The 60,948-nt window shown below is 43.8% G+C and overlaps 4 protein-coding genes across 16 annotated transcripts in view; 3 read left to right on the top strand and 1 right to left on the bottom strand.

The window, feature by feature from the left end:
* The first annotated feature begins 1,162 nt into the window (after positions 1–1,162).
* On the top strand, positions 1,163–20,147 carry osbpl8 (oxysterol binding protein-like 8). 11 transcript variants are annotated; one of them, XM_037243531.1, is made up of 25 exons: positions 1,163–1,459; positions 2,871–2,919; positions 4,239–4,339; positions 7,516–7,552; positions 7,681–7,854; positions 11,874–11,947; positions 12,313–12,393; positions 12,605–12,706; positions 12,862–13,065; positions 13,596–13,680; positions 14,106–14,271; positions 14,340–14,565; positions 14,642–14,826; positions 14,905–14,986; positions 15,052–15,150; positions 15,267–15,363; positions 15,437–15,535; positions 15,659–15,756; positions 15,837–15,926; positions 16,095–16,231; positions 16,299–16,484; positions 16,559–16,712; positions 17,342–17,444; positions 17,509–17,614; positions 17,671–20,147. In XM_037243531.1, exons 3-25 carry the CDS (start codon positions 4,289–4,291, stop codon positions 17,798–17,800), a joined length of 2,766 nt encoding a protein of 921 aa, XP_037099426.1. In that variant the 5' UTR covers positions 1,163–1,459; positions 2,871–2,919; positions 4,239–4,288; the 3' UTR covers positions 17,801–20,147. The 11 variants fall into 11 exon arrangements, with proteins under 11 accessions (XP_037099426.1, XP_037099429.1, XP_037099430.1 ...); XM_037243534.1 differs by having other exon boundaries at positions 2,868–2,919; positions 7,684–7,854; XM_037243535.1 differs by having other exon boundaries at positions 2,868–2,919; positions 16,559–16,646.
* Positions 20,148–25,837: 5,690 nt separating this feature from the next.
* Positions 25,838–33,446, top strand: nap1l1 (nucleosome assembly protein 1-like 1). 3 transcript variants are annotated; one of them, XM_037242936.1, is made up of 16 exons: positions 25,838–25,988; positions 27,684–27,722; positions 28,000–28,088; positions 28,586–28,688; positions 28,769–28,910; positions 29,133–29,225; positions 29,379–29,507; positions 29,578–29,649; positions 29,736–29,875; positions 29,958–30,103; positions 30,196–30,215; positions 30,305–30,427; positions 30,502–30,534; positions 30,624–30,674; positions 31,282–31,318; positions 32,412–33,446. In XM_037242936.1, exons 2-15 carry the CDS (start codon positions 27,706–27,708, stop codon positions 31,285–31,287), a joined length of 1,164 nt encoding a protein of 387 aa, XP_037098831.1. In that variant the 5' UTR covers positions 25,838–25,988; positions 27,684–27,705; the 3' UTR covers positions 31,288–31,318; positions 32,412–33,446. The 3 variants fall into 3 exon arrangements, with proteins under 3 accessions (XP_037098831.1, XP_037098830.1, XP_037098829.1); XM_037242935.1 differs by lacking the exon at positions 31,282–31,318 and having other exon boundaries at positions 29,133–29,213; positions 32,412–33,225; XM_037242934.1 differs by lacking the exon at positions 31,282–31,318 and having other exon boundaries at positions 32,412–33,225.
* A 546-nt stretch (positions 33,447–33,992) lies between these two features.
* On the top strand, positions 33,993–35,960 carry phlda1 (pleckstrin homology-like domain, family A, member 1). The gene is made up of 2 exons (XM_037242937.1): positions 33,993–34,699; positions 35,331–35,960. Exon 1 carries the CDS (start codon positions 34,161–34,163, stop codon positions 34,656–34,658), a length of 498 nt encoding a protein of 165 aa, XP_037098832.1. The 5' UTR covers positions 33,993–34,160; the 3' UTR covers positions 34,659–34,699; positions 35,331–35,960.
* Positions 35,961–56,452: 20,492 nt separating this feature from the next.
* Positions 56,453–60,948, bottom strand: part of LOC119117014 (cAMP-regulated D2 protein) — a 5,349-nt gene continuing 853 nt past the window's right edge. The window contains exons 2-8 of the mRNA XM_037242933.1: positions 60,824–60,948; positions 60,423–60,556; positions 60,072–60,199; positions 59,887–60,005; positions 59,410–59,550; positions 59,088–59,260; positions 56,453–57,025 (exon numbers count right to left, since the gene is read on the bottom strand). The exon at positions 60,824–60,948 is cut by the window's right edge and continues 77 nt beyond it. Coding sequence (XP_037098828.1) covers positions 56,570–57,025; positions 59,088–59,260; positions 59,410–59,550; positions 59,887–60,005; positions 60,072–60,199; positions 60,423–60,556; positions 60,824–60,948 — 1,276 coding nt within the window. The 3' untranslated portion in view covers positions 56,453–56,569. The remainder of the gene's footprint in view (positions 57,026–59,087; positions 59,261–59,409; positions 59,551–59,886; positions 60,006–60,071; positions 60,200–60,422; positions 60,557–60,823) is intronic.

The following is a 60,948-nucleotide window of genomic DNA, read 5'->3' as shown; positions in this document are numbered from 1 at the left end:
AGCAGACAGCCGACCACATCATCAACACCTGCCCCCTGTATAGACCACCCTCGGAGGCCGGCCTCTTTGACCTGGGACCAGAGATGCTGGCTCCACGACACCTCCGAAGTCCCGTTGTCCCAATCAAACCTTTTAACTCCGGAGTTGCTCTTCCTTTACTGATGACCTCCTGCTTCGACGGAAAATAAATCGTTGAAAATCGTTTAGATATGTAATACTCCATTGTAAAACGAAATGTAAAAACGTAAGACAAAAACCCGAATGAAAAACGAAACAGATGCTCCTCAGTTGTTTGAACAGGAGATCTCTTATTCTACAGGTAGGCGCATGAAGCATCCCGGGATCACTAGCACCCCCTGCCGTAAGGCTGGAGAACTTTTTTTCGTAGCCTTCGTAAGGTCTCTTTTAAAGCCGTTTTCTTCATCTAAAGAAACACGACGTTACAGACAGATGACAAAAAACACAAAATATTATATACACCAGCTTAACTACGGAAATTAGTTAATATAGCCACAGTGTTTGAACACTTAGCCGTGTGATTACGCAATCCTCGGAGGAGGCTCGACAGGAAGTTGGCTCCTCCGAGCGAATCGTCTTCGGTTTTAAAATAGCTATAAAAATTCAGCGATTTTGGTTCAAAATGATACAAAACTATTGGAATTAAAAGGAAAATGACTTTATAATAAAAATAATTGAATTTGGTTTTCCCCTTTTCATGATGGCAGGGGAGGCGAAGCCTCCTCTGACCGCACGTCCCTGGTAGGAATCATGACATCATTTACAATTACCAGGAAAATATCATTTTATAGTTGTGTTTTAAAGTACTTTTTAGTAAAAACGAACACATTGTGTCGGTATTATTTGGCCAGGTAAATAAAAATCATCAAAAGGGAAGGACTCGTCCACCTTCGTAAAAGCAGGATATAAAACGACTAATTTCAAAACAAAATATCATCGTGACGAACTAATGATAAGATAACTCACTTACTGTTCAAAAAAAAACTTTGAAAATGATCATTTTTACATTAAACTACATTACATTACATTAAACACGGAAAAAACGGAAATTCAATGGAACAGGGGTTCAAGTGGAAGCCAAATTTACAAACATTTCTTTTGTATGCTTTAATTCTGAAAGTACATAACCGGAACTCACAAAGATTATTGTCATTATAGCAATTGAGAATCTGACACATCTGAGCTGGTGTAGCAGCATCTAGCAAGTTGTCTTAATGTGTTTTATTCGATGCTTAAACAATTCTATATGCACATATATACATATATATATCTATATTTGTACCATGGGGATAGTAGGTGATAATAACTACGCTCTCCTGTGAATATTAAACGTCGTAGTGAATATTAAATGTCGGCTAAATGGCACTCGTCTGACAAACCCTCCTTGAGAAAGACGCGGATTTAAGAAGCATTTTCTTCTTACAGGCCATTTTCGTCATGGGTGAGTACAAAATATGTCAAATAAGGCACAGTTGTAAGTGTTTTCAAGCAGCTGTCATACATAAAGACAGCTAGCTGTGCTAATGTTTACGCTGGAATCACCTCTGCAGAAGACGAGCAGACTGTACGATTATGTAATAATTTAGGTTAACAGTGCATCACTTGGTTTGTATGAGGACATTTTTTTTTAATGTTTTGTTCGGCTTGACTTCCCACGCACAATTGAGTCCTGCGGTGCTATGTTACCACTTTCACTTGTCTAGAGCAGCCTGCGAATGCGAGACAGGCAAAATGCATTTATGTAACGCCACTCAACGGTGAATTGAAACTCGTCTAGTGCACCATAAAAGCAGAGATAAAGTGTCAAATATTTTGTCCACCTGTAAATCAATTATGCATATTTTCAATTCAGTCATATAAGAGAAAACTTAATTAATTCATCACCCATAGATTGAATTTGAATCTCATGAGCTGCAACTGTTAAAAGTTAAATACAACTGAACTGGAATTAGCAAATGTTCTAGCTGCCGCAATGTAATGCAGTTTGGGTTAAGACTGTTGGTCCAATGTTCCATTTCAATTGGCATATATCCACATGGTTGTATTTGCATAGGTAAATTGATGGCTGGTCTATTTTGTACATTCAACGCTCCCCCCCCCCCCCCCAATTCAACACATTTGCATTGTTAATGGACGCTTATTCCCGACTTTCCATGCCAAATTAGCATTGAGAGCCAACAAGCAATTTGCCAGGCAAATGGAGCTTCCATTCTCTTCCCTTTTCGAGTGGCGCTTCAATCTGGTAACAATGAAGTGTGTGCGGCTGTTGTACAGTGAAGCCTAGAATATTTTCTATTGTTTAACATACAAGAAGCATGGTTTTTAAAATAGCTATCGTATTACAAAACCTGGGCATCGTGATCAGAGACTGTCACGTTCTCTTGACGTGTATTTCTACTTGGGGAAGTTACAAACAGGAAATTATATTAATATCCTCATGACACTGTCTGTACAAATGCACACAGACGGGTTGAAAATGAACCCAGTGAGATTCCATACGATGGCAAAGTCGGCTCCCCACTATCGACTAACACTCGGTTGGTTCCCGTTTAGGTTAGCATCGAGTACGAGTTGGCGGGTACCGACAGTTGCAGTCTGCTTTATAGTTCCTTATTTTTATTCAAGTAAATGCAAATGCAGGTAAACCAATATAAGAACTTGCATAACCACCGCACACAGGGGGCGCTCTCTGATTGTCTCCTGCAGACGCTGGCAGCCTTGCAGCACCAGCCTACATTTTATAGGAGGCGGATGAAAATATGGTGATGTCATCTCAATGTCTCTCTCCCCCTCTCTCTCTCTTTCTCTCTCTCTCTCTCTCTCTCTCCCTCTGTATCTTTTCCTCCTAGCAGAGTCTGTGTTTTAAATATTATGGTGCTTCTGCTGCCTGAGCTGCACGAGGTAGGTTCCCTCTCTCTCTCTCACCCACGTGCATGCCGCGTTTGTAGTCCGGGATTCATCTGTTGTGTCGAATAGCTTTGAAATAACTCCACAGTTTGGTTAGCATGACCGCTAACCAACGCTAATGCGAGTTGACACCCGTCACCGTTTACTATTTTGGAATAAGAAATGCATCTTCGAATGTGTCAACATCTGTCGGCACCTGTGTTTGCTCTCCTGCGCTCTCTTCTGTTGTTACGTAAGAGGTATCGCTCTCTTGCACACACACACAGAAACATTCAAATCAGTCAGCGTGCGTCACGGCACATTTTTTACCGCACATCCTCTGTAGTAGCCGAGTTCCCCGTCCTCTAAATGCCCACAGTCACCGTGCAAAAAAAAAAACCCGTTGCATTGTTTCGCCGCTAAGAGGATTGAATACGTGTTTGAGGTCATCACAGTCTCCTTGACACCTCGCCGGGTTCGGTACTTCGGTTCTTGCTACCCGGCTCATCAGCATTCCCGTCCCGTGTGCGGCTCCGGGCGGATCGAGTGTCACTCTCCTAAGTATTGTGTGATTTGGGATAGCACAAGGTGACACTGTGCCGATGAAACATTAACATAATTCTTGTCACAGTCATTTAGGGGGAAAACTCTTGATAACATCTGAGATCAAATCGCAATGCGTGTCTTGAAACTTCATTGAAAGCCTAAACGGTCATTTCTTCTGTCGCGTCGCTGATTGCTTCTGTTTTGTCAGCGGGAAAATATTGTCACGTCTCTGCTAAATATCACGCTGTGATGATTCGAAACGAAGTTTGGTTCCATTTAGCTGAAAGAAGGCTATTAGACGTTTTGCACTCATGTCTGGGGAATGTACAATTTTTGGCAAAAAAAAAAAAGCGAAGCGTGGAGAGTCTTTCTGGTCTTTCCCCTCCTCAATAACATTCTTTCTTCCCTGACCTACATGGACTGTTGCGTTTCCTTTCCCTCAAGCACATGCGAAACTGGGACAGTCGCATGATTTAAGTGGACCAACCAGTGTAAATTACCCGTTGCCGCATGTGACCAATTGTGGCACGTTTTGTACCGAACCCGAGTCGGCATGGTCCACTGAATAGGCAAAGTGGCGTCCAGTGGTAATAGCCAAGGGTTAAACACAACGACACGCCTCGATGCTTCTATAGGGGAATCAAGCTCAAGGCAAATAGGGGGGAAAGAAAATCGAGATTTCCGGGGGACCAGCCGACAGATCTTAACAATGGTGTTTATTGAAAGTCTCCACGTTGACAGTTGCTGCTGTAATCATTTCCTTTTGTATTGCTTCACTCTCCTGACAGATATGCACTTATCTGAGCAGCGCTGACAGGCCCCCCGGCTCAGCTTGAACATGACCATGAAGTCTTCTTCCGAGTCCCAACAGGAGACCGAGAGCACTTTGGTGAGTCCAGACACTATCATGTACATGATTTATTTTTTGTATCACCATTGCGGTAAATCTGAGTCACGACACAGTTGGCGTTTGCCTCAATCATGTGTTTTCCCCCCCAGATAAATTTATGAAAGAGCATAACTCACAATCTATTTCAAGCGCTTCCATAAAGTCTGTAATGTGACTGATGGGAGCTGGAGTCAGCAGCAGCAGTGCCACTTGTATTTCAGCTCCCATGTTTGCCGTTCTGTCCTTTCATTTCACCTCCACCGTAATCCCCCTGTAGCTTTTTTTTTTTCTTCTCCCAGTGAGTGGGAGTGCAATTATAATTGCCGATAGCTTGATAACATCAATGCATCGCTCGCTCTCTCAAGCCATCACACAAAAAAATACACTGTGGGATTATTGGGCTGCAGACCCTTTCTCAGCGTGGCATGAATAATTATTAACACCCTTTTTTTTTTTTTAAGTGTCTGCATAGTTAAGCCGCTAATGACTAAAGGCTTCTGAAAGTCAAATCGGCAATGAACTGTTTCTTTTGATCGCTGACCTTTTTAAGAATTTTATCAGAGTGCCAAGGGATGCCCGTGTGCGCTAGCGTGTCATAACCGAAACGCTCATTACGATTCGCGGCAGTACGAGATGAAGACCGCATTGCCGCCGCCTCGCTGCTTTCTTAATGGGGTCCGGCTGTGGAAATGATGGGCTCTTGAAAAAAAAAAGAGAGCTTCTGGGAATTAGGCCAGGTTGCCTTCACACACGGACATCCACAGTTAGACCTTATGGATTTATTGACGCTGCAATGAGAAGGAAGATTTCGCCATTGGTACAAAAAACATGCACGTGTGTGCTCTGCCTAAAAAGTCAGCCATTAAAGCGTCCCGTTTACCAAAAGACCTATTTGAATGAATTGCCTTCAATTCTTAACAATAACAACCAAGTCACTTTTAATGTTTGCTAGCTCAATGCTAACGCTACGCAAAAAAATGTGCTAAACAGGCTAACGTTTTTTTGTTTTTAGCCGTTGTTTGTGTGTCTGTTGGGTAAATAGTACACAGAACCACACACCCAGCAAAACACTTTTTGACAACTTATGTTTAGCTACAATCTAAAATAGTTGGGTTGGTGAACACTAGCCGAGTTCTTTCAAGCTTGCGTTCCATGCTAACCGCCGCCGGGTGGTCGCGCACGTGTCTTTCAGTGGCCTGATGCGCTTCGCTTTGGTTTATTGGTGCAGAAGGGCTTCAGTCAACATGAGCGCGACAAGGCCGTCCCCCAGGACGCATTAGCGCTCCGATAACTGCCTCCATACACAAGACAAGGTCTCAATTGTGGCTTCCACTTCAGCCCTTTATAAAACGCCCACTTCCTTGTTTCTGTGGCCGAGCGGCGCTCTGATGATTTGTATGATGATGGGGTTTTTTTTTTCTCGCTTCTTGAAAGAGGCAAGGTTAGTTTGTGATGTCATAAAGAATCCAATTAAAAATGGAAGTACAGGAACAGAGAGGCCCGGTAGTGGTTGTGTTAAAAGCGGGGGAAGAAGGCGGGGTGACGTTTAGTGAGGCTCCCTGCCTTGTCTCCTCCCTTCACTTGATGACGGAGCTCGGTCGTAGCGCGCCGCCACGGCAACAGCAGCAGCAGCAGCAAGCTCACCTCGCTCCGCACGGTACGCATTTCTCTTATCTGCCTCCAACGAGGGGGCCTTGGACAAAGTAGCAAACAGGAAATAGTGTGACGGACGTGTAGTCGTTTCATTTTCCTTCCGAGACCTCCCACTCAAAATCGTTTTTTTTGTGTGCGCTCCTTCTCGTAAATGTTGTAAATGCGACTTTGGTTGGTTGACAACTGCATACACGAGCGGTCATGCTGCTGCCGCTGCTCCTCCAAGGTTCTGAGCAATAAATTGACCCGATCAAGGCTATTGGCAGAAGGGACGTTTCTTAGGTGGCTTGACAGCTTGAGGAAGCGTTCATTTCCAGTACAGCTTTTAAAGAGGCAGACCCAGTCGCCAAACCTCTCATTACATTTTGGCAGTGATTCTTGTCATCTAAGAAGTGCAATATTTGATGTTCCAGAAGCTGTTTTTTTTTTCCTCTCTCTCAGGAGGACTTAGCAGAATTGTATTAGATTAAATAGCCCGGACTCCGGATCTACCGGCCGACAGAAAACATGCCCTCTCCTCAAGTCCCATGAGACTTTCGGGTTGAATGAAAACAAAACCACTTCTTGTAGTGTGGCAATGTAGACAAAGCTATGTTTGAGTAGCATGCTCATCTTTCTCGGGTGTTATGATGTCATGTGCTTAGATGCGATGCATGTTGGGACGCCGTCAATGGCTCACTTACAGATCTTGAGTCCATTTTCAGACACTTCCTGAGATGTCTTTAGAAAATATTACTCACAGGCATATATTATTTATCGTCTGTGAAATGATTAATGTCACTGCTTCGTTCTGAGCAGTTGTGACCGGCTTTATGTACCGTATACTGCCCCCTGGTGGCCGATTCCGTTCAATATTGTTTGCATGATCTCCCAACACAATTGAATTTTAAATTGCCTCACCAACATCGTAATCATTTCCGTCCCGCCAATGTCAAAAGAAAAAAAAAAACCCGGGGTCACTTTCATGCCTCCCACTCGCAGGGATGAAAGCAAATCAGTCGCCGCGTGAGGCCGCCCACATCATTTAACAACGCGCACTTGTCCCCGGTCTGAAGACAGACATGCTGAAACGCTATCGTCTAATGAAACGAAGCCTGCGTGGGCAAGAGTGTCAGGTTGATATCGTCCTTCGCACCAACCTCCGGGAGCTTCTATTGGAAAATGCCGAGGGAGGATGTTTAGTATCGCCTGATTGATTTGCTGTCAGTCAGGTCACAATAGGGACTCACATTGACCTGTACAAAAAAAATCATTTCACTGTCCCTCGCCATTTTTAATTGTGTCGTGTTTATGTTTGAGTTGAACTAATGTATTTTTTTTTTCTTTGTTTTGTTTGTCCTTTTTGCTTCTCCTCCCTGCTGTTGATCACCGCTGCACGCAAAACGGGCTGACAACACACGGAGGATTCCCTCCCGCTCTTTTAATCTTACTTTCCACTCCATTTGTCCCCTCTTCTGTTTCCCTGCCTTCTTTCCATCCTGCTCGTACCTTTCCCCCCCCCCCCCCCCCTTCACACCTGCTAGCACCCTGCAGAGTTGAGAGAGCCTCATGCCACCTCTGGTAAGCCGCTAACCTTAGATGCCGCAATTAATTGCTTAATGAGGGTGTGCACACTTGTGCAACCGACAGCTTCTTGACAAAGGCTGTTGTTTTTAATTGTGTACAAATCATGATAAATGTGTCTGCAGCAGCGGCCGTAGTGTCCGGTGATGACGCCGCCTATCTGACGCCAGGCAGGATGAGCCAGCGCCAGGTGAAGGAACGGGACAAGGACAAGGACAAGGAGGCGGGCCTCCAAACACCCAGCCGGGAACATCTCGCCTCTCCGTCTCCGCTTAGCCCGGGCATCAGCTACAGCCACGGTATAGTCGATACTTTTCTCTGCCTGCATAAATACGATTCATTGCATGTGAATCATCACTCATGATCTTTTATTTTTTTCTCACCACACAATTTTACTATTTTTTTTAATGAAATTATTAATCTATTACTAAAACTAATTAAGAAACTTCATTCAGAAATAGAATACAAAATATCATATAGCTGCTCTGACATGTAGCTTTATTTATGATCAAATAAGATAAAAATTAAATAAAAAAATCTATATTATATAGCTGCTATGACATGTAGCTTTATTTATGAAGTATTTAACCTTAAATAGATTTCAGTTTGGCGCCCAGCTGCTGGGGTTGTGCTTTTTTTTTTTTTATATATATAAACCTCCAGACACCCAGCACAGAAACAATGAGTCATTCATTCTCAAGTGGTTTACAAGGCCTCTTTGCTGCTCATTAAATTGTCCTCAGCCTTACCTTATAAGGTGCCTTTTTAAAACCGAATTAAACTGATTTATGATACTTTAGTTAAAAAAAAAAGAAACAGAGTTTCTCCACTGTGCCTTATATTGTTGTGTTAGTGCGCCCTCTTGTGGATCGCAAGTGGTGGTGGTTGTTTTTCACTGAAGTGCAAGATTCTTTTTTTTTTTTTCTTTTTTTTACCAGCGCAGTAAATGACTTGACATTAAAGTCGTGAATTTTCCCTAAAGTAAATATATATTAGATTAATAGTTGCATTTACTTTCATGTTCACGATTTAATAATAAGTGGAATTGTCGTGCTGAGGCATATGGCGGAAACGGACATGACTTGTGATGATCAAAGTGGCGAGTGGGTGTGTGCAAAATGTCCGCACATAGCTCGCACTCACCAGATGTCCCGAAATAATTATTCCGGCCTTGCTAATAAGCTTACTGACTCTTCTATGTAATGTTATGTTGGGTTAGCATTACAATGTGTTTAGTTTATCAACATATATTTACTGACATTTAATGAGAAAGTCAAATTATTTTTGACATCTGAATGACAGGCAATTATTATTTTGAAAAGGCTACTTTTTAATCCAATTTATTTTTTAAGCATGGTTAGTAGAATGATCAGCAGCGCGTCATCGGCCCAACTCTTCATGACTCAGCGAAGCAAAAATGAACCTTGAAAAGGCTGTTTGACGTAGCGATTGGGTGGCTGAAGAATACCCACGGAAAGCGTAAACGTCTCATGACGACAACAAAGGTAGCAGAAGAGCAGCTGGGGTCAGCGCGGATTTAAATTCAGCTTCTGGGATTACGGCCTGTTAGCAGGGCGCTGGTTCCATCGGAAGGCCGGTCTTATCCTCACCCTGGGCCAATCTGCTCGCTGTGTTGCTGCTTTAACCTACGACCTCAACAATAGAGCGCTCTTAAGAGGGACAAGCGGGCCACAGGGAAGCTAGTGGAAGTCGGTTTGACGCTACGATGGCTGCGGGAACTTGGCTACGCTCGGATGGCCGGAGGCTTGTCTGGGCTGACGCCGTGTGGATCTAAAGTAAGCCAATTTAGAAATGATTCCGACGTTTCAAACCGGAATGAAAGTCTGTTTCGTTTTATCCTCGCCTCTCGGTGTCCTCTCATGGCGGCGAATGAGTAGGAGGAGGCGCACTCGGTGTAATTAATCATGCCATGTTGTCACGCTTGCTGTTCCGTGAAGTGGGGGGGTCTAGGGTGAGATGACAGTATTAAAAAAGCTTCTTTGTTCCAAAGCTAATCCGGGGGTCTTAGCGTCCACCTGCAGCTTTTACTATCCGAGCAGACGTTACCTGCGTGTTTTGCTCAATCTTTGGCATTGACCTGTAATCCATCGGTCGCAGTGTCACGGTGAGGTCACTTATGAGCTTTTTACGCCGAGCCCTTTTTTTTAATTTTTTATCCATGTTATTTTTTTCACATAATCTGTTGGGCAAGAAAATGAATGGTAGACGTAAGATAAGGCTCCACCCCCGGCCCTCAGTTTTCCTCCCCTATCTGGAGGGGAGTGAGTAGGAGGGGGCAGTGAGGTACTTCCATTGCGCCGCGTGCCTCGTCGCTCACAGTCGAGCGAAGGCGAGCGAGAGAGAGGGAGGGGGGAGCAGTCAGCTGAGGCAAGCATCGAGGAAATACGGCACTCCACTCTGAGCTCTGTCTTCTCTTGTTTTGGGTGACTTGCCCGGCTCGCCGTAGGAGCACGACCCACCTCCCCCCGCCCTCCCATTCACCTTCTCGGGGTTTCGCAACCCCCCTCCCCCTTCCCTCCCCCCCGCTCGCCGAGGGATCGCCCGCCGGCCCCCATGATGAAGGAGGAGGGCCTGCTGGGGCGTCGCCGTTTCTCCACGTGCGGCGGCACGGCCTCGCTGCGACCCCCGCACCCGGACGGACGCAAACTCATCCGCAATGCCTCCTTCGGGGGTTATAACGAGCTGTCGCCCATTTCGCTGTCAGGTGGGTGTAGGTAGAGCTAGTCAGTCCGGCTTGTAGTTGTGCCTTGTGAGTGACACGTGTTTGTATTTTTTTTTCGTGATGCTGAGTCATTAGAGCAGGTGTAACTTGTGTCCGGTAGTTCCCGCTTGGTCCATTTGTGGCTTGAATGCATCCAATAATATCCGTCGAAGTAACTTGAGGCGAAACGGCTACTTTACAATCGTGCCGACGGGAAACGGGATCCTCTGTTATTGCCATGGCAACCGCCCGATGTGCTTTGTATTGACCAAAGCGGCTATGGAGGTGAAGCCTCGTAAAATATGTTGACACTTTGGCTTAAGGGAATTCCGTCATTTGCTTTTGGATCGCTAGCAGGCGGCGTTTCTTCGAACCGCCGACGCGAATTGCTCTCATTGCTCCGTCGTATTGTTTTGTCTGTGCAAATGTAGTTTTGTTGAAGGCCGATTGCAATTTGTGGGTGAGTCACCTTTGTTGATAGGCAGACTGAAAATCAATGGTCGCTCAACATTGATTGTTCCTTAGAGAGGCTATTTAACCTTTTGATGCGCAACATATCAAATATCATCATATCAAATGGCCCGTATTTATTTCCCCGGTTATTTCATGCTGGCTGAGGTTTTATTTTCTCATTTTAGGGTTTAATACCCCCAAGTAGTCTTTAAAACCTTTTTTCCTGATTCCTATTGATCATTATTTTTTTTTTTTCTATTCATATTTTATTTCATAAAAATCACTTGTGTTTCGACGGCAGCAGAAATAAACCATTTAAATCTGCCAAGTTATTTTTATGCTGTATGATCACACACACGAAAAAATATCTCTTGAAAATGAAAAGGAGTTCAAATCTGTCCAAAGTATCTCTTGATCTTTTGAATACTTAACCACACACAGCGAGAGTTTGTTTTAATTTTCCCTTTAGTGGAGCTGGCATGTTTCTTTTTTCTTTTTTTCTAGCCCCAAGACATCTGCCAAAATAATAATGAGGCAGTTGGCAAAAATCCCACACAAGGCAAATTGCTGTCAATCTGTTCCTTAAAAATCTGTTGTTTTTTTTCTTTGCCTCACCGCTTTGTCACGTAACGCTCTGACTTTCAACCAATCGCCAGTATCCCCTTCAAAAAGGACAAATACGAGTAAACAAAGAAAAGCCAGTCAGGCATCTGAGAGAGCCTGATTGCAAATTGATGACGCTTGGTGCTCTGCAGCATCCTTGACAGCATCATGCCGCAGTATTACAAGACAAAAACTTCCAACTGCCCCTCATGCCCCACTGTGCGTATTGAATATGGAGGAAGAAGATGCTGAGTCATGCCATAAGTGCCTGAATTGCCTTTGACGTCTTTAGAGGTTGGCATGGGGATGTGCGTCAAGTGGGTGCAGATGGTCTGGAGGGATTTAAACTCGTGTGAAAACAATTTTTTTTTTTTGCCATTACATGCATCACAACCAATATTACCACATTGTAACAATGACGCAGTTTGATTGAATTCAGTGGTTTCTTTTACCGACCACTAGGGGGAGCCCTTGTTAGTAATTACTGTCATTGACGATTCCTGTTAGCGTAGCTTGACTTTTTTTGTCGTTTTGCCGTAGGTTTCGAGAGAGGGAAGGAGGACCTTTTGTCGTTGCCTTTGAAAGAGGACTCGCTTTCCATATCCAAGAGTAAGGTAATGAAAGTTTGTTTAGCCTCTTTTGCTGTTATGGAACTTTCCGCATTCCTTCTTACGCCGGTATTTATTTTTAGCTTTCTTTAACCCGACTTAATGATCCTTTCTCATCCGCGTCTGGCTCGAGATGACTCCCGGATTGATTTGCGTAGCTCGCTGCCAGACGTATTCCCACACCGACAGGAGGCCTTTGATTGGCTTGATTCAACTCGTGTGCTAATTTTAGGCTTCGGTGAAAAGCCTTTACGAGGAAGGCGAAGAGTACAGATTGAAAATTAAATGGCGCTTTGAAATTGGATATTCTCGAAAGCAATACGTGAAGTCGTGTTATTTCATTTGAATAATTCCTTATTGATTGTTCGCAGTCGGAGACCAAGCTGTACAATGGCTCAGACAAGGACGTGTCTGCGTCTGGAGGCAAGCTCACCAAGAAGGAGTCCCTCAAGGTAAAAAAAAAAAAAAAACCAACAACACACCCTTTAAATCAGCTTACACATTGTTTATGCAAACATGCTTAAGACGTCAGTCTGTTATGTACAGCCTGATGTCATACTAGATTGACATTGTAGAAACAAGTTTCCCTATTAAGCAGGTAAATTATGACGTAATTTGATTACATTTTGTAGCTTATGGAAAGTGTGATGATGCTGTCTTTAGGTCCAAAAGAAAAATTACAGGGAAGAGAAGAAAAGGGCAACAAAAGAGCTGCTCAGCACCATCACGGATCCTTCGGTCATTGTCATGGCCGACTGGCTGAAGGTAAGTAAGCCATACTTATTTTTTTGATTCTATTAAAAAAAAATGAGAAAATAGTCTAGACAATAAAAAAAGGAATAAAAGTAACTTATTTCATTTTATTTATATTATTTTTATTCTATTTATTTTAATTTAATTTATTTATGTATTTTAATTAGATCCGGGGAACGCTGAAGAGCTGGACCAAGCTGTGGTGCGTGCTCAAACCGGGCGTCCTGCTCATTTACAAGACCCACAAGAACGGCCAGTGGGTCGGCACGGTGCTGCTCAACGCCTGCGAGCTCATCGAGCGACCCTCCAAGAAGGACGGCTTCTGCTTCAAGCTATTTCACCCCCTCGAGCAGTCCATCTGGGCCGTCAAGGTCAGAATATGTCGAGGCAACCCAGAAAATTGATTTGTTTTTCCCTGATTCATTTTTTTTTTTTATATTGTACTTTGCGGTCACAATTTAATATAATTTGTTAGAATTTTAAATCTGAGTTGCTTTGTCGAAGCCTCGTGACCCAAGCTGAAATCCGAAATGATCCTTTTAAAAATGTGACACATGACAAAGGACGACCTCATAAAACCATCCCGGATTATTACTCAGTCATAATGGCAGGATAAGAATAACGTGAGCGGTTTAAATGCAAAATGCTCTTTTCGCCCAACACAAAATCCTTTTGTTTCCCTTTCGATGAATTAAACAGGATGTGAATGGCAAGTGCAAAATGAAGGACGCATCTGAGCGGAAAAAAAAAAAAAAAACACGCGCACAAAGCATCCATTCCACTTCAACCACACTTGTGAAAACACTCGAGCCATTCAGTTTGTGTCAGGCTCTCCACTATCAAAACATGTGCATGACTGGCTTTCAAATTAGTGCGTGTAAATAATTCAAGGTCCTTTCAGGGTCCCAAAGGGGAAGCGGTGGGCTCCATCACTCAGCCTTTACCCAGCAGCCACCTCATCTTCCGTGCGGCTTCAGAGTCCGATGGTAAGGTGCATTTCTGTCATCGTCAAATCCGTATGTGTTATACTGCCGCCTGGTGGTCAATATGTGCACATCAGGAGGAGCAGTCATTTTTTTAATGACAAAAAAAAAAAAAGATTTGAGATACAAGTGATTTTAAATTCAACTGGGAAGTCAATGTGAAACTAATGTAATGCTCGGCAACAATCCCCAAATGTGATTCGTCTCTCCCCAAGGTGCTAAAATATACAAATGGAGTTCGCACATTGTGTAACTGTCCTTGGTGCTGAAAGATCGTGCCGGTTGTGTCCATGATACTGAAACGTGAAAATGGCTGTTAATCAACTCAGAGCGTTAATGAGATGGGAAATATGACAAGAGAATTATCTGGTTGCATAAGTCCGCACACCCTTATATATACAGTATGTATGGTTGTTGTTTTTTTTTAGGTCGTTGCTGGATGGACGCCCTGGAACTGGCCCTGAAGTGCTCCAGCCTGCTGAAACGAACCATGATCCGCGAAGGCAAGGAAGATATCAGCACGCTGGCATCTGGAGGAGAACATTCCCTCAACTTCTACAGCCTCCTACGTGCCCACAACATCCATGGATTCCAGTAAGTCCAAAGAAATATCTCAATCGATTTTTGTTGATTAATTCCTGTGCCTTATTTTTATCGTCTAGGTTTAACGACAGCGACCATTTGAAGGACCCGGATCTCTACTCGGATAAGTCTGACCGGGAGGGGGAACCGGACCACGAAGAGTCGGACCCGGAAGGCTTGGAGAAGAGCGAGGAGAGCGACAGCGACACATCGGAGCGACAGGACGACTCGTACGTGGACATGGACCCCAACGAGCACGTGCGGGAAACGTCCTACTTGGAGCAATCTCACGAGGAACTTGGCGAGGTGATAAATGTTCTCCGGCAAGAGCTGCTGTTGGATTGACACTTAGCCATGAATTCCTCCGACTGTGTTTTGCCAGGCGGGCGAGGCTGCCCAGACGGAGACGGTGTCAGAGGAGAACAAGTCCCTCATTTGGACTCTCCTGAAACAAGTGCGACCGGGAATGGATCTGTCCAAGGTGGTCCTGCCCACGTTCATCCTAGAGCCGAGGTCGTTCCTGGATAAACTCTCCGACTACTACTACCACGCTGACTTCCTGTCCGAGTAAGAGCTTCCCAGGATTTATTTCTCGGTTGTTTGTTTTTGGTGTTTCATCTATTTTCTGTTTATTTCCACACTCAGGGCTGCGGTGGAGGAGAACGCCTACAACCGGATGAAGAAAGTGGTCAAGTGGTACATCTCCGGGTTCTACAAAAAGCCCAAGGTGCGGATTTTGAGCACAATGACATTAGGAATTGAATCGAGTCTAAGATGCTTTTAAACTGGCAGGGCTTGAAGAAGCCTTACAACCCCATTATCGGCGAAACCTACCGCTGCATGTGGCTCCACCAAAAGACCAACAGCAAGACCTTCTACATCGCAGAACAGGTAACGGCACCAAAAATGCACTGCCCCCTATATGTCAACATTGGAACTTCAACTTGATTTCTTTTGATTTCATATTTCATTGGCATCGAATCTTTCACTGCATCACTTCTGCTCAGGTATCCCATCATCCTCCTGTGTCAGCCTTTTATGTCAGCAACAGGAAGGATGGATTCTGCCTCAGTGGAAGCATCCTTGCCAAGTCCAAGTTCTACGGTATGCAACTTTTACCATTAAAGAGAAAGTTAGCGATTGAAATGTCTTTACCGTTCACCTTTTTTTTTTATAGGAAACTCTTTGTCGGCCATATTGGACGGCGAGGCTCGACTCACTTTCCTCAACCGTGGAGAGGACTATGTGATGAACATGCCTTACGCTCACTGTAAAGGTCCGTGTGTGCCCACATGAAAGATTTATCACGGTTATTGATCGCTCACATCCTTCAAAGCACTTCAAATGGAATTGTGCCCTTTTTCCCCCCATTTTCTTTTTTTTTTTTGTGCTATGCTAGGCATCCTGTATGGCACCATGACTTTGGAGCTAGGTGGTCAGATCACCGTTGCGTGTGAGAAGACGGGCTACAGTTCGCAGTTGGAGTTCAAACTCAAGGTGAGACGACAAAGAAGATGGTTTTAGGGAACGTTTCATTTCATTTTGGATTGAAACATTTCAACTGACATACTTCACAGCCATTCCTGGGAAGCAGTGACAGTGTCAACCAGATCTCCGGAAAGATCAAACTGGGGAAGGAAGTGCTGGCAACTCTCGAGGGACACTGGGTAAGATTCCTCATGACTATGCGGAGGACTTAGAAATAAAGATAAATGCAATTAATTGCAAACATTATGAAAAAGTAGCCCCCTAGTGGTGGAAAGTAGCAATTACAGGAGGTTTTTTTGCAAGCTAATTGCTGGGCCGCTAATTATTGTGACGACGCCCTCTGCTAGGACAGCGAGATCTTCATCAACGACAAGAAGACTGGAACGGTGGACACGTTCTGGAACCCAACACCGGAGCTGAGGCAGAGCCGACTCACACGCTGCACCGTCCCGCCCGAGGAGCAGGGCGAGTTTGAATCGGAGCGGTGAGGCTTTCTCATCACCAAAATGTATTTGGCGATTCAAAATCCAATGACCTCATTCTCTTTCCAGACTTTGGCAGCACGTGACGAGAGCCGTCAACAACAAGGACCAGACGGAGGCCACGAATGAAAAGTTCATCCTGGAGGAAAGTCAAAGGAAGTCGGCGCGGGAGAGGAAAGCCAAGTGCGAGGAATGGAACTCCACTCTGTTCGAGCAGGACCCCGTCACTGGAGAGTGGCATTATAAATATGCTGAGTCAGTGTCACACCGACTATCACATGACCACACGGCATATCGGCGCTCATCATCGCCGTCGTCCTCTTCCGCAGCACGAGGCCATGGGACCCCCTCAACGACCTGATCCAGTTTGAAAAAGACGGTTGTATCCAGACCAAGGTCCGACACCGCACCCCCATGGTACGTTCTGGCAGTCTTATTAGTCTGAGTAACCAGGGGTCGCGGAGGGACAATTTCAAGTGCCAGGTAGGTTTTTTTCCCCCCCGAAACATCTCGCCGCCTCAGCCATCATCTAAGCAGCTTTTTTTTTTTTTTTTTTTTGTCTTCATCACTTTTTTCTTTTTTATTCCATCGCCTCAATCCTACTGTTTTTGCCTTTTTTTTTTTTTTTTTCTTTGCCTTGTTCTGTCTTTGTCTTTCACAAAATGGAAGTTTGTTACTTCATCTGCTTTTTCTCTGGATGGAGCATAAACGCGTGCATTGATAACGTACTCGAGTACGCATATGTTGAAATCAGAAGAAAACCTTTGTGGCTAAAATTGATAAATGTGTGAGAGCCCCCACAATATTAGGAACACATCTGACATTCACTTCCCCCCCCCCCCTTTTTTTTTTTTTTTTAAACTTACAAATTACACACATGAAATTTGCACATTTGGTCCATCCGGATGCTTCTTTTTTTTTTTTTTCTTTTCCACCTTAACTTACTGCTGACATCTCTGCACCAGCCATCATGTTTGTGTGAATTGCATGTCATCTTTTTTCTTGTTCAATCTGTGCGCAGCTTTTGTAAATTCATCTGTTATAGGCAATGTTCCATATTTGCTAAACTCTTTATGCGCACGTGTGTGCGTCTTTGGTATGTATGTGTGTAGGTAACGGTGCCAAAGAGAAAACACAAGAGCGACAAGCCCAAAAGCCCAGAGAGCGGCTGTTCTTCACCCGAACTTGACCGCCAGGACTCCTCCGGAAGCGAACGTGAGACCCTTTCGTCATCGAAGCGCATCAGGTCCAAATTCAAACTTTTTTTTTCCGACGACAGGACACAAGAGCAAACACAACAGCCGTCTGCGTAAAAAAGGTGCTGACCTCAGCGAACTTCAAAGTGCCATTGAATCCATAAAGCAGACACAGCAGGACATCAACAGGTGAGATTCGGTGAGAGTCGACGTGCGGATCGGAAATGAATTCCTTGCGTTCTTAGGAGCATCAGCGTGTTAAGGGGTCGAACGGCAAGCCGGGCGGAGGGAACCTCCTTCTTGCAGCAGCGGGACTATTTCGTCATCGCTGCCCTCATCGTCCTGCAGGTGATCATCAACTACATCTTCAAGTAGCAGAGGCAAATCACAAACGCACTCCAGTGTCTGTAACAGACTCCATTTACTTTCCCCCCCATCCTCTTCAAGAATCAAATTCACCCAAAATTAGAAGACTTGGAATGTATTTTACTTCCGAGTTTTGAGCTTCTTAAAAAAAAGAAGCTAATATGCCCCAATCTGGCAGACTTGTATTTATTTCTTTTTTATTTCCGGGTTCATTCCGAAATGTCATAACAATTTCAAAGAGACTCTTGTAGACAAAGAGCGCAGCCTTTTTATTTCTGACAGGAATGGAACGACTCCATTTATTTTGAATGTCATCAACAAACTCTTGAGCCATGACTACTCTCCTCATGAAATGACCTTTCATGATTAGATAATATATTTTTTCTATTTTATTATTTAGTTGCGTCCAAAGTGGTCCAATCTGTATTTTTTTTGTTTGTTTTCTAAGCACTTGGAAAGTGACTCCAAAAAAGATATCATACACAGTTAAAAAATGTTTTATTGTGGGTGGCGTACAGCTAGAAAAGTGTGGTAAGCACTTTGTACAATATTTTATCTTCTGCACAAGCGCACTGGAAACGTCCAATGTTTTTCAAAATCGACTCCCGAGAACTGGCTCCGACTGCCCACGTTTTTTTTTTTTCCTTCTTCTTCTTAACTGAATCTACAATTTTAAGTGTTCTTAATAGTGCGAAGCTGGCAAAATGACTCGAATTAAGTGAGGCTTAACATTCTGGGACTCCATCTTAAAAACTGCCTTCCTGGATTTAACTGCGAGTTAAGACAAGTGTTGTAACATTCCTTAAGTGTGTGCATTTTACATTCAGTGTAAAGTTCAATTTTGGTGTTATATATATTTTTTATGCGAGAATAAGCAGTGTTTGGCTTAGCTTTACTTGTTTTAGCTCAGCTAGCCATTAGCTTACTTTTATTTAGCTCAACTGAGCTCCTCTAAATTTGGAAAAGTAGAGATAAATTTTGTGGGGTGAAATGGGGCTTTCTTTCTGTTAAATTTACACAATGATACCATTCAGTTATGTAGTTTATCTCAGCTTCTTTCAGTTTTTCAATTTCTTCATTTTTTTTCCAATTAAATTTAGCAAGCAGGTCGAAATAATCAAGTTCTAACTTTTTATTAACCGTATTGATTATTGCGCCGAAACAAACCTTGATCGCATTTTTTTTTTTTTTTTAAATCTCAATTTACGGTTTTTTAAACGTATAAATCAAGTGTTTTTCTTCACTCGTCGCTTCCAGTGCTTTTGTGCCACAGTGAATTCTAGATTAGACACTTAAATAAAGTAGCGAGAGGAGATCAAATCTTTTTACCTGTTACTACAATCACTTTAGTAAACAAAGAAAAAAAATCATTCCAAGCTTGCGTAAGTAGCAGCCAGTTTCGGTGTGTAGATAATTAGTTTGGTGTCCCGTTGACTGCGTGTATTACCTAGCAGGATTTCCTCGCAACAACAAAACATTTTCTACGCATCACAATGTGTCCTATACTAATATTACTGCCATTTATTGATTCATTAACATTTCATTCAATCGACAATTAAATTGGAATTGACCGCTGTTGGAGCTGCATATGTAAATCCAGTTTGAGTTCAATCTGGTTTCAATGTGTCATCTGGAACCACAGGAGGACCGCGGAGTTTGTCATTAGCCTTGTCGACGTTTACATATCCCGTTGCCTCCGCCGTCAGCAGACTGTTAAGCAAAGAAGAAAAAAATAACTAACTTTGGTAGCATTGTCAGGGAGGTGAGTTAACCCGGCTGGCCCGTGTGTGTGTACCCGTTCGTCTTCTTACCGTGCGTCCTCATTGCCTCGCTCATCTTAAAAGTTATCCAGATGTTCGAATGTGGAGAAATACCAGTGCCTTTTCCCCCCCCCCCCCCCAAAAGGGATGACGATGGAACAGGAATGTTCGTATTGAAAAGGTCACGCGTGGGAGTTATTGTAGTTTTGCAGAGCGGACGTGCCATACAAAGCCTTAGTAACGAACGTGACTCTGCAGAGCGCCTTGCCCAAAAGGCGTTGCCATGGTAACGCACTCACAGGTGTCCGGATACTGAACCCTGCGTAACGCCGCCACTCCTTGTCATCTCTTGTAGTCTTATTTATTCTTTTTATGTATTCCCGCTTAGATTTTTTGATGTTTTAGTTTTTTTTTATTGTTGTTTTACATGTCCTCGTCACTGTACTCACATAGCTTCATCAGCTAAAACTCACTCCACATACTGTGTACCTTAATGTGTGTATTGACTGACTGTATCCTCGAGGCACTGAACATAACATCCTGGACATTTGGGGTCTCATGTAATATACCACAGAATAATGATAATTAAAAAAAAATGAAAAAATGACATTTTTTGTGTTTTCTTGTGTATAATAGTTTTATGATTGTCCGTACAGGAAAATAAAATCATGGTAAGGACCTATATGTATGTATATATAGACAGCAATAATGTGTAAATTTTTCTGTATTGACCACTTGTAGTTAATTTATTTAAATTTGCCTTTGCAGAACTTGACTTGTTTCTGTATACTTTTGGCCGCTAGATGTCAGCAGAAACAAATGATTCACTGAGAGTCGGTTTATGAAGGTAAGCCATGAAAATATTCTTTAATAATTTGTGTCACATTATTTATGTCACATTATTATTCAAGGACAATAACTGTCTCACGCAGAAAATATCAGAAAAGTGGTTTCAAGGCCAATATTATGATAGCACTGATTGAAAAAGTTGAAGATAATGCTGAAATACCTGAAAAGTGTGTTACTGAAACTTTTATGTATTTTTTTTGTTTGTATTGATAATCCTGTGCTCTTTACCTTATTGTGGCTGTCACGTGATTACTTAATCATCTCAAGTCACCTCGTTAGCGCGCCCTTGTGGGGCGGACATTGTACAATATTCAAAACTAGGCCAAAAAATTAGTGGTATGTCGCCGTTGCTAGGAGACGTTTGTCAGACTGGCGTTTCAGGATATTGGGAGGAGAAGAGGGCAAGTGAAAATATAAGATTAAGGGTCGCCATGGAGACTGAAGAACGTGAAGATGGAGTGAAGCATGAGGGGAAACACCTCATGTTTATGTAAGCATAGCACCCAAAAAAAAGCGGCCTCACTACTACATTGCTCTGACATGAACAAAATGGTGGCTCGCTAAACTGACTTCCCTTGTGTACCCCAAGCGTACACGACTTTGTGGAGGTCTTCTTAAAAATCACAGTGGCATGGAATGGGTTAATTGATCCTAAATGAGGTAATGTGCAGTGCAGCATGGCTGGCGGGGTTGTGCTGGCTCAGCATGGTGTTTATCCCCACCCCACCTCTGTGCTATCGACAGAGCATGAAAAGAACTGCTGCAGTGAGCCGCTCTCATTCACAGCTGGATTAACAGTGTGCTGTCGTCCTTTTTTGTTTTGTTTTTTCTCTCCCTTGAATGACACAGAGGACAGCGGGTCTCCCATCTGTCTGTCCTGCAGCGTGGTCTGTCCTCCCCTTGTCTGTCCTCCTTCTCCTTGTCTTCACTAAGAGAATGACTTGGGGAAACACCTTTATGTGAACTTGTTTTTTTCACCCCCCTCCCATAATTTAATGAATCCCTCTGAAGGTGGACAGTTTCCTTTGTCTCTTGGAAGCTCAGGTCGCATTAGCACTTCATGCTGCTATGAATAACCCATTGACGTATCGACGTGTCAGGGTGTCTCTCCTCGGCCTTCCAACTTTTGTATCTCCGAGCTTTTAATCAATCGGCGCAATCGTCCCGACCCCTTAAATTGTCTGAGTGTTTAGCGCCGGCTTTCACCGCCGATTGATGGCTGAAACAACAGAAGAGGAGGAGGCGGTTTGGCTGGGTGGCTGCTAAGCAATCAAAGGACGCCAGGCGATGACTCAAGAGATTTCTGAGGCGCTGTCTCCTCCGGTTGCCAGCTCGCCCGTCTAGCGTGGCAGACAATTTGCTGACTCCTCGTCGCCTTATCAGATGTTTGCCGTCACTTTGGTTACACTCGTGGACATACTGGCTGTATCATAAATTGGAAAACCTTTCGAATCCAGCACAAAATATTCATTCAATACAGTTCAGTTGTCTTTAACTTAAATGCAATAGCGCTATTTGTTTTTTATTTTGCCTTAGCACAAAGATGTAAATTTGAAAACAAAGATTGGGGGGGGGGGTAGGCTGAGTGCTGTGCAGGTGAGTGTCTCAAAAAATTACACATTATGCGGATACAGTTATTAATAGCAGTGGGAAAGTGCTTCAAGTGGACTGGATAACACATCACGCAGCGAGTTTATGATTAGCTCAGTCACGCTTCAGACTAAATAAGCGTGATAAAATAGAAAATCACCCACACTCTTTGTTTGTAAAGCAGAAAGGTAAACTCGTGTGAGGAGAGCTGTGTTGCCACGAGTGAATGGCGGGGATGACTCAGTGAGTGTGGATGAAGTCGGAGGAGAGGAAGATGTGGGGAGGGGCTCACTTTTGATTACAGATTCTCCCGAACGCAGTGGCTATATGCGGCAATATCGGGAATGAAGGCGACTATTTTTTGATTGCTTTTGTTTTAGAACTCCTAGGAAAGAGCCTGGAACGTAAATTGCTGGAGATAAGCACTCAAGGAAAGAATGAATGCAAAGGGCATCTTGAATGCATCCTACTCTACAGGACTGTCTCAGAAAATTAGAATATTGTGAGAAAGTTCTTTATTTTCTGTCATGCAATTAAAAAAACAAAAATTAAATTAATAAAAGACTTGCAATATTTCAGTTGATTTGTAATGAATCCAGAATGTATGACATTTTTGTTCTTTTTTAATTGCATTACAGAAAATAAAAAACTTTATCACAATATTCCAATTTTCTGAGACAGTCCTGTATGTACTGCAATATGCCAAGGTACATTAAAACAAAAAACTAATTCAAAACTAGGGACAAAAAATATGCTTTAAGATTATGTTAGATTTCAAATTAAACAGGAGAGGACTTAGAATGCATCCCTGGAGAACACCAAATAGATGGAGATCTCATTTTTGGTCAAATGATCTATTGTGGGGGGTAAAGCAGTTATGAAAATTGAGTATAACATAATAGGCCTGGTTGTCCATCAAAACAAGACAGAAGTTCTGCCATCAATCCCAGTTTGAAGCATTCCACTATCCAATATTCAGCACATACATTGCCGAAGGCCGACCCCGCCCGAGTCTACAGCATTCCCGCCTTTGCCGCTGACAATGACGGCCCAACAAGCCGACCCAGGCACTTTCTATTGAACCTGGGGATTACAACCCACTTGTCTTTTTTAGAGGGCCCCGCACATAGGTCGCCGCTCATACATTCACACATCAATGGAAAAGTCCGACACAGGTCCATCATTATGTCCGGGCTCGGTGTTGTAAGTGTGCTGTAAAGAGTTTTAAGACTTTTCTTGCTGAAGTTATAGTTATTCAAATGACTTTAAAAATGATATTTTAAATCCCTGACAGTAACGATTAACGTCATTGGTTTTGAAGGGCCTGCTCAGGCCTGTGTGGGTATAGTGACACCAGTGAACAGGATTACTGAGCAGCTTGACAGCACAAAGCTTTTTCATTTCACCACGGGCTATTTTTAAACACTGTCAAGAGACCAGGGGGCGGGGGGTTATTTAATTTTTCTTTTTCTTAATTAACGATAATGGAGGCGGCGGGATTTTTGCAGCAATGACAGCAAACGATTAACCTAGCATGAAAAAAAATATCATTTGGATTTCTTTCATCTCCATCCATTTTATTTTGAGCAGTCGGTGCATGCTATGTAGCAATAATCCCATTAAATCCCGGGAAGATCATTAATTCATCATTAATGTGGTGGTCACAGTTGAGATTTAAAGCAACGCACAGATTTGTTGGTTCATTTTAATGTATGTGTGCATTTTTTGTATTTATTTGTGTATCTAATTAAATAATGATGAATTGTGTTTTTATTTTGTTTTTATCCGGTCGACAAAATATGGGAAATATCAGCGACGTCACCTCGACTCAAACTTTGCCGAACAAACGTAATCCCATCACTGATTTTTTTTCAGGTGGCAAAGATCCACTTGATTCAATTTCGTGTGATTAACACTATCGATTAGCGCAACTTTAGCCCCGACCTTCAAGCCTCCCTCCAGAAGACGTTCGATACCTCTCGGAAAAGGGGAAGAAGAAGAAGAGGCTTCCTTCGCCCTGTGATGCAACATGCCGACAATGCCGAGAGAATCACAGCTGGCGGCTGGGCTGGTAACCCTTGGATACAAGCGCATCCCCCACCCCCCACCCCATCAGCTTCCCAAATCTTATTCTCTGCTTGTTATGCAACAGGGGTTTACGCCATGTGCTACGGGCTAGTTAAGTATTTATCAAGCCTCTTGTGTAAGCGCTGGACAGGCAGCGGCTGCCAGTTGACCCCCCATCCTAAATCAGTTTGCCTCACATTCACTCTTAAGTACTCGTTACAGCCACCATGGATATAAAAAGTCTACACACCCTACAAATGCCAGGGATTTAAAAAATGACTGATCAATAAAAAAAATAAGACACTTCTGAGAAACACAAATAGAAAATGACATCACTTTACAGTTTGTTTTATAATATTTAGCGTGCTATATTTCATGTAAGCATCCCATGGGTTGATTTTTAGAATCTGTCGTCGTGGTCCGTATTAGCTTCACTCTCCTCTCTCGTTGCTTCCTGCTGCCAGCTGAGGTTTGGACCATCCTCATAATCCATTTTCTCTGACGCGAGCAAGTAGGGCGAGCGGGGAGGAAAAAATGAAAAAAGAAGGCATATCCATCATCGTTCAGGGGAAGGGGCACACGGAGCTGGTCGCAAAGCATGAATATTTAAATTTGGCACCGCTTCTGGCCAGCTCTCCTTACGGAAGATGTTGATGACGAGGGGATCGGCAGAAACCACTGAGATGGAGAAAAATGACCTCAGATTGGCATCAGTGAGGCTGACGAAGCTGACGACTCTACACAAATCTTAAAGACAAAGTATCTTACCAGTACATGACATTAAATAAATGACAAAGAGCTTATTTAGTATTTTGGAATGTAAGCTAATTGTTAGCTAGCTGTGAATCTTTGTAACAACGAGGTCAAGTGTTTAGTCAGGATATAAGATTCGCCTTCGATACTGCTTAACGGTGGCTAACGAAGGCCTCATTTGAAATTAATGGCCGCCACATTAAACAACCCATTAAGGAGGTCCTGCAGCGTGGACCGGAAGCACCGTCGTGGCAATTTACAGGTTGTCACAGGATGTGCGTACGCCTCTGTCACTGTGCCAGCTGTTCCTCCCGAGACTGACGCATCCTCGAGGAATGCGAGCCGTGACGAATACTGGCATAGTCGCGGCACAGAAAGCAAATCTATCTTTAAATCTGACTTCTACACAAATTGTCCTTAGCAACCTCAATGCCGACCCGTTGTCTTTGCCTTGCCGATGTCACCAAGTGCCTCCAGTTTGGCACGACGTCTTTTTCAGTCATTGGTACGCATGACTCAGAAAAGATTTATTTGTAGTTTGTATGAGTCATACTCAGTATCAGGGAATAACCCATTAACTAAGTTGGATTTCCTAATAGGATAGCTCATGATCAACTACCTGCAATATTTACATACATTGTAAAAAGGCAACGATTCATTAACACCAAATAAATATCCATTCTTTGCAGGAACGCCCAGACTTCTCCCCGGCCACATCGTCCTGTTCTTCCAAGGTGTTCCCAATTCAGTTTCTCCTGGAGCTTCCTCCTGATGGGACGTGCGTAAAAAAAACTAGGGAGGGGACCAAGAAGGCATCCTTACCAGATGCCCGAGCCACTTCAAATAAGACCTCATTTGTCTAATTAAAAAAAAAACTCCACTGTGTCCAAACCTATAAGGATGTCCCTTTTTTTTTTATTTATTTAGTTTTTAATTTTATTTTTGTTGAAAGTTGTGGGGGCGGGGTCGGTGGACCATAACCCCGCCCACCTGCAGCGTTACCGTGGCGACTGCCCGTTTACGTGATGACGTCAGATGTATATGAGCGCAGGCGGCGGGCTCACGCTCCTCTTTTACCGCCTTCCGAGCGGAGTCTTTTTCCTCCTCCCCTCTTCGGACCGACTCACTGCGCAGCGCCCGCCTCACCAGCAGCACCCGCCGCCGGCTACATAGCTACGGTAAGCCACGTTGTCCGTGTTTCTCCTACCAGCGGTGCCTTATTTAAGTCACCGTTTGCGAAGTTGTATTTAATCACAATGGACATTTATAGCGGCGTCAGTGGCGGGTAGGCGGCTAAAGCTAGTTGAGTGAGACAGCAGCAGCCATTGAGACCGAGCGTCTCCTCCATGATATGTTAAGGTTCGATTAGATGACACGCTGCCATATTCGATAATGACGACCAACATTGTAATTATTCACGACTGAATATCAAAATGTCACCGTGTTTAAGCTTTCTAAGATTTTGTTGTTGACCTTATTTTTTGGGGGGGCGGGGGGGGGGGGGGGGTAATCGTGGATGAAGTAAACTAACGCGATAACACGGCGGGAAGACATACGATGTAAATTGATAATGGCGGAAGGTGATTGAAAGTATGTCACGCTGACACAAAAAATAAAATGTCTACGTAGTGTTTTAGTAGCGATGCATCCTTCGGTACTGCTAAGCTAACAGGCTATGTGCACCCGACAATGGGGAAAAGGCAAGGCCGGTGGCTAAAGTTAGCTCCTCGTCGCTTGTTGGGATGAACACGGTTCAGCGACGTGTCACCGCCCGGTTGTCGTTTCCCCCCAAATCGGCTTGCGGGTATGTTCCCAATCGATGACTATGATTGTCTCGATCTGCACTTTAACCCGATAGATTTTCACCCCCCCCGTAAGTCAGCAAAGGTTTGCTCCACTTGAGCAAGCAACACGTGGTCGCTGGCAGGAGCAGCGAAAGGGCTTTTGGGACCAGTCGACTTGGCATTCCTGCAGAAGCACCGCAATAAAATAAATTCCCTTGTCATTCCTGGAAAACAAGAAAAATACAACAAAAAACAATTCCGTTGCCTCCATCGATTACATCACCGGAGTGACAACAACGCAGAAACATTTTTAGCAAGGCTTCCTTGTTTATATTCAGTGCTTATTTCAGCAATTATATATGCTAACTCGTAGCTTGTTGTAAGTGTTAATGTCAATAAATCGGAAATAAATCCCATAAATGGTCCTGTCTGATAACCTTTAATCACCCTGCCCTAGTCCAGTGTTAAAATAGCCACGATTTGTTCTCATTTTTTGACTCTCTCACCCTATTTGCAAATGCCTCACTAATCACATTTTGCACATTATCGTATTAGAAAAATGGATGCTCCACAGGCTACTAAAAGCTTTTCAAAGCACTTTTCCCATCAATAACATGGGGGAGTATCACATGCACAATGTCTGCATCCTCGCTTCCCACACCACCTACGCTACAATTGTAGCAGCATTCCTGCTAGCATGCATGCAGTGCTGCTCAAGAGGTTAGCAGGTAAATGGCACATTTTGTTTTTTTGACCTTTTTCGAAGCGTCTCCTCAATCGAACCACCCAGCCCACCGTTGTGAGTTCAACAAAGCCGGGAAGTCTGCTCTCTCCCTCCCTTCTCTTGCATCCTGCGTTAAATGTTTGGGGAAGGAGTGACATTTAAAAGACGCCATCTAAATCCAAATGATGACCGGGAAAGTTCTGTAAACGTTAGCACAGTTGACACATTTAAATAAGCTCGCCTCTCGTGCGCTGTCACAATGGACTTGGGACTACAATGACTGGAGTCATGAATAATTCACAGGATGGCCCATTTGTCATTCAACTATGTCTTACTCATTGTTTTTTCTTTTTTGTCTTTTGAAGCATCGCTCGAAACTCAGCTGAGATGGCAGACGTTGACAAGTGAGTGTCTGTCAAACTTTGACAGCTTTTTCTTGCTGCCGCATGAGGAAGTTTACATTTGAAGCCACGCCCACATGCATAATAAGTCATGTCAGTTGGACACATCATAAGCATCCAGTGTTTTCAATTTTGATAAGACTCTTTGTTTCCATGCAAACGGATAAAATGGCAGATGGTGAAGCTATGTAGAATAATTCTGCAGCCCCGTATTATGGTGTCATGTTTCAGTACTTGCAATAACAACATGGCTATTTGTGTCCACCACCACCTTGAACAGCAAAGACCAAGCTACGATTGACCCGGCAGATATGGAAGATATGGAAGAAGTGGAAGAGGAGGAGACTGTAGAAAATTCAAAAAGCAAAGGTATTTTTTTTTTTTTTGAATTTATTTTTAAATCCTTACATCTCCTGTGGTGACCTAAAAAAAAAAAAAAAAGAAGAATGACATGTTTTCAGATCTTTGTAGTCATATTGAAGCGCCGCACAGGCGTGGAAACAACACAAGGGGTGTTTGGGCCCTTTTAGCCCACTTCGAAGGCAATCCGGGGTTGCCATGGCAACGGCAGAGGCACTTAGTCCCTTGGACACAAAGCAATACAATGTCGAAATGTCTCCATATTGTTACTTCAAATGCTGTTACACAACCGCGAGCTCGATTGTTGTTTACTCGACTTGCTTTAAATACACTCCAGAAAGCATTGTAGCTCACACTATTAAATAAAAGGGAACATTTTAATTGCCTTTTCAGCCAAGCGCCAAGTCGGTCCTAGCTCGTGCTCCATTTAGTTCTTTCCAAAGACTGCCATGGAAATTAATTAGTCTGTCTGTTCACTTACCGATGGCGTTTGCGTGTGCCCACAGCTCGTCAGCTGACGGAGCAGCTTATGCAGAATCCACAGATCCTGGCTGCGCTCCAGGAAGGCCTCGACGGCCTCAACGGTTCACCATCAGGGTACATCGAGAGGTAAGAAGGATTTTGGGGTGTGTCTGCTTCGGAAGCTGCTTAAGTGTCTCAAATTAATTTTGCCGCCATCTTTTGTCTAGTTTACCAAAGGTTGTGAAGCGACGCATCAACGCCCTTAAGAACCTGCAGGTGAAGTGCGCCCACATTGAGGCCAAGTTCTACGAGGACGTCCACGAACTGGAGAGAAAGTACGCCGCCCTTTACCAGCCCCTCTTCGACAAAGTAAGTCAGTACCGCCGCTACAGTTCAAATGTGTAATCTTGTCTTTATCAATAATTTGACCGACAACGCAAAAATGTTTGAACTTCCAGTTGTTGACGATTTGTTTTATTACCTTCATATAAGTTGGATTTTCCTCTACCGTTATGTCATCCATTCAAAAGTGATGAGCATGACTCGGCAGAATCAATTGTGAATTTTTTTTTTCTTTTTTTCTTCTTGCAGAGAAGTGACATTGTCAAAGCAGCTTATGAGCCCACAGATGAGGAATGCAAGTGGAAAGCAGATGAGGAGGAAGAGCTGACAGTAAGTAAGCAGGTACAGGTGATGTCTAAGCTCGCATGACTTCCTTGACCCCCCCTTATTCATTGCTAATATTCTTCTCTTGCGTCCGCCTGTGGGTATGTGGGAGGTTCAATGTAAGCAAAGGTGTGCTCCCAGTAAAAAAAATAATGTCCACCCTTGCTGCAGGATGAGATGAAGGAGAAGGCTAAGCTAGAGGAAGAGAAGAAGGATGAGGAGAAGGAGGACCCCAAAGGCATCCCGGAGTTCTGGTTAACAGTGTTTAAAAACGTGGACCTCCTCAGTGACATGCTGCAGGTATGCCTGGCTGTGCTTTGTCTCCCCCTGCTGGCCAACCTCTGCTAGGCTCACTCTGTTGTCTTCTCAGGAGCATGACGAGCCCATCCTCAAACATTTACAAGATATCAAAGTGAAATACTCAGATCCAGGGCAACCCATGGTAAGTAATACCAACTGTTAGTGTTTTTTTATTCCCCCCCCCCCCAAAAGAATTTTAACCATGCTCTTTTCGTTCTTTTTCCGCAGAGCTTCGGTTTAGAGTTCCACTTTGAGCCCAACGACTTTTTCACAAACACAGTGTTGACGAAAACCTACAAAATGAGGTCAGAGCCCGACGAGAACGATCCTTTCTCCTTTGACGGACCTGAAATCATTTCATGCACGGGGTGAGTATGTGAAGTCCACAGAGAATAATTTTGTTTTGTCGAATGGATTAAATACTGAAACTGTGTCGCTCTGCCACGACAGTTCCACGATCGACTGGACAAAGGGCAAGAACGTCACGTTGAAAACCATCAAGAAGAAGCAGAAGCACAAGGGCCGAGGCACAGTCAGGACCGTCACCAAAACAGTTCCCAACGACTCCTTTTTTAATTTCTTCACACCACCGGACGGTATGCTCAGAAATTGAATATTATTAACGTATTAAATTTTTTGAACTGTTTTTTACCACATATGCTCTTGTTTCTTTTTGTTTTTTTTGTAGTCCCTGAAAATGGAGAGTTGGTAAGTGTTTTTGTTGCTTTCCCAGAAAGAAAAAACACATTTGTCTCCATACTCTGTCAGCCAATGAGTGTCACTCGATCTCTCTCCAGGATGAGGATTCGGAGGCAGTCCTGACAGCCGACTTTGAGATCGGCCACTTCATCCGTGAGCGCATCGTTCCCCGGGCCGTGTTGTACTTCACGGGAGAGGCCATCGAGGATGACGATGACGACGTAAGTAGTCAATGTTTTTTTTTTTTTTTTTCCACTGAGTACGCAATGATGGAACACACATGTATGTTTTGCAGTACGATGAGGAGGGGGAGGAGGCCGACGACGAGGTGAGCCTGCACACGATATGGAATAAAATGGCCAAGATTGTTTAAGTCAGCACGGCCGGTAAAACCGCTCATCTGCCGGTGTCATTTAGGAAGGCGAGGAGGAAGCCGACGAGGAGAACGATCCCGACTACGATCCCAAGGTGAGATCCCTCGCGCGGCACTGCTCGACTCCTCGCTTGTGACATCTCTGCACTTTTTTTAAAAACCTTTCCCTGGGTCATGAGTTTGAACGTCCCTCCATTGCACATTCAAACCACTGGGCGACTGAGCACTGCTTTTGTCAGAATCCATACTGCATCTCATTGCTTGTCATCTTAATTTGACTCCTGGGCTAAAACGACAATTTTAACCACGTAACATTTTTCGGTTGTGTTCACAATAGTAATAGGAGGCAAGCAGCTCTATTTTATTTTTTAAAAGGCAATCATTTCATCTATACAGCATTTGTTAGCGTATTTTGATTTGGTGGCCGCCGTGCATCATAGCTGCAGTGCTTTTAGATTTTGACCCCGACTTCATTATTCTGAACACAACTGTCCTCATCGCCGCATTTGCTAAAAGCAGAAAACTGCCACATCCACTAATTGGGTCGTCACCACATGAACCGGCATGCTGCTCTTGACACTGTACGATGCCCGTGTTTCTTTTGTTTTGCACTCTCCTTTTCCATCATTGTTGTCTTCATCTGTGATCGGTCACGTTTTTTGGCATACTTTGTCAGCTCCTCTTTAAATTTTTCCTCACTAGGTTTAAGTGGTGACAGTAGAAAAATAACCCTGTCCCGGTAGGTACAGCTTGTCAACTGTCAGCTTACTACATCGCCACCCCAACCCTTCACCTTTTTAAAAAAAAATAAAAATAAAAAATGGCTGTCTTCTTTTTCATCTGTCTTGCTGCTGCCGTGCCCCCCCCCCCCACTAACTCATTGGTTTGGTTTTTTTGGTTACGTTTAACCCATAGTGCGCTCTGCATTTGTACCTGTGTGTTGAAGCTAGTTTTTCTGTTGATGTTCGTCATTTCGATTTTATATATTTTTTTGTTTTGCCAGCATTGTTTGCTTTCTGTCGATGGCTGCGTGCTTTTGAAACATCGTTGATCCATTTTCATAATTGAGTTTTAATCCTCACCGATTGCTGCAAAGTGCTTAGAACCACAGAAAATAAAAAATTGAAAGCTCACCCCGAAATAGTCGCTGCAGATTAAACACTAGAGACGTTGAGCAGCTTCCAATGTATTTCCAGTGTGGATGGCACACGGCCACAGAAAACTTACTGAGCAGTTGCCATCACCTCTGGAAGGTTGCCCCATCCGCACAGTGATGAGACTTTAATTAATGCCAACGCACGCTTTGCAACACCCCGTTTCCATTTGGCCGCGACTGCGCAACTTGAGTGCTATTCACTCTCCCGTGTGTCTCAAAATACAGGAGCCTGAAATTAGATTTACCGTCAGATTCACACTACAAACTCAAGCCATTAATATAATAATGAAATAGGTGGAGTATTTTTAGACAAGCCAACATAGTTTTGTCAAATTAAAAAAATATATATTTTGTCCCTATCTCCTGGCTTATATAAATCGCAACAAAAAATCTTTTTGAGTGGACCTCTGGGGTCATTCCCCGTCCTCCACAAATTTAGTTAAATTGAACTGGAACAGTTAAAATAAGCTTTTACTGAAGGGAATATTTTATGCGGAATAAACAGAAGAATTCTCGGCTCCATTAAACTCAAAGCGGTTAACATTTAGGCGAGGGAATAATAGTTTCTTTTAGGCTTTTTTTTTTTTTTTTTTTTTTACTAGCTTTGTTTGGAATAGCTGTTTGTGGTACCTCTGCGCAGCTTGTTCAATGTCGTGTTCTTGTTGGTCTCTTGCAGAAGGACGCGGCCTCTCCAGCTGAGTGCAAGTCTCAGTGAAGTGTGGCCTCGCTGCCTCCAGGATCCAACTGCACTGTTAACAACTTCATTTAAAAAAACAAAACAAAAAAAAAACAACGGGGGAAAACGTACATATATAAATATATATATTACAAAAAAAATGAACTAGTAACTTACCGCCTTATAATGTTTTTGTATTTTTCTTGGTAGACAATTTGAAGGTTTCAAGGTTTTCTTTACAAAAGAACCTCAATAAAAACACGGTAACAATACTTTGAGCCGTGTGGCTCGTTATATAGTATTTTACTAGACCTGTTTTTCTTCTCTGTACATTAGAAAGGATAAAAAAAAAAGCATGATCTTCACCGCTAAACTAGTTCTTGTGAAGTCTTTTTGTGGTATTTGCTCTTAGACAACAGCTGTGATTGCAACCAGATCAAACTCCCCCCCCCCCCCCCCCCCCCCCCTTCCTTATCCTTCATATAGCGCTTCGGCTGTACAGTTCTTACTCCTCTACCAAAACATTCCAGTAAACAACACAATTGGGGTCCATTGGTGAAACACTCAAGGAATTTAACAAAAACCAGGGTATGAAACTAACTACAAGGGTCCACCATTTTGTGCTTCAGGCGTCGCCCCCCTTAGGACTTAACAAGCGAACTGGTCTCTTTTTTTTTTTTGGCACTTGGTAGCACTCTACATCTCACTTGCCTCCTGCATCGCTAGTTACTGACTACAGAACTCGTTTTGATCACTGTGAATGAAAGCAAGGGGAATGTGCGGCAAGTAAACCCTCCCTGCCCCTCATGTGGCCCTCCTCTCTACCTTACTTCATCCATCCCACTGTTTTTAGTGTACCCCCCTAAAAGGCCACAGGAGCAATATACAAAACCAGGAGGGCAACTATTTCCGTTGCTAAAATGGCAAATTTTGCCTGGACAGCAGCTGTTGTCTGGGCAAATCACTATGCTACAAAAAAAATAATGTACTCAATTATTGTATGTGTATGTTCATGATTAAATCCGTTAAACATGACCAAAATGACAAGTTTTGAATTTTTATTGCACCTGAAGTTCATCCTATAGTCAGCAGAGGGCGCCGTTGCACTTATTAAGAGCCGCACAAACTAAAATGAGATGTAAATAAGCGTATAGAACAGAACAATGAACTGAACACAAAAAAATAGTATTTTGTTAGTTTTCATTTGGATGATGCTAAAAGGAAACATTTAAAATAATTCTATAATGTAGTCGTGTGTTTAATAAAATGCATTGAAGATCAATTGAATTTTGTGTCATTCCAATAGAACAGAAGATAATTGTTCTGGTGGATATAGGTTCAGAATTTTATAATTGGTTGTAATGAAACTAATATATAATTGTTTGCCATTTTTTGTACTTATAATAAATAATCAACTTATGTAAGGGATGAAGAAATTAACCACTTATTTTGGAGAATTGTTAAATTAAAGACATTGCTCAAACAAAGTAGCTATTAAAGTGGCCCACGTGTATCTCCAGTTCTATTTGTTTGATTTTGTAGTAGGTTGGGTCGCTTTCTGGTGTGGGCGGTTCATCTACGGACCCCTCCCCCGCCCGTCTCAGGCAACCAGGCAAGCCCACCCAACCTCCACTTCCATTACAACCGACCTGGCCAGCCGTCACGTATGCCTTCATCTTCTCCGGGGTAGACCTCCGCGTCTGTGCCCTCTCCCCAGGAAGGAAAAAAAGTGGCAGGCTCGGAGTGAGCATGTTGGAAAACGGCAGGAAGGTGTTCAAGGAAGGCGTGCTGGAGAAGAGGAGCGACGGCCTGCTCCAGCTGTGGAAGAAGAAGCTGTGCGTCCTGACTGAGGAAGGCGTGCTGCTGCTGCCGCCCAAGCAGCAAGATCATCACGTCCAGCAGCAGCAGCAACCGCCGCAACCGCACCACAACCATCACCACCACCGCGGAGAAGACGCGGGCAAAGTCAAGGAGCTCCACTTCGCCAACATGAAGACCGTGGACTGCGTGGAGCGCAAGGGCAAGTACATCTACTTCACCGTGGTCATGTCCGAGGGGAAGGAGATCGACTTCAGGTGCCCGCAGGACGAGGGCTGGAACGCGGAGATCACCCTGCAGATGGTCCAGTACAAGAACCGCCAGGCCATCCTTGCGGTTAAGTCCACCCGGCAGAAACAGCAGCTGCTCGTCGTGCACATGCCCGGACAGAGCCACAAGACCTTGCGGAGCTCGCCGAACGTTGCGTGACCTGCCCGGCAAGTCAGGCGGACATTCATGCGCCGTTTGCGGTAAGAAGAAAAAAAAAAGGAGGTTGGGGTCTGGGGACGACTTGAGGAATCCCCGTGTGAATTGGATCTGGTCCTGGTACCTTTGATTTTGGATTCCCTGGCTGTCGACGACCTAACTTGTAGTGTATGACTTGGTAAAAAAAAAAAAAAAACATCTCTTACATGACGAACACTTAGGCCCACTACGCTACTTTATATATAGAATAATAGCCAAACAACTATTCATAAAGTTCCTTGGGTTTTCTGTATCGGTCAATTCAATGACGACACTGTGGAAAGATTTATAACGTAATATTGCACTTATTTGAAACGATATGCAATAGTATTTTCATCTATGCAGGTGTTTTCACGCGAGAACAATTTACCTTTATTAGTGTTGCTATAAAGCCACCTACAGTACATACATGTAATTTCACTTTTAAACATTTTCCATGTTACATTGCTGCCAAACTGGGAATTTAGTTGCATGTTCGTAAAGTTAATTAAAGCTAATATACATCCAGTAAATTGGTTAAAAATAGCCTCACCCGCCACAATTTGCTTGGGAACCACTTTGTCTAGACTGGTTAACAGAGTTTTTATAATATTCAGTCTAATTTGTAGCAATGTGTCTAATTGATTCTGTCCACAGGTTAATTGGACACTGGGCGATAAATATCGACTCCCCACCCACCATAGTCGCATCAACACGAGGACAAGACCACCCCACCCACCCATGTTCCCATGGAGCCCCTCACTGGACTTCCTCCCCTAAAGACTCATGGACTAACTAAAAAGCATGTGAGAAAACAAAGTGCGGTGGACTGTTCAGTTATTTATTAGACATGTATATATTTTTTTCTATGAGTGTGTGCAATGCGATGTCTGTTATTGGAAATAAGCCTTTATTTGTACTGTGGTTGTCTTATTAGCAGGTAGGTCGTCATCATCGAACCAAAGATTCATTTTCAGACGCAATTTTGCTTGTTTAATGAATGGGATAATTAGCCACGGTAGCCTGAATGGAAGTCTTAAATCTGATGTTCGCTAATGAACTGACGAGTATTATGTTCAAGCTACGGGGGTTGAGTGGTGGTCGGGGTGCTGTGAGAAGCTGATAGAACGCCGCCATTTTGTTGATTAACATCCGTCACATCCAATATGGCTGCGCTCGTCCACGAGCAGGTAGCATGTTAGCTCAACTGACGAAACGCCCCTTCACAAGAGTCAAACGCGGACTGTGAGTTCAGTTAACTCTTTTCATATGTAAACAATTTCATATTTATCGTTGTTTGTAGCGTTAGCCTGGCGCTAACTAACTTTCTTGTGTGTTTAGCACCTCGCTAGCGCTTGTCCCATCATTATCATTATACCAACACCGTCCCCGACAAATTTGTGTTTTATCTGTTTTTAAATTACTAATATATTATGAAACACGTTTTCATAATGTTTTTTCTCAAGACTATTTGAGGACTCTGTGCTTATATTTCAAACAAGTGCAGTTATTTTAGGTGCCTGGATGAAGGGTTTAGAAATTGCTCGCTGTGGCATTTTAAATTATTACTAATATGCTCATTTCAAACCTTACAACTACAAATGCGCTTATTATTTGGCACAGTGACTCATTGTCCCATTGTTATGATGGTTTTCAACGAATTATATTCCACCGGTAGCGCAGGAGACATTTTTAAATATACCCTATTCACATTTATTTTTGTGAACTAAAATGGTATCTACAGCTTGAATTTGTATAAATAATCATATTATGAGCCGATACGAGTCACTGTTTAGCAAGCTCCAGCTGTTTTGCCCGGTTGTGAGCCTCGCCTCTGCCGTTTTTGATTAAAAACTTTGTTTTAAAGCACAGTCCCCTAAACAGTCCACAACTGCCAGTTAGTTCAAAACAATTTCGAAACCCTTGTGCAAGGCATTAACCCTTCAAGTTATTTAGGGATGCGTGTCATAATTGGCAGCAATTTCAAACGGTCTTACTTCACAAGGCGGCTATGTGTTGATTTCCTAGTTGATCATGTGAACCCTTTTCAAGAGTGTACAGCGGCCGAATTAACACATGCCTCAGCGTTGTTGTCATCTCTCTCACGCGGGGTAACAGCTCTGCCCTTTATCTCGCCTTCGCTGCACCTCACTGACCTGCCTCTCTGCTCCCGTCCATTTTCTTTTACTTCCAAATATATTTTCATACCTCCAAATGATACATTCCATTAAAAAAAATATGAAGAGGTAAACCGTGTTCATGTTTCTTTTTTTTCCCCTAGCTGGTTCATTCAGGTCAACGCTCGCTCTGCTTTTATGTTTTTGCAGCCCACTTCATTTCCGAGTTTAAAAGTAGTGCGGGGGATCGGGTTTGTCTGCCAGTTGCTGCCTCGCAGATAAAGCGCCACCAGTGTGTCGTGTCAAAAACCTCACGAATCCGGGTTAATTTGATTAAACGCGGCACGCGGTGACGAGATCTTTTGTGACACGCGAAGGCTTTGTGGCTGCCGGCTGGCCGAGCTTGTCACTTCTAATACTCGACTGCCGACTTGAATCATCACCATTTGTGTTTAAGTGCTTTTTGGTGTCGTCGTGGTAGCACAACAACCCCCCCCCCCCCAAACTTAGTTCGGTTCTGGGGCTGCTTTGCTATTTCAAGCTCTGGTTGTCAGACTTTCAAAGTAAGCTTGAATTCATCTGGTAGCGCTGTATTGTTTTTAAATGGAAGTTTAATGTCATTTACAATGTTGAAATTGTTAACCCAGTTTATTCCTTTGCAGCACTTGTCCTTGGAGGAGGCGAAAAATAAATAAGATGAGTAGAGGACATGATCATTAAGTGACACCGTGCTGCTTTTGACAACTCATTTCAAAACGGAGGCAGCGGGGTCCCGCCTTTGATCGACTCTTTGGAGCGACAGCTGTTGTCGACAGGTTTGCGTTTCTTGCCATGAGCGCTGACCTCCGACGTATTCCTCGCCGCGGCCGACTTTGTGATTTGAGCCAGTGAGGTAAGAGGAGCCGCCATGGATGTAATTCGGGATTACTTCTCAAAGACGCTTCCGTAATGCCCCTAAACACGACTGAATCGCTCTTGTAAAATCTAAGTAGCGCATTTTGTGTGACGTAATCCTGAATTATGTCCCGGAATGGATGCTTTGATATTCTCATTCAGTATTCCATTGATTTTTCTTGCCTGTACTGCACTCATGTTTTTAAAACCCTTTCGATCAATAACAGCGCAAGGATCCATTTTAATCTGATTCTGCATTATGAAGACTGCAGCACAAGGCGACCTTTGGCTACATATTGATCCCGGTTGGAAGCATATCTTGATATATACGTGTAGGTCTCATATTAAAATCAACCTTAGAATTGTCCCTTTTGAAAGTTTAAAATAATGGCACATTAATGAAATGATTAATAATAATCATTTAAGCTAGCAGCAAAGCTGTTTCATTCTGTCTCTTGGTCCAAATCCGAGTGCGTCAGTTTTGAGAAGTCATTAGAAGCTACTTATGAGATTTCATCCTGTCGGCATTTTCTTTTTTTTTCTTTTTTTTTCCTTGATCGAACTTATTCATAATGTGCCGCCACCTGCTACTTGGCGCTGTCGGGAGATGCTCATAAAGCCTGTCGATGTGCAACTTGATAATATGAATTAGGCAGCACTTCCTGAATAGAACTTGTTATTATAACAAAGCCAAATCACCACTATAATCACGGTAATGACACATCGGACGCTACCATTGGGGGGGGGGGGGGGGGGGGATTAGTTTTACCACGCAATAAAGATAAAAAAAAAAAGAGATTATTTTTGTTGGACATCTGGCTCAACAGATTGTTCCCACGCGACACCCATGCAGGTGCGTGATAGGCGGTTGTATATTATTTTCTTCATAGTGTTATTTTATACAGCTATAGGTCATCATAATCGGAGCCAAACGATAATGACACTGCGGAGTGGATAATGGCGTACATCAGCCTGCCTTTCTAAACGCTGATTCGGTACTTCTACTTGAGCTAATTAGCCATTAGCAAGCTGGGTATAGGGTGAAATGCCGCAATGAAATACAGAAGCGCTTCCTTGCCATCTGCTCGGATGCATATAAATGGCGCTTATTGAAATCAGTGATTCGCAAAATGCGGTATTATGAACACTCGAGGAACAACGGCTCCCTCTAGTGGTAAGTAAACGTATCACTTAATTAATGGTGTAAACTGTGCTTAATACGATATTACTGGATATTTGTCTCGCATATAGACAGCTGTGGTGGTGTTTTTTTTTTTTTTTTTAACACCACACACTTGGTGGACGTGCGAAGGGTTTTAACTGCAAACACAAAAACACACACCTGCACCCCCGCTCCCTTCCCCACACACCCACAGGTGACACAATGTCTGCCGGTGATAACGACAGTCTGGCATAGCCAAAACGTTCCCAACCAACCTACCTTCCCTTCCCTCAAGGTCACAGCTGCCTTGTCGCCAGGTGCCGTCCTCCGACTTGTGTGTGTGAAATGCTCACTTCCTCTTTTTGTGCGTGATAACGCCGTTGTAACAGCAGGATTATCTTCTCCCAGGAGCCAAACAGCAGTTAATGCAAATAGGGATGGATGGCTTCAGGCTGCTTTGTGTGTAAAACAAATGGACCTTCTCTCCGTCCAACCAGGAAATAAGTCGATTCAAATAACTACATTATATAATAGCCACTTAGAGTGCATTTTATCTAGCATAAGAATTGTGTGTGCATACTGTAAGAAATACATCACTTTTTTTTTTTGGATCCTTTCAAGGCATATGACACTCTGACCTGACATTTATTGGAAATTGCAGCCTTTTGTTATTGCAACACGCTTGACATTCTTCTAATCTCATCCTCGTATGATGGCTGATCTGTATTGTTTTTTTATCGTCAGGTGGGCTGTTTTGCGTGTCAGCCGGGACAGGACCGCCCGCTTTGCTTCATGGGAAAGTGCGTGGGCAACACTGAGACAATATCCAAGCTGCGGCGACATTGGTAGGCTCGTAATCATATGAATGAGAAATGTCACACATAATATGTAAATATACACTGGGCAGAAAAGTCTACACACCCCTTTTTAAATGAAACCAGGATACAGTATATCATTTCAAAACTTTGTTTGCACCGTTAAGGTTGTCGATAACTTATCTTTTGGAAGTAAAAATAGGCAACTCGGGTAGTGGTTGCAGAAGTGTGCACACCCTCTTACAATTCGGATGTGGCTGTATTTAGAAGTGGTTATTTCTCACAGTCCAATTAATCTGGACAATTGTCTGCACACGCGCTACCACACTATTTTAGTTGTTTATTCTCGGGGAACATCGCCAAAGATAAAATCTCGGTCTTATTTCTTAATATAAAAAACCTGGGGGTTGAACGGGGGTGTGCAGACTTTTTATATCCACTGCAAATTCATATACTTTATTTAAGTCCTCGGGAGTGATGGAAAAAGCTGCTCATGTTGTGTAGTCAGCTGAGGGGTCTCCGTAAAGTTCAGGCTCTCATATTAGCTTCTTAGCCTCATCCCTGTGAAGCTGTGTAAATCTGGATCAAGCTCATGACAACACGTTTCCACTGCTCCATCTTACCTCCCATGACATGGATGTGTTTTGTCAAGGGCACAATGTCCACTGATGACCACATGCCGAAAAATTGAACTTTTTGAGTGCGTCCCTCGGAGTTCTAGAACGTATTAATGGCATTTCCATTCATTTCAATGCGGAGAGATGATTTGAGTTACAATGTAATGCTTTGCGGACATTTTAGTCTGCCTTTTCCCCCTTTTTGTTGATTTGTTCAAACGCAAGCTGTAAATGTTGAGGTGTCACAAAGCATGTTAATTCCCGTCGGCCGAATGAACAAACAAATAACTGCCCCTGTAAACTGAATGTCAGAGTGCGTCGCGCACGAAAAAAAACAAGCCCAGTGAGTTACTGGAATTGTAATGTCGTGCAAGGGACACATTTGAATAAAATCTCGCAATCCATCGGGGGTTTCATCCTTTTTTGTTCTTTGGATTCCACCTGACACGTCTGGTCTTTGCTTACTTCCTCTGGTGTTCTTCCCCATGGTGTCATACTTGCTCTCATCCTCATCTTGATCCTCTCATATTTTGTCTCCCTCTAATTCCAACCCCCCTCCCATCCCTGAAAATCCTCCAGCGACGCTCTCGGGGAAAATAGAGTGTCGGACGCGCACTTGCGCGATTCCACCAGGCGTCCGAGGCCCTCGCAGATGGGATGGAGTGCGGCACGATGAGTGGGAAGTGATGAGTGGAGGGTTGATGGGGGAGGGGGCGGGGACTCAAAAGAATATGAAGGCTTTGTTCATTGTCACCTTGGAATCTAACTCCCTTCATCACTTTCTCTTGTCATCTTGTGATTCTGCCCCAGCCCATATTTCATAACCGCCTCGTAATAATCAAAACGTCTGTCACGCAGGCAGCTATAGGGCCAATTTTTTTTTTCCCCCCCTCTCCGGCGATACTGTCAGCTTTATGGATGTTCCGCAGCCTTGCACAGTGACTCATCCAGAATCAAAAACGGCAACGGTTATGTGAAGTTCATTTAAACGCGGGGATCGTCACCACCTGGGAAATTCATAGTGTTTGAGCTTTGCGCCCCCCCCCCCCCACTCTCTAAAACAATCCCCCTCGGGCTAAATAAACCAAGGGGATATAGGATTGAGGTTCCTTTTTGACATTAGTCGTCAGCCAAGACTCCCGATAAAGAAAAAAAAATCCATTGATAAATGCCAAGATTGAAAAGAAGAGTACTGAGGCCCAATCTTCACAGCAAGAACCCTTTCCGAACATCAATTTGTGGAGCGGGAGCTGCGGTAAAATAGAAGCGTGTCCTCCCCTCATCTCCTGAAAATCCTTCCGCACATTAAAGAGAAAAAAAAAATTGTGCTTCTGAATTCAGCTCCTCAGCAAAACACAGCGCGCGTCTCGCAATTTACTCCACTGAATAAATCATTAACTCCGGCCTCATGCAGACGTTTCCGTCCTTCTGCAAGTAGGGCGAAGGCATAATGTTGTTTTTTTGAGCGGTTGTCACGAATCTCGCTTTTGGAGGAGCTCATTTTAATTTGGCACAGGGTCAGAGTAACCCCAGGAGAATACAATATATATTGAACCAAAAACTAAATAAAAAAAAACACTAACCAGAGTCTGGCTGCTCTCTGTGTTCCCGCAGATTAACTTGAGGACTCGCTACAGCTCAACCTTGGCCACTTTTCCACGAGGACCAAAAAGCGGGTGAGCTGTCAAGCCAATACTAAAATCACGACATGAAATGCTTAACCCAATTAAATATTGATTAATTACAATCAAAATATAGTGGTGCCAGTGTAGCTAGAAGAAAACAGCAGGAAATATGATCACAGTCAACATAAAACTAGTCTCAGCCACATCACTTTAATCTTAATAAATCATAGCTGGGATGCGTGCGTGCCATCTGAGCTGACTTGGGATCACCGGCGGAGAATGCAGCCATCGCTATAGCGATGAATAAATATGTGTTATTGTCTTTTTAGGATGCATAGCTGTTCAAACATACTGTTTATTTAACATCGCGGTGAGATTCATAGAGATGGTAAGACTCAGCGAGACAATGTGAGAAACATTCGGAGATAATCTTGCAAACAACCACTTTTATTATGACATGGCGGGAGCATTTTCAATCACGAACATATTATTTATTTGGGTTTTTGGTATCTTAGGAGAGCGGTATGATAGCGGCCCTGCATGCTTCATTAGTGTTTTTCCATAACCAATGGTTGCTATGGCAACCAAGGGTAATGAGTCTGGGGCTAGAGTGAATATCGTGTCTGAGATGACCACGCAGCAAAGAAAATTATTCGGACGGTGTCAACAACCACAACAAAAATGAGCAGCCTGCATGTGAAGCTTAGCTAGCAAAAGTAAATGAGAGAACTTAAACGCTGACCTCCGCGAAGGCCTTATCTCATTTTAGCGTAACCCCCGCTGGCAAACAAACAAGCATGGCGCGTTCTCTTATTAGCAGATGAAACAGAATGACACCACCGAGGCGTTGATCCTCTCGTATCAACCACGGCGTCGTAAATATAACCGCACGAGTGAGGTAATGCTTGCGCTCCTTATCAGCAGGAGGTCCTGGTAGTCACGCGTACTGTACACATTGCAGGCCACCAAACGGAAACGCGGATCCGCTCAAGGACATTCCGACAGTATTAACTCACAGTCCCCTTCCAGCTTCTGGGTTTCCCCCTATTTTAGCAAGGACATGTATATTTAGCATCCCCCCCTGCTCATGTTCATGTCACGGCCAAATGCGGTGGTCTCCGTGTCAGCTCATTACTACATTTAAAGAAAAGTTCAACCCCGTTCTTATAATTTGTCCCAAACGTATAATACTGCAAGGTAAGTGAATACTTTGTACGCATGAGCAAACAGCTGTAGACCTCAACACGTTTAATCTTTTAAACATGCAGACTGGGCATTGTGGGAACAGCTGTATTGAACGCAATAGTGTGCGGGCAACCAGTGGAGCAAATCGGGAATTGAAATGACATGCTGGTCGTTCCCATGAATCAGCAGTTATATTATGAGCCAGTGGTAAGGCAGTGGAGTGAGTAATATGTGACTATAGGATACCCTGGGCGTGGAAAAAGTCCTGCCTGAACCACGTCGGTATTCTATTTTCTGCAATCTGCTGCAAAAGGAGCTTATAAATAAATGGGCCTGTGGAACACCATAAATGGTGATAAACATGAAACATTCCAGTTAAAGTTCTTATTCAAACATCTTTGCTAATGTTTTGTATAAATAAGTCATTCTCTAATAATGTTTGTAATGAAACGGCTCAAATTCAAAGCACCGACGTGCATCTGGAAGTCACGGGGCCGACCCGCACCTCAAATGTCCTGCAGGAAGACCCCAAGGGAAGTGAAGGCAATTGGCTCATGTGGAGCGCTATAGAAGTTCGAATTAGATCAGAGAAAGCCGACACGTGCGCGCCGCTATTGAAATAACGAGGAAAGGAAGCACAAGGCCACTAAGAGCCATTTCCTCTCCAGCCGAGTGGGCTAATTGGAAAGTAACGTCGTTAATCTGCCACCAGGCTCCGGTTGCAGCCTCTATAAGCAGCCTTGTGTGTGTACGTGTGTGTGTGTGTGTGTGTGTGTGTGTGTGTGGGTGGGCCCAACCGTTTTGTATTTCGACAACAGCTGTCTCTATCAATCAACACCAAGCAGGCATTTGCATTGGCCGAGCGAGTTTGACGTGCTTGACAGGCACCGAGGAGGGAGGGGGGGTTGGGGGTTGACGCGAGATGCAAGAAGGAACTCTGTTGAGAAAATAACCCCCAGGCGTCGAAGCAGCCCCTCCCCCCCATAGCAGTCACGGATACAGTTTGATACCACCTAGATAAGAGTCAACATGCCCCAGGCCACTGCTGGGACCAGACAGCGGAGATCCGTTTTAAACGGCCTCTTCGGGCATCCTATTGAGCGATCCATCATTTAGTTAGCGTTATCAGCGGAGCGTTCAACCGAGGTTTCGCTCCGATCGATATTTCACGGCTCGCCGTATTGAAGCAAACGTGACTGTGTGGAGCTGATCTAGAAACTTTTGTCAAACTGAATCGTGATCAGATTTCAGCCTTACAATTTCACTTTCAGAAGATCATGACACTTACAACATGGTCTCCTCTTCTTGGTAGTAAACAGGAGTCTTCATTTTAAGTAGATAAGGCACCTAGTGACTTATTGGTTGCTGCACGGTTGGAGGGCTGCTCATCAAAGATGATAATTGCATCCCTCAATACTAAGTTGAAGTATTTATATTAGATTTTTAGTCCTAGCGAACAAACGGCGAAACGAGTGCCTCTCCAGATGCACCATAAACAACACAAACGTCAAAACAGACAAGACGCCACAGCTGTGAGTGCCACAGAGAGGATGAAGGCTCCCTCTGACTCAGCGGCGTCATCTCCGTTTGATCGCAGAGGAAGTATGGCGGCCCGGAGTTGCTTTATCACACTCATTAATTTCTTATCAGACACACGGCTGCAATAAATCCCCAGTTCTCCCCCCACTGCTTCCCACCCCGCAGCTGAATTACAGGGAAGGCAATAACTTAGGAGGATGTGGTTTCAGCTTTACCAGTGTGGCAAATTCTTCATGGTGCCGACACTAACCGTTTCTGATTAAATGCAGCAGACAGACATTTGTCTGGCTGTCAGCTCGGGTGGGAGCCCGGGCAAGGCGGAGGGGGACGTGTTTCCTGCTCAGGGTTCAAAGGGCGACAGAAGGATGGGGTCAGTGGTGGAAGGTGTGCTGTGATGTGTTATGTTAGCATGCTGTGCTGCGCAAATGTGAGCGGCTGACTTGAATGAATTCAACAAAAACATTGTGGATCAACAAGAACGGTCGATCGGATTAGGGATGGCCGAGTAGCGATGCCAGCTTTATTTCATGGTATCGGTTCTCTCGACGTTGGTCGATACCTGATGCATGTAAAGTACGGTACACAAGTGGAGGTGGAGAACAGCAATTAGCCTCGCTCACGTTAGCTTTTAAGCTAGCCGTTAAACAAAATATTAATTTTAGCCATGTATTAGTTTTTGCCACGTTTTCATGGTTTTGTTTTAGTCGATTATTTATGACCCCGTTTTAGTCTGCAGATGACTCAAAACTAGGAACTTCTGTGAAAGTATATTTCTCCAGTGATTTAATATTTTTAGTTCAGCCTGTTTGCACTGGTCATGTGTCGTGTTCTAGCTTTCCTCCGCCCTTCCCTTTCTATCAAGTCAAAGTCAAGCTACTGTAATGACATTCTCCTCAAACTCAGCTTTGTGTGTACTCTTTGCACGCCAACACACTAAACTGGGGCAGCATTGTCAACTGGACATTAGCCCTTAGCCAAATGCGCTATGAATTACGCCTCGGACAGTATCCGCTAATAAAGGGACATTTGTCCGCTCTTTTGTCAGTAATTGTGATTGAGTTGTTTTGCTGATTGGAATCTATTTTTAGATTAGCGTGACTCGTCGTACTGAATGAATTTGAAAAGAAAAATTGTATTTTAACATCGGCGTTTAGAAAGAGGGCTATTCATGTCAACGCATGGAGAAAAACATGTTATTTGCTCCATGTTTGCCTCCAGAAGACACAAGAGAGCTCATTGTATGTACAGGCACAACTTTGATGCAGAATTTATGCTCGGAGCAACAGCTGCTACTTCTGCTGCTGCTTCACTCTGTTTTCAGTATTTTTTTTCTTCCTTTATGGCACAGGTGTCAAACTCAAGGCCCGGGGGCCCAGATCCGGCCCGCCACCTCATTTTATGTGGCCCGCAAAGACAAATTGTGCATCAAATTCGTGTGTCATTACTAGAATTGCAAATTGTCTTCACTTTTAATATCTTTTTTCTTTCAATATTTGACCAGTTTTTACTCGTCTGATTTGAAAACGAGTTATTTGTCAGTTGTTTTGTAGCTTTTACTGTGTATAATATGAGGTGCTCATACATTTATTTGGGTTGACAGTCATAATGGCCCTCGGAAAAATGAGTTTCACACCCCTGCTGTATGGGCTTGTGTCTTGAAACAAACAACAGGAGGGATTCACATTCGAGGGCCGGAGCTCGACCACGAAAGGCAGAGAATTAGAAGCTACAGTCGGCGAGTCGACACCAATAAATGCTTCATCAAATTAGGGTCACAATTTTTCCATGTCGCCCCTTTCAAAATACTCACCAAGCCTTTTGAAACAATTTCAAAAGTTAGCATTCGAACTCACACGGTCGTTTGTCTGCTGTCTACGGAAGAAGGACACTCGCATACACAGCGGACCTGTGTGTGTGTGTCAAGTTTTGCCAATGCTGAGCGAGGTAATTAACATTTCCCCGGCATCGGCGGTGAACACTCGCGGCTAAAATGATCCGCCGGGACCTCTGAGGCTGTAATGATGATACTCCATTCACACTGTCAGGATGGATGCACACATTTGCGGGCCCTTGTAACCTAGCCGCGACGGTTCTAATATTGCGTCGTGGCCACACACCTGCACCGTGACGCAAACTGAAATAAACATCCGAGAAACAAACGATCCGAGATGACACTCACCATTAGTCATATCGTGAACGAATCAAAAATATCCCCCCCCAAAAAAATCTCGCCTCCCCCTAAGGCTGTTGTGATCTCGAGCCGCATATCAATAGAGCGCTCTTTTGTTTGCTCTCACTTACCCATCGATCATCTTTCTGTGATGAATGATTTAGAAGGTGACCTCGCCTCAACGTTCCAGCTCTACGCCCAGCTGTCAACTCAATCCCCTGTACAAAGAGGTTCGATTGGATTGGCTGAGTTTCGTGGCCAACAATTCCCGTGACCGAGATACTGTACATTTCCCGATCATGAATTTATCTATATGCAGTATGCTTGAGTGGGAGTCTCGGAGGACTGACAGGAGATCCGGGACATGATTTTAAATGCGGGTTGTCATGCAGCTTTTTCAATTCTGCTTCAGTCTGTCTGTGTGCTCACTGGAAATCTCCCCGCTGCCCAAGAGCCCCGATTGCGCCATATTTCGTAGTTGATCCAACTTTGTATTAATTCTATACTTTTTTTTTTTTTTTAATGTCATCTAAGGGTTGTGTGTGTCTTTTTAGTGCGGGACAAAAATGACAAGGCCGCCGAGATAATTGGATTGATGTTGGAATATGCGCGTGGGCTTCAGGTTCCCTATTTAATTCCTCTGACTGGTTCATTAGACTCAGAAGCAGGACTTTAATTATTTTCAGTGACGCTAATTAGATATGGTTTGAATGAAAATAGATAGAAATGTGGCATTCGTTTCTGACATTTTTTTTCCCATTAAAAAAAAACAAAAAAACAGCAATATTGATTTATTGCCAAGCATGGAAGGTTTTGGCATGTTTAATGCTGTGGGACAATTAAAAATATGGGTTTAGCCAATTTATCCTGTGTGCTAACCCTCTCGTTCATTCACTTGCGAGGTAAAAAGGTTAACGCTAGCTAGCAAGTTCCAAAAACGGCCTCCTACGGATTCCGCCGTTAGAAAGATAGTGATAGCAAGGGGTCATGTAGTCAAAGGCTTGAATAAAAGCTGCCGGGCGAGCAATTCATCAACGTATGTAGCTCGCTAATAGCCGCCCTTTCAGCGGGAACCCAGGTCAGGCTGCCACCCGTAGGCGTCCGTTTGCCTCTGCCCTCGTCCGTCCGTCCTTTGGTGATGATGTACTCCGAGCCGCTAGAGATTTGCGCTGGCCCGGTGTGCCTCGGCGACGTCACAAGTGCACGCCACCCTTTGGGAAAACACGCGCTCACTGTGCTCTTGTTACAAACTAGCCTGAAGGTTGTTATGATACATTAGCTTTATTATCACCCTCCACCAACACTATACACACTATTGCCTGCCATCGAGTCGGAGTATGATTTAATGGAGCGGTTACCATCCAAACAAAGTGGGGGATAGATTTGATGTAATTAAAGTAATACACTCATCAGTCAGGTAGCGACTTGAGAATTGTTACAGTGCTCATTAGCTTTGTGATTCAGGACTGAGAAGTGTGGATTATTGCTAGATGGATAGACAGACAGACAGAATTCTTCATTCTTATTTGACACTTTCCACGTCTTGGTAATGAAATTAGGAAAGAAGTTCAGCTCAGTCACCGATGCGACGCGCTGCCGAGCGTTTGTCTTTCAGAGCCACCTTTTTCCGCTCGGCCATTTTTCATAGATGTGGAAGCATGCGTCGATGCATGAAATTGTCAAATCACTAATGACATTTCCCTTGCATAATGGCGTCCTCTGAATTGGTACTTACACCTGACTGTGCTTTGATGGAAGAGCGTATTACGTGTGCGAGCGAGTGTGTGTGTGTGTCGGGGCGGCGGGCGCATGCCAGAGGACACACTTCCACCATTTTTCAATTGCTGTGAGCCAGCCTGCCAAATGTACTTAGCGGAGGTTCTGAATTTGATTGGATGGATAACCATGTCTCGTTTTTAATGCCGCCTTTTATGACGCGCCCTTGACTTTTCCCCCCTTCGCCGTCTGCGCTTTCCTCTCACTTTTCATTCTTGCTTTTACGTGCGTATGATGGGAAATGTTTATCATCCATAAATTCAGACATTTATCTATTTTTTACTGTATTTATCCTCATTAGGGAATACTGGACGACTGGACTCGCTCACATGTAGGCGGGATTCAAAGCCAGAACCTCTTTGTTGTGAGGAAATATATTTATTCATATAATATTAATTCCTGGTCTTCAAAATAATACCGGTCTTCAAGCATAATTCTTTGTTTGGAAACCAGTTTGCGTTTGCCATCTGTTTGGCAAGATATAACAGTCGCTTCGGCGGGAACAAAAGGAACCTTTGTTGCTCACTGATTATTTGGATTCAATTAATTAGGCAATTAGTTTTAAGGAACATATGGGTAATATCGGTTCAAAGAGAGCAGAATGTTTAAGGTTGTTGCTTTAGAATGCAAAGAGTCACTTGTGAATAGCGGCGTTGTCTCCTCGAGGGCGGGGGTCAGTTTTGGGCTCGCCTCGGGCCGTGTCACCCGATTTCCAAGAGGGAGCCTCACTTCACACAAATAATAATTAGGATACCCAGTGGCGACGGGCAAAAAGTCGGACCATCTGGCATAAATCTTTCCCAATCTTCAATCACACACGTCCTTGCTGCTCTGCGTGTGCAATGTTATTAAATTAATCATTCTTATGTAGAACAAAATTCTACAAATACCCCCAAAATGAAAAAAATGAAAAACTTTTAAAGCTTCTAAATTTGGCCAAAGTAGATAGCGAGGAGTTCCCCAGAGTCGCTCATCCTTGACAGATAGACGCTGCTGATAAAAGTGGAATCAATATGACACTGATGGTGTTTTATGATAGCAATAAGATGTCCGCCGCTTATCTGTCAACTGGCAAAATGCCCAGTCATGGAGTACTGCAGTCTGTACAAGGCAAGCCGGCACTAGTGAGAAATATGGATTTTAGTGTTTTGAAATGGTTATGTTGCCCCCAACCACTTTCTATCACCATGCTGACCTAAAAACACAGTGCCGTTTCCTATCTTGAATGAATAATGGATTGCACTTAGATCTTGTCTAATTCATCTCCCGGCGACTTCAAGTGTTTGGATTAGTGGATGTGAATGCAAAGTGCTTTTCGTGATGCGCCACCTCGACATTTAAGAGATCAAATCTTGAGAGACGTTTGGTTGAGTTTAGCCTACGGACCTTAAATATGTGATTTTTTTTTTAAATTTTACATTAAGTTTGTTCTTTGAAGAAAATTGCCATGTATAATATTTAAAAATCCAGTTAATAATTCGATTTTAAAGACTTGGAAGTTTGCTTTTGCTTGCTAAACTTAATGATCACAGGCGACTGTTCATTTTTTCACATCTTAATATTTTGGTCTACTTTCACAATCGAGAATTCTTTGCTCATTTTACATCGGTCTACTTCGGGGAAGCCATCTGTCTGCTCGATTATATCAAATCCTTTTTCTGTTGTTGGCTGAGCGCTTTCTATTTCCGTCCCGCCGCTAATACAACAGAGGCCAACGCCAACTCGCAGGTGAAAAACCGATATTGCGAGCGACCGGCGTCTTAGTGAGCGAGCAAAAGAAAACTTCTACGTCCATTTTCCCATTCTAACATTAAATATTCTCTTTGCATGAAAGGGAAAACGTCAAATGTTGCCAGGTAAGCTAACAGCTAGCCTAGCTTAAGATTTTACTGCCTTCTGGACACTTTTGCAGTAGCCCACTTGTAATTGCAAGTCTCGTTTGACCTCCGAATCACGGAGATGAAGAAACGAAGCAATTTCACGAAGGTCTTTGCGGCGCAGGCTCAGGCAAAAAAAAAATCCTCCGGGGAAATAACAAGCAAGTACAAACCCCGCATAATGTCAATAGTTCCATTCTACTACATTCATTTATGTGTCAGCACCGGCAGAGTGAGGCGAGCATCCTTCAAAACATTCTGACAATGTAATGGAAAGACCCGTGATGTTGACATGCACGGCGATAATTAGAACCCAAAGTAGCGGCTAATTAGCAGACTGTCAAGCCACGGCCTTTACTTCCTCCAGTTGATGTTTGGGCAAATTTGTTTATAGAGTTATAGACAGAATCCACAATTTTAATTATTTAATTTGGATTCACCACAAATACATTTCAGATATTCGAGTAGGCTTCTCCTAAACTAAGCTAAGCTAAAATAAGCTAAGCTTTAAAATGATTCATCTTGGGTTTTTTTCGTATTTGGTTTTAACGTTCCAAATCTTGCATCAATGATGTCGCAAGCAAAAGGCTGGTGTAGTCTGATATTAAGCAGCAAGCAAATAAAAGGGCACCTTAATTATGCTGATCAGTGAATATAGAAGGACATCCCAATTATGCTAATCAGTCCATGGTATCATTTAATAACCTTTTATGGCACTTTAATTGACATCGCCACCTCTGACTGAACTGAACTCGCTACGGATGCCATCTATTGACATGTCAAGATGTTTTGAATCATATTTCGCTTTACTTGACTGGCTGCAATTTTCCAGCGACACATTGTCGGGCAAAACCGTCTCTGCTCGCATCTCTTATAGACGTTGGACTTCTCCTTTGTGTGTTTGCATCCAAGTCTCTTGTACAAATGCGCGCATGTATTATTCACTGGTCAGACACGCGGCTGGAGAAGTCAATTTCCAAGCCAACTCTTGAAGCACTAAGTTCCCAACGTTTGATGCATACCGCTTCCCCTCCGGAGAGCCGACTCAAAAGACCAAACAGACTTAACTATCCGTCCAATCAAGCAAAAGAAATTACATATCTGCCGCTGTTTTTTTATTCACTTTATCTAATGACACAGAAAAGGGGGGGGGGGGGGGTCTTTACTCCCAGAGAGCATTCGGCTGAGACTTCAGAGAGAGACTCAGATTATCAAAGAAAAATATGATTCCCTGCTATTTCCTCAAAGAGAATGGAAAATAAATTCTCCTCCACCTTGCATAGGTAGAAAACCTCTTTGTTAGCGGAAAAGCTGGCGGCTCCATCTTATGCGTTGGTCTGCTTTTTCATGTCCTTAGGCTTTGAATTGAGTGCCACTTAGAGGAATGGGTCTTTTGATTGCTAGGATACAAGGCAGCTTCGTTGTCGACGGATAAAGGTTCATAGAAAGGTAACATCGGGGAAGTCGTAGGTTTGCACCAATTAAAAATCAATGCGGGACTTATTAACTGGTGGACACGCCTCCTCGTTTGAATAACTGTTCCTTCTGCATTGCAGCTTAAAAACTGCCAAAATCCAAAATAAATAGATAGAAGTGAAATTGAAAATAAATATAGACAACAAAGAATATAATTGAAATTTTGAATTAAATAAATATGTAAACAAAAACAGCAAGAAATATGTACTGCAAAATAAAAGTAAGAATATATACAAACATTAAAAAATATGTAAAAATATGTGGAAATGAATACTTAACAAATACATAAATACAATTAAATATAAATGTATAGGTTTTTAGGTATTAGTTTCACATTTGTTTTTATTTTCACATATTTATTTTGGCAGTTTTGGTCCTTCATAAAGTACGTTTTTTCTGCATGCATTTTAAAATTCAGCCAGTGTGTTTTTTCTTCTTCTTGTTTGCCCTTCTCAGCGCCACTCCACTGTGACCCTCGGTGTAATCTGAGCCGCTTCCAGAAAGCTCACGGCTACCGTACATGCGGTTGCCATGGAAATAGCAACACTGAAAAGGTTCCGGGGAAAAAATACTTTGTTTTATGAAATAGCTTCAAAGAATGACAAAACACGTGTGGGCGTACTGCCTGAATGTTCCATCCACTTCTTTTTTTTTTTTTTTTTTTTTTTTTTTTTTTTTTACCCCCAAACATTCAGTGAGGTTTTATTTTTTAAAGTGCACAGAAGAGTGTTTAGATTGTGAAATAGGTTTTAGACTACTTCCCTTGGTCTTTTATTACCTTTGAAGACTACCAACACATATTCCAGAGGCTTCGCTCCTGCAATTCTTTTTATCTTTGACTGAAGAGTCTACGCTCAGCCGTTTGTCCCTGCCTGTCAGTTAACTCTTTTTGTCTCTTCAGTGAATAACACAAAAAAAAAATTGCCTTTGTTCAACGGCTTTGCTTGTGTCTTGTCATCCGCATTGTGACCGAGAAAGACTTTGAAAAGCTTGTTGAGGACCGAAACTCAGCAACCAATTACGCAGTCTGAGTTATTTTGACGTTAAAAGGCTTGTTAACTCTGGACTATATGTCTCTTATGTATTTCTAAAAAAAACAAAAATAACAGAACATTTTTATTTTTACTTTTTTACTGAGTTTCTATCAGTCAAGTGTAGTACCACATTACGCCACTACACGTGAGGCAGCACTGAGCTCAAGTGGAAGAGATGCAGTGCAGTGCAATTAAAAAGAAGAGGTAAAGAAGTTCCACTTTAGTCCACAATTGTAATACTTTGCCAAGTCAGTCCTTACTGGGCAGATATGTCGTGCCACAGATGTTTCTCCTGACTGTCTTTTTTTTTTTTTTTAATAACGAGTTGTAAAATGTAGGTGGCACAGTTAGCGGCACTATGTTTAAGCTTTTGGCCGGGATACGTTTTAATGTCCCACTCTGGCCATCAGCGAGCCAAGACAAGGCACGCGAGTATTTCCGAACGGTGTAATTGCTTTCTGGTTAAAGTCGTGCACTGCAAACAAATGTGCAATTCCGAGGATGGACTTGCTAAGTAGACCGAGAGACATCCATGTGTGTCCCGTGTATTTGGACGGACGAGCACCCTGGCAATTAATAGAGTTTCGAAGCTTGTCGGGTTGGAGGTGAAAGTAATAAATGCCCGCAAACTCTTCATAGAGTAGACTTTTTGGGAAAGCTCAGGTGGCGGATTGTTATGCATGTGGGCGCCCCTCTTTTTTTTTTTTTTTTTTTTTTTTTTAATTAATACCGCATCAAAATGCGCCGTGCATTTAAACTCGGGGGCCGCATCCCCTCGCCGCCGCCTCCTGCCACCGGGGCAAGAGTGATGCAACTCGTGCAATTTTATGATCCGCTGAATGCAATTACTGAACCTGTCAGGAGTTTGGTGCGCCTTTTTGTTGGTGATGTATCCCCCCCTCCACCCCTTCCCCCGAGATAATATATACACACTCTGTCACCGCATGTTGGAGGGTGCTGATGCATGTACTGTGGGTGGTTAGGAGTCAGGCAGATAGTCGCAAAATATGGAAATGTGTTCCGTGTATGAACATAAGCATTTTGCATGTGGGTGCACGCCGTGCGTCTTGTTCATTCCCGACTCCGACAATGTTTCACTTGAGTAGAAATAGATTGGAACATTGACTGACGAGCAGGTCGGAGCATGGTGCATTTTAGTATTTTGTTTCTTATAATCCACATTGTGTGTTTTTGCTTGTAATTACCTCTCCATCGTGTCGCTATATCCGCATCGCTTAATAACACATGACAAGTGGAGATCACTCTTCCAAAAAGGTCAGGCCACGCTTTATTTTTGCTGTCAGCCACCCAACACAGCGGCGCATCCCCGGAGGAGTTGCGCGCCGCTAACGTTCCGTGACAGCCCTCCATCAAACTTCCGCCCGGGTCTCATTAAAGTCAGCAAGCGTCGAGCGGTGCGTTCCGACCGGCCCTCGCTGAGCCTCGTACCTGCTAAACTTTCCTGAGGCTGTTGCTATGGAAACAGTTTGAACATTTTGGAGTAAATCCCCTCCCCTCCTCGCCAACTTCCCTCTTGCCGTCACTCAATCCCGAGGGAGGGCGCCGCGGGGGGAAAAATGTTGGCGCAAACCTTCTGTGCCGAGTCCAATATCCGCAGGTGGCGTGGAGGTAGGCAGGACGGATGGACTCAGGTGTGTGTCTGTCTTTCCTCTTTCACACAATCTGAGGTGTGAAGGGACTTGGGAACACGGTGGCTCAACTCCTCCCCACCTTTTCAATCGTGGAGCTCAGCCAGGATTCAAACCCATGCCAGGAAAAGCCTCCTAAAACATCTCCAACTTTATTCAGGGTTAATCCCAGGCATTTTAAAAGATGCCGTCTGTCTCAGAGTGACTTTGCGCATGACATTGTTGCGCTGCAATCCATTATGTCGGACAGATGGCGCGTTTTCTGCTCGAGTAGATTGATCTGTCTTTTAAATGCATGACTGTAACCAATTCAACTGGGCGGGAGTTGACATTGTTGCTTTTCCCACCAGTATAATATCTCGGCTCCAGGCGACGTGCGAATGCGCCGTGAATGTATCGAATGACAACGTAATGGCGCGGCGGGTAGTCTTTCAAAGGCGGGGTGACTCGCCCCAAACGATGGATCACATATCAAATATTTTCAGGGCGGGGGTTTTATGAGAATAAAAGATGATTAGCGCGTTAGAGCGATCGGTCGGCTTGGGCGTCACAAAGAGAGACTGTTGTTGACATAAAAAACTGCCCAGACAGGAAAAGCTAAAAGGTTTTGTTATTGAAGTGGAATTGTTTGTTTAGTTGTGTAGCAGTTGGCGGCGACTAGCAAAAAATGCGTCATCATGTTGTCTTGTTTGCGGGGAAGTGTTTGAATGCACTTTGACGTCACACAGCCTTGAGACGTTAGCGGGGTCCTTGCGCTGCTCACTTTCGGGGGGCCGCTGTGCCGACGCATGACTGTAATATGTTTTGATAGATGCTCAAGGCTGAAGACAAAAAAAAAAAAAAAGGCTGGAAGTGGAAGAAAAAAAAAATACTATTTGTCAAAATTCTAAAGAAGGCTTCTGTCCCCCCCCCATCATTTTGTATTCGTAATAGATGCTGTTGTTTTGGAAGAAAAAAAAAAAAGTCAGCTTGGAACGATTCATTTGGCCGCAGTCAGGTGTGAAAATATTTCCGTGTGCAGACATCTTGTTCCGCAAGTCAAGTGTGAATATTTCCCATTTCATTCTCATTGTGCTCCATATGTGTCGAAAAGATGGAACCTCTAACTGGGACTGAGATTTTGAGCAAAGAAGCCTTTGACCTTCTCTATCAAGTTCATTTTTCACTTTAATTCAAATGTACTTTAAAGGTGAAGCCACTCTTAAGTGCACAGCTTCAAATTTCCCTTTTCCTCCCTTTCTTGTGTTCCTCCTTGATGGAGGTAAAAAGAGCAAGGACGCACTTTCCAAAACAAGCACCATTAGTGAAAGCGCAGAGGTGACAACAATCCATTTGGAGTCGCTCGGGGATGCGCCCTCGGTGGGGTCCATTTATCGGGTTCCTCTCGAGCCTCCCCATCCTGATAATCGAGCAGTGATCAGTGATGAAAACGCACCTGGCCGACCTTAAATGTTACGGCGCCGCTCATCAGGCGCGGGCCCCTCAGGCCGCGGCATTTATGGACCTTGAAATAAAGTTAGTTTATTAGGCCATCTCCTCTTTATGTGGGAAAATCGGCCGGTCCTCAAAGCAGCTGCAGAATTTCAATACGTGATCTTTGTAGTAGTAAACAAAAAGCTTAGCATCCCGCTGCTGCTGTTCGGGTAGTCGACAACTTCACTATAAAATTATTCGCACACATTTGCAGTCAAATGTGTTTTCGTTATAACCTTTTCATTGCAGGCGGGAGAAAATAACGGCGTGAAATGAGTTTATGCGGCAAACTGACATGTCGCGAAATTTGATTGGTGGCGCCACTGCCGTAAATTAAATATGAGTGAACGGAACACTTCATTTAAAATTGATGTCCAAAAAAAAATTTATTCCGTTGGAATTTTCGCTGTGTATTTTATTGTTTTCATGCTAAAGAGGATTTTTTTTTTTTTTTTATCACAAATAATGTTTTCCGCTTGTATTTTGTCTACGAGTAAATACCCAGGTGGTCCCAGAAGTCGCACACATGGCTCCTGGTCTCCACTTGTGCATGGGAGCGCAGGGTCAGGTTCATGAGCAGCCACCCGCTGGTGTCCGAATAGCGAGGCCACACGGGCAGACGTTGCTCCCGGCAGAAGGTCGTCTGACCGACCCGCGAGGACGGATCGCCCGTGTGAGCGAAAGCGCCCCAGAAACACAGCATCCGATTGGACAGCAGCTTCTCGCCCGGCGTCAGGGTGAAGTTGGCCACGGGGGCCGAACCGAAGACATACGGCAACTCGCCGCCGTGGCAGACGTGGCGGTAGCAGAAAGTCAGACCCGACCAGACGCGCGGGTCCGACGTCACGTGGTCGAATACGTACATCCACGCTCGGCTTCCCGCTTCTGTGCCGGCCCGCGCCGACCTCCGCGATGGACACAGGAAGACAAAGTCTGTGACGATCTAAAATGAGGACAAGAAGACACAAATTCGGAACCTTCGTTCTTGAGTTGAACTTCAAAAATAAATATAGGAACTATTTTTATCTCCTTGCCTCTTTCTTTTTTTTTTTTTTTTTTCCGGAGCTGGAACCTCCACCCACATAGCTGTTCATAGACATTCACACACCTACGGATTCACTTATTTTCACACGTTGTTACTTTTCTCCATTTCTGGGATGACGTTATGTAACCTAGCCCTTCAAAGTCATTTTTCTTCTTCTGTGTCCTACATGCATTTGCCAAATTTTGCTGATCCAATTCCATCGTGTTTGCAGGGCAGAAATAGTGAAGGGGAGAGAAGAAAAAAAAAAGTGCTGAGCTCTCCACATCAACCTCCTCTGTGGCGAACTGGCTGACATTTCTGCCGACCTCTCCCCCCTCCCATCCTCTGGAGAAGCGCCCTTTATGAAGGCACGTAAGTATGTGCGCATGTGTGAACGCGTCTTCCAGCTGCGGCCCCAACTGTCGGTGAATACTAAACGCGTCACCTCTTAACCTCGACGACCTCCCCGACGTGCGCACCTTGAACTTTCATCACAGAGGGAGAAAAAGAAAATCCTGCAAGCTTCCTATTTCCAGACACTTTTTACCATAAAAAAAAAAGAACCCGGTCTAATTTATGCATTGCATATGTGGATAATTCAGAGTGGTCTTATAAAACGTCCCAGCTATTCCGCCTTGTGTTGTGCTTTGTTAATTATTCCGAGGTCATGACCCGCCACCGTGGGGTGCTCATGACAGACAAGTGACTGGCTGCATCTCAGACAAACGCCGTGACTCCCATGCAGGTAGCAGCCTCTCAATGCCTCCAGTTCCATACTAATGATGGAAGGGAAGGGGGAGGGAGGGGTTGAGCTGCTGGCGATTTAGCGCCCTCTGTAGGCGGGAGACTGAAACGACGAGGATACAAAACTGGCAACCATGGATAAAAAAAGTCAGTTGAGCATTTTTTTAACATCCTTAACGTGCATCTAATTTGCACTTTATCCTCTCTATGGGACAAATTTGGCTTGACACAACCAAATTGAAGTGAATTGAATGTTTTGGATTCCAGTACAAAGCAATGAAATTCACTTAACTGTCCGAGAGACATAAAAAAAAAAGTCAATAACCAACTGAGGGTTGAGTTTTTTGGATGTGTGACCTTTTTTTTTTTTCCTGGACGAATCACAGCCCCAAGCACCGTTGATCCACAAATGCTCGACCATCTGTCCAAGACCTAATGGCGGCTTATTGATACCCAGGCGTCCACTTTTTTGACTAAATGAATGAAAATCCTTACTTACATACAACTGGGCTCAGTCTGAATGAGCTTCTCGATTTCTTTCTACGAGCTGGCAAATTCAAATTTGCATACATTATTGTCTCTTCTGCTTAATTAAATGCGCCCCGCAGCAGAGCTTTAAAGTGACTTTCCTCATCAGAGTTTTAATGTCTGTTGGGGGGGGGGGGGGGGCGTTCTCATTCACCGCATAGCTCATATTCCGAGCCGTATTTTCAGTCATTGCGTTTTAAGTGCTTGCTTCATACGGTATTTGCACTCCTAATGGAGAGGAAGACACATTCTTTACTAAAGTACAAGCGGTTGACTGCACTGATTTTTAGATTTCTGTTTTATTTCAAATGCTAAAATGGCGTGGGATTTAATTTTGTGGTCTTTTTAGGCCTGACTTTCTCCATTTCGAGTGCAAGTCTGAGAAATCCCATGATTAATCAACTAATAAAGTGCACCAAAGTGTCTCCACAAAGCGTTACAATGCAATCAGTGTCTCTCTCAGCATAAAAACAAATAGGTGAGCGCGTTTATGTCCCACACTCGCATTAGGCCAATAAAAAAACTAAAAAAACACGATGCCTTCGTCCATTATACTCAATCTCTGTAATTCCCTCACTTCGCATTTGGCTGGCGTATAGCTCCACGCTTGCAAATAATTGCACAATAAGCAATGAGGCTTGTGTTCAAAGTTGAAGAACACAAAAATGATCCTCTTTTATTTAGCATCAAGGCTTCATCTTGCTCTCACCTGAGCCAGCATATCCCTCCGATCGGAGTCTCTGTAGAGAGGCAGGTACTTGTGCAGGATCCGGAGGCTGTGTTGTTTGAAGATGGCCGTAACGTACATGATGGACTCCACGGCAGACACGGGCTTGTTAAAGACGCCGTAAACAAAGATTACGCCTTCCTCTGAGGTTGTACCTGCAGGGGGAAGGCAGAAAAGAAAGCAAAAAGGCTCAAGTACGAACTTCTTGTGATGAGTGTGCGGCGTTATAATGAGAAGCAAGGGGAATTCGCTTTCTAGCTTCAGTAATGAATCGCGCGTGTGTGTGTCTGTGTGTGTGTCTTACCCAGGAGCACCGGTTTTTCCTTGTGCCAGTGGCCTTTCTGAAAGGCAACGACCGCCTGCTCCAGGATGAGTTCGCCGTCAATGAAGGGACCCCACGTTTCGAAGACTTCCAGGAACCGGAACGGGTTCACGAGTTTGGAACCTTGGGTTCACAAGGGAAAAACACAAGATGGAGGGATTTGATGCCAGACTTTTATAAGGTCAGACAGGAAAAACAAAAAAACACTCTTGATAAAGCACCTTCTGGTTTTTGTTTTTGAGTTTCAGGGCTATCACACCTCAGAAAGATATACTATAGTCGTAAAAGGCTAACTGCTCTTTTCAAGGTCCCTCCCAGGAGTTATTTGGCTTGGCAGGATGCCGTAAATCAAGATAAAACTTGTGTTTTTCATGACAAAATCGCGAGCGCCGCTTATGTAACAGTTGAGTTTGCAAAGTGTGGGCCGCCCGCTGGTGTTGGTGTTGCACATCATCCTACTTGTTTTCATCTGCGCTTCCAGGACGGCCTGTGGCGTGAGCGACAGCAAGCAGACAATGTCGCCAACGGAACAGTTGGTCTTCTTTGCAAAGTCCTTTCCGAGCTTCAGGGCGTCATGTCTGAGAGATAGAATGAAACGCCCAAACTGGATCAGAGTGTTTTAGTGTGGGAGAGATGATACAGACCTGGTCTTGAGAGGGATGGAGAAAGGCAAACTCTGCAAAACTGCCTGCTTGAACAAAGGCTTGCTGCTTTGGATCATCAGGTGAAGACTCACAGACTGAGCACCGGCACTCTCTCCGAATAATGTTACCTGATGCAAAAAGCCATACGCTACTTTTTACACTCATGTCTAGTTCTGCTTTGTGCTGTGACCAAAACAAGAATTTTTGTTGAATCGAAACATTCCCATGGCCAAGCAAATGTGTTTATTACTGCTATCAAACAATGAGGGCTCCCTCTAGTGGTACATGAAAGAATTACTACCAAGTACAGCTCAGTTGTATTTAACTTTAAAGCTGATGATTGAGACTCACCTTGCTGGAGTCACCTCCAAACATCGCAATGTTCCGCTGGACCCAAAGAAGTGCTGCTTGCTGGTCCAGAATCCCATAATTTCCCACGGCTGATGTCTTGGGGTCTTTGCCAGACACCAGGAACCCGAACGCACCTTTAGGTCGTATACGGGCCACGTGATCAGCATCACAGTTGGCCAAATTGACTCCAGCGTGGCAGCCATTTGCCAAATTACCTTCACGTATCACTGCTCATGTGTTCTGCCTCGGCGGCAGATGGAATAATTACCGCCATTTTCCAATAATAGCTCTCACACGCATGCACATTATGTATTCTCATTCAGCGTCAAATATCTATAAACACATTATTTTAATGATTTAATTATGTCAAGGATATAAAATGGGCCGTGAGACTTCCTCACCTAGTCTGTACTCGACGCTTACGACAAGAGTGTGGGTGAAGTTGCTCATGAAGCGGCCGTCGTACAGCGGCTTGGAGGCAGAGCCGGCGATGAAATCCCCACCGTGGATCCACACCATGACGGGA

This window comes from Syngnathus acus, chromosome 23 (genome assembly GCF_901709675.1).
Source record: "Syngnathus acus chromosome 23, fSynAcu1.2, whole genome shotgun sequence".
Lineage (NCBI taxonomy): Eukaryota > Metazoa > Chordata > Actinopteri > Syngnathiformes > Syngnathidae > Syngnathus > Syngnathus acus.
Note: the sequence above shows the minus strand (reverse complement) of the source record. Positions and strands in the feature narration are given on the sequence as shown.

Coding starts and splice junctions, on each gene's coding strand:
- nap1l1 (XM_037242934.1), top strand. Junction 29,226..29,378: donor AGCTGACAGTAAGTAAGCAG/GTACAGGTGATG, acceptor CCCTTGCTGCAG/GATGAGATGAAGGAGAAGGC. Junction 30,216..30,304: donor TCCCTGAAAATGGAGAGTTG/GTAAGTGTTTTT, acceptor ATCTCTCTCCAG/GATGAGGATTCGGAGGCAGT.
- phlda1 (XM_037242937.1), top strand. CDS start 34,161: ATGTTGGAAAACGGCAGGAAGGTGTTCAAGGAAGGCGTGCTGGAGAAG.
- osbpl8 (XM_037243532.1), top strand. CDS start 4,289: ATGACCATGAAGTCTTCTTCCGAGTCCCAACAGGAGACCGAGAGCACT. Junction 15,151..15,266: donor CCTTCTACATCGCAGAACAG/GTAACGGCACCA, acceptor ACTTCTGCTCAG/GTATCCCATCATCCTCCTGT. Junction 15,364..15,436: donor TGCCAAGTCCAAGTTCTACG/GTATGCAACTTT, acceptor TTTTTTTTATAG/GAAACTCTTTGTCGGCCATA.